Source organism: Poecile atricapillus, chromosome Z (genome assembly GCF_030490865.1).
Source record: "Poecile atricapillus isolate bPoeAtr1 chromosome Z, bPoeAtr1.hap1, whole genome shotgun sequence".
NCBI lineage: Eukaryota > Metazoa > Chordata > Aves > Passeriformes > Paridae > Poecile > Poecile atricapillus.
In genome coordinates, this window is record NC_081289.1 from 95275223 (window position 1) to 95346032 (window position 70810).

General features: G+C 43.1%; 2 protein-coding genes across 5 annotated transcripts in view; both read left to right on the forward strand.

Annotated features, from left to right (window-relative positions):
* The first annotated feature begins 380 nt into the window (after positions 1–380).
* On the forward strand, positions 381–44257 carry TEK (TEK receptor tyrosine kinase). 4 transcript variants are annotated; one of them, XM_058827662.1, is made up of 23 exons: positions 381–516; positions 12377–12688; positions 18264–18374; positions 21523–21675; positions 22562–22693; positions 23701–23841; positions 24045–24173; positions 28303–28457; positions 28716–28857; positions 29241–29402; positions 30204–30338; positions 31085–31378; positions 32624–32923; positions 33424–33581; positions 34908–35118; positions 36049–36159; positions 36505–36695; positions 37106–37219; positions 38121–38191; positions 38849–38889; positions 41469–41565; positions 42059–42158; positions 42286–44257. In XM_058827662.1, the coding sequence occupies exons 1-23, from the start codon at positions 465–467 to the stop codon at positions 42358–42360; spliced, it is 3387 nt and encodes a 1128-aa protein (XP_058683645.1). In that variant the 5' UTR covers positions 381–464; the 3' UTR covers positions 42361–44257. The 4 variants fall into 4 exon arrangements, with proteins under 4 accessions (XP_058683645.1, XP_058683648.1, XP_058683646.1 ...); XM_058827665.1 differs by lacking the exon at positions 32624–32923; XM_058827663.1 differs by lacking the exon at positions 31085–31378.
* Positions 44258–56255: 11998 nt separating this feature from the next.
* LOC131572622 (serine/threonine-protein kinase PAK 3-like) overlaps positions 56256–70810 on the forward strand; it is a 17259-nt gene continuing 2704 nt past the window's right edge. The window contains exons 1-15 of the mRNA XM_058825872.1: positions 56256–56312; positions 57045–57150; positions 57602–57639; positions 58079–58198; positions 58996–59099; positions 60046–60184; positions 60330–60523; positions 61912–62039; positions 62222–62391; positions 63218–63280; positions 64692–64854; positions 67028–67091; positions 67892–67940; positions 69239–69348; positions 70187–70304. Of these exons, the coding sequence (XP_058681855.1) occupies positions 56256–56312; positions 57045–57150; positions 57602–57639; positions 58079–58198; positions 58996–59099; positions 60046–60184; positions 60330–60523; positions 61912–62039; positions 62222–62391; positions 63218–63280; positions 64692–64854; positions 67028–67091; positions 67892–67940; positions 69239–69348; positions 70187–70304 (1623 nt within the window). The remainder of the gene's footprint in view (positions 56313–57044; positions 57151–57601; positions 57640–58078; positions 58199–58995; positions 59100–60045; positions 60185–60329; positions 60524–61911; positions 62040–62221; positions 62392–63217; positions 63281–64691; positions 64855–67027; positions 67092–67891; positions 67941–69238; positions 69349–70186; positions 70305–70810) is intronic.

Below are 70810 nucleotides of genomic sequence, written 5' to 3' on the forward strand. Positions count from 1 at the left end.
AGACCTGGACTTTAAGAAGGAGATAACACTTTTCACCTACTGTACCTAGGTGGAGGATGTTTTACTTGCACTCTCCCGCCTACTGGAGGATGCCATCATTGTTCCTATTCCGCTGACTGTGAACAACAGCAGTCCCCTGCTTCTCCAGCGGTTCCAGATAATTGTTTTGATGTGTTGCTGGATGAACGAGATTTGCACTGCCCTGCAGTCCTGCTGATACAAAAATGCCTTTAAGATCCTGCCTTTCCCATCCTAATCTACAAAGGAAACAGGAAAAAGGAACTTAAACTCCCTGTACTCAGACAGCAATGAGACTGTTCCAGCCTGCGCCAGTGCTCTGATTTCTTGCCTGTGACTTGTAAACAGCGTACCATGCAGGACAAGAGTAACTGCTAAAGGTCTACCCTGGGGAAAGGATACTCCATGAGCGACTTTAAGAACTGGATGGATATACTTGGGGAAGCATGGACCCTCTAGCACACTTAGTTCTCTATGGATTCAGCCTGTTGATTTCAGGTAAACTTTGTCTTTAATAGCTGTAGTGGACCTGTCACGCCTTTCTTTGTTTTTCACATGGTATGCACCTATGCTTTGACTATCTACCCTTCACTCCAGTGTTTACTGATTTAAGTACTCATGTTTGTTTCACTGAGTCTACTTCTCTGTGCAATGCTCTTACAGCAAGTGAGGGCAGGGCTGGGGCCAAGCAACTGGGGGTGATTTAAATGCACGTAGGATCCACTGCTGCAGCTTTTAACTGTTGAAGTTGTTTATTGACACGTGTTGCAGCAGGGGTTTTTTCCTGTCTAATGGTACTAATTTTCTCATACAGCTGATAACTTTGAAACTGTTGGTGTCTTTCCCTGAGAAATATGTTCTAAATACAAATTAAATGTCAACTTCTTCTGTGACTGACTTTATGAACTAGCTGTGCACTTGATGTGTGTATTCCAGTATCTGATTTTAGACAAGATTCTCCAAGTGGAATTTAGATGAAAGTTAATGAACAAAAAAAAGAGAAAAAATATAAGATCAATTAAAAACACTTCAAATACAGTTATATAGTTATCAGCAAATCTTATTAGTTCAGCAGGTCAGAAGTTATCATAAGAGATACCTGTAGAAAGGTATACAGAAATATTATACAAATTCAAATTTAGTTTATACTAATTTCAGCATTAATGTTAGAGATACATTGCTGAACCTATCACATGGAGAGCCCTGAGGAAGACTGTCCTCCTGCCATCAGATTCAAAGTTACTCCACATTTGAGTGTCACTTTTACAATCTCATTTTGATTTTCTAGTCAGTTTCTTCTGTAAAAATCTGTAAAAGAAAAATACAAGTCACATGATAACCTTAGACTCTTAACTCATCCTTGACCATTGTTTGATATACGTATATGTTCTAGTCCATCTCACAGTAGAAATGTAATTTGTGTTTTATGTCTAAAATGTGTTTTAGAACTGCAAATTGTTCTGCAATGAAAACCAGAAAGTAGCAAGAAAAGACAGAAGTCCTCATTTTCATGCACAATTGCTTTGCACAGATCTTCTTGATTAGCAGCATGCTAACAGCTGTTAACAATAAAATTGCAAGTTTGAGGTGTTACTTTTGATATCTATAAAAGGCTAGAGATTAATGCAGACAAAGCACCAAAGTTCTGTATCTGTTGAAATCTTGTTTGGAAATATTCTTATCTAAACAATTGCTATAATAGGCTGCATATTGTTATTACCAATTATTCTTCTGTGGCTTCAGTTTTTTGATTGTTTAGCTGCACATGGATTCCACTTATTTAGTCCCCAGATCACTTCCAGCTTTACACTTTTTGAAAATATCTGGTGCTGTAAGCATTATGAATGGAGAAGAACAGAAAGTCCAGTTCCAACGTTTTTCCTTGTCCCTCCTGTTTCTCTGCATGGTGTGATATACTATTTGACACAGACAGCAACGACTGTTCTTGTTCATTAAGTCATGAATACAGAAGAAACAAGTCATTTGCAGAGATTAGCTTTAAAAATTTGAAGAGTACGGACAGCCCAGCACCGAAGAGCTGCCAGTCACTGCATTTTCCACACGGGGTGACCAGCGAGGTGTGTGCTACAGTCACACCCATCTCAATAGATCTGTCAGCTTTCCCGCTTTTGTTTGAGAATGATATCATATTTCCTGGGGCGAGCAGTAGAAGACAATGCGAGCCTGCTTTTCTCTAGATACTGCAGGCGGAGTTCAGGAAAGCAGGAATGACATTCCCTGAGCAGGGTAGGGTCTACACTCAGCACAGACACTGAACTGACTTAACCTTGTCCCTGATGATTGTGGGCTTTCCTGGGTGTGTTGCTGGGTAGGCACAAAATCCACTCCACCCTTTTCCAAGGTATCAACTACTGACTTGGCTCCCATTAGGAGAAATGGCCGTCAAGTTAATGTCTTTTTTTTTTTAATAGTAGTACTCCATTAGCAGTTGGAGCTAAGAATCCAGTTTGGAAGGTGGCATTCAAAGTATATCCAAATGCTCACTTTTGCACTTTCTACATTCCATAGCAAATGTTCAATTAAACTGATAAGGAGTTGAATTTAATCCTGCTGGGATTTTTCAAAGTAGACTGAGTATCACAAAATTTTTTTGTTGTTGTTGTTTATGTCCATGACATTTTGGACTAGCAAAATTATGCTGACATCTATCCTGAAGTATGGATTCAAATACCAAGCTTGTGGCTAGGTTCAGTCTTAAATTCTGACCAAAGAAGAGCTGCAGATTTACTTATTCCTCTAAAGGCAAGGAATGAGTATCACCACTTGCATGTTGCCTCAGAAATGCCTCAGGCATCCTCAGGCATCCTCAGATGGTCTAGAAATCTGCTTGCAGTTTCTCACTGCAAGTGCTCACTTCAGTGAGCTCTCAGAAATGTTCAAGTGTGAGTCTTATTTTAGCAAGATGATCACCATTAGTAAAGGTGAAAACTAGCAACAATTACAATTAGCTTCAAGAACATTTCTTTCACTATTTCTGTCAGGAAACAAATATATTGTTAAATGTCTCCATTATCTAAGAGAACTTTCTGTGCTACAGTTTTGCTCTGCCAATAATCTTAGATCCAGTGGCTTTTTAAAAATACCGGATTTTTTTTTTTTTTAGCTGTTGGACCCATATATGGTAAAAGACTCAAAATATTATAATAGCCTAACCAGTGCAGCAGCATTCAATAGCTCTCTATCATCTATGTTGATGACTGCATTTTCTTTGAGATCAGTATGTGTTGTGAAAAAAATCTAATAATAATTATCATTATTATGTGACTCATTTTCATATTTGGAAAGTTGAACAGCTTTTAACATACATTACCAGACATTCAAGCACCTTAATAATGCTGTAGGCTTTCCAAAATGAGAAGTCAGTATTTTTAGTTGGGTTGGAAAGTTCTAACAATTCTGTTTCAAGACTTTTATTTCTCTTTTGAAGCCTCACTTAACCAAAAGAAAATCTGTATTTACCAGTGCCTAATCCATGCCTGTGACAGTGAACAGGAATGTTGTTCTTACTATAATTAGAGGGACTAGGCCTCTCTGAGCATCTTCAAATAGGCTGATGTCAGATCAAAGTGGCACCTGAACTTCAGTGTGTCATATGGCTGAGTGCTGTAGTTTAGAACCTTCCACAAGGAAGTGGAGGAAAACCACTTCTGACCTTTTAATCTCAGGTATTTCATAACTATAACTGTGAGGTTTTAATATCAGGTATTTGTTACATGACCAGACATTACACTTAGGCACCTTTCTGCCACCTAAATTATCAAATTACTAATGTGAATTAGAGGAATTTTAAACAAATTCACCTTTTTTTCCTGAAGTGTATTTGATTTGTGAGACCCTGAAATTGCATCTGCCTGCCATACTGTGCCTGGTTCACACCTCCTGAGGTGCAGCATAGCTCACAGGAAGTTTGTGTTCCCAAAGATCATTTCAACAGCTGGGAATAGTCAGGAGTGAAAAGGCATTACATCAGGACCAAAGGAATCAGAGCTGAAAGGGTAAAATGAAACCACACTATATTTGTAAATGTTAACATATGTTATTGTTTTAGATACAATTTTCATATGTAGATATATGAACACACTTGTATTATATGGTTTTCATACTTAGTCATAATTAAATGAGTAGATTGCTTTTTTGTTGAATTTTCATTTAAGGGAAAACTGAAGCTGTAATATTTTGCAAAGATTGTCTGATAGCCACAAGATTTTTATCTTGGAAGGCTTTACTGTACAAGAGGGAGACTAGAAGTCATAGATACTGAGTGTCACTGAGCAGCTGTCTCTAGGGCATGGGAGATGCAGTTGGTCCTCATGAGCTCACAGTGAGAATTACCTGGGCTGGAAAGCGACTCTGTATCAGTCACATGCATGAATATGCTTGGCCTAGACCCATCTCTTAAACAAACAAAAAAACCTGTTCAGCTCTCTGGGAAGACAAAGAAGTCATGACAGTATGAAGGGTGTTGGGTAGGCACAGGAGCAATGAACCTAAGAAGGATGCACCTGCTACTTGTATGAAACAGATTTAATTCCCTGAGCAGGTCTCTCTGTAATGTAAGATCTGTCTGGGAGTGGAGGGATGAAGATCCTAGAGAATCTGCAGTGAAGAACTGCCCTACAAAGACTCTATCCTGTGCTGGTAGATCATATTTAGGATGCTGTTTCACTGTGGTTTTGGTGGAGGTACAAAGCAAGTAACAACCCATGTATAAAAGAGAGAATTTCCTATAAGGAGTTTAAAATGCTGCTTTTTTATATTACAGGTTTGGTAGCTGTTCTCCAACTGTTAAACAAGGGTCATATCTTAAAGAAGTTAAAAAATCTATCAAAATACATTTTGTAATTCATCACTTGGAACTATTAACCCCTTTAGGTTAAGATATTAGATATTAAGATATTATGTAAAGATATTAGGCATTTACTAAGTTCTGACAGGATTTTTGAAAGAAACATTAACAAATGACATCTCTCTTTTCAGAAATACAAACTTTGTACTTCAAGGCAGGTATTTTTTTTCTTGCCTCCTATTTATTTATTAACTTGCACTGTCAGCCTGACTAATGAAGTGGCTTCGTTAATTTCTCCTTTGGAGTCTAATGAGCCTTCCTTGACAATGCAGTTCCAACAGCACTTCTGATTGTGCTGATGATTTTCCCTTGTGTTATTTCCTGGCTGTTCATCACAGACACTGGTCAAGGGCCTTGTCCTCCTTAGTCACAAAGTGTGCTTAGTAGCAGAAACACCTCCCAACTACTTTAGTCAGAAAAATCCATAAGTGGAAAAATGAAGGTACCTTTCCGTACAGGCAAGACCATATTAGAATGTGCTCTCCCAGTAGTCAGTGCTCACAGACAGCCAACCTTATGCTTATTTTATGCACTGATAATTGTCTACTGTGTTATTTTACCTACATTGGCTTGGCAGGTGCCCACATATAACAAACAGTAAATGTTTGCAGTACAAATCTGAGCTTCATAATGCAGCTGACAAGGGCCAGCCTTGTTAAGGACATATTTATTTTGATGTTCACATACACTCTTGTTGATGTGATATCCATATTTTACTGGCTGCAAATCCAGATGCACCTGAACTACAAGCCTGTCCTACTGGAGCTTTCCCACATTCTTCACCCTTTCTCAGCATTTTCAGAATTACCAGGCATACTGTGAGCTAGTTATTCAAATAGGCATTGCTGCTGATATGTTGTTTTCCTTTTTACTCAGTTGTGGTCAACCAGACCTAAGGAGAAATCATGACAAATCACGTTTTGGTTTCTTGTGTTTTGGTTTCTTTCTTGTGTTCTGGTTACTCACACACACACCCCCCAAAAAAAAAAAAACCAAAAAACAACCCCCCCCCCAAAAAAAACAAACAAACAAACAAAAAACCAAAACAAACCCTCCACATATTTAGGCACTGCTTTCCCCTGGAAACCCCAACCAAGCTGCAGCACTGCTTCTCTGGCTTTTTCATCTTAAAAAATTGTTTTGGCAGGTTGTGGCATACAGAGAATACAAGAAGCCAGTGGCATTTCCTTTAGCTGCACCAGAGGTACCCAAAAGCAGATGAGCAGATACCAAGATAGGCAGCCCTCCTGGCTTTGAAAAGCTATTTTGTTTTTCACACATGTGCTCTGGTCTTACCACTACTCCTAAGTATGATTGTGATAGCCTGTCATTAATTTTTTCATCTCTTATTAGTTTCACAATATCTTCCCCCCACTTAGAAACAGTGTCCTATTTCTAAGGGCAAGTGGTCTTGGCACTGGAATCGTGAAGCATCCCACAGCAGCAAAGTAGCATCATGTAAAATACAGCAAGAAGATTCTTTACATAAACAACACAAAACATTTTGTTGGGAAACTTGGTTGTTAGCTCATTTGTCAGATGTTTTCCATGAACATTTCTGTCTTTTTTTTATCCCTGCTGTTCCCATTGTATGGTAAATAATCTTAATATCTTTGGACAATAACAACTTCAGCCTTGTTTTCCTAAGGAGGAATGAGTTGTCAACAGAGAATCTGAGTCACTGGGAGAAATTACCTGAGCTGCTGCTATCTTTGCATCCCAAATAAAATTTCCAGGACACTTAAAAGATCACTGAGCCCATAAAATGAATACATTTTAAGGGGTTTCAAAGCCCCTGAAATTGTTTACTTTTTTAGAGAATGAACCAAAAAAAAAATAAGTGTTGAGAGCCTAGGAAAAAACCCACAAAAATAGCCGGATTCTGTTTAGTTGTATGTTCTATTCTCCCTGTGAAAAATATGCCTAAGCGGTTCATGTTTGGGTTAGTTTCTGACTGATTTTAATATTAAGTAAGGAGTGCTTAATTTTTTTCTTTTTGGAAGAGGAGACATGTGGATTTGGTCTCTATTTTATTTATTTCTTCATGTTTAACTTGCATTATTTCCAGCCTGATTATCTTCCACATTGGCTAATTAATTAATTTTAAAAAATCATTGTTTATTCAGTACTTCCCTAAGAATTAATCAAATGCTATACTTCCTCAGTAAAATTGCTTGTATGGTTGCCATTTGTATTCCTAAACAGATTAATTTAATTCTTTTGATCTGGTACATTGTTTCATACTAAAAAAATAAAGCTGGAGAGGGAACAGCTGAATTTATAACTACAAAACAAGACACAATGAGAAATACTGAGGTTTAGGCTATTTAGCAAGCTGGGTTTGTTCTAAATCAAAACCTTACTATTTCAAGCAGAAGGAGTGCTCATTGTTATATTTTAAGAAACTTGCAGGAAGACGGGTTGATGACTTCAAAGTTTGGGACATATGTTTTCACCAGTCTCTAAATGACTTTTAAATCCTGCAGTGAGTATCATATACAACTGACTGTCATTTTCCGCATAACACCAAAACTAAGCACAGATCCTACTTTTCCCCTGCCACTATAGTATTTATATGATTTATATTCATTTTCCCAGACACTTATTAGCAGGAATGATTTGTATTATTTGTATTATGTATCATAATAAAATTGTTTATTAATTTGTCAAAGCAATAACAGTAATAGAAAAGAAAGAACTACATAAGCATTACATATTACATCTATTCTCTGGTGAAAAATGGAGTGCAATTCACTGGAATTTTCTGCTCTTTCATTCTCTCTTAAATAATTAGTACTTTAATCTTTCTGCTTACCTCTTACAATAGAACTTCTCCTTCCTCTGTTACACTCCAAATGCCAGGAGGAGGACTTCCTGCTTATAGTCACTTCAAGCAATCAATAATAAAGCTCTGCAAGTGTAAGGAAATAAATACATCAGGTGCTTGATGTCTAAACAATTTCTTTGCTTCTGCTACCAATCAGTATTAACAACTAAAGCTTTTCCTCAGAACTTTGAATTCTCAATAACCCTTGCAAATATGACCTGTGTCCATATTAGATGCATTTTGAAGGACAGTGAGGTATGGTTGTCCTGTGATGGAGCTGACAACTCTGGCTGCTTTCTCTGGAAGAGGAGCGTAAGCCATTGTGTTGAAATTTTTTTCCAATTTTTTGGCTTTGCAAAAGCCTCTCACTAGGTAGAAAATGCCTAGACTTTTCCCATGTTTTCCTAGAGACAAGACAAGGGTTAACAGTGGAAATCTGGAAGTGTATGGGCAGAGACTGTCAGAAGAAAGTAAAAATCAACACTTTTCTCCTAAAAGTTACTGTATGTACTCATCTATGGCATCAAATTATCTCAGCTCAAGATAGCCACATTTATACAGGAACCCTAGTGTCTAGCACCAATAATGATCTAGAGCAGTGATATTTTAATCTTTATCAGAGATTTGCTTGCTTTTTGAGAAGAACTATGTGTGGGATGTGTTCCAGGGAATTTCTGAGAACTGTTTCTTTCAGCTGATCCTAGCTGAGTTTTGCTGGTACAATGCAGCACAGAAAACATGATGACTGTGCCTGTAGGAAAGAAAGGCATTTAGGTAGGGAATAAGAACATACATGGACTACAGACACAGCATGACAAATTTGCTCTCAGTTTAGCACAATTTCCCCAGGTGAATATCATGGAATCATACAATAATTTGAGTTGGAAATGACCTTTTTAAAGTCATCTAGTTCCAATCTCACTGCTATGGACAGGGACACCTTTGTTTAGACCAGGCTGCTCCATCCAGCCTGGCCTTGAACACCTCCAAGGATGAAGCATCCACAACTTCCCTGAGTAATATATTCCAGTGGTTCTCCTACCTCACTGTAAAAAATTCCTTTCTTATATCTAATCTACATTGACCCTCCTCTTGTTTCAAGCCATTAGGCCTTATTCTATCACTACCTTTGACAAAAATCCATTTCCAGTTTTCTTGTAGCCCCTTTAGGAACTGGAAGGTGCTATAATGTCTCCCTGGAGTCATCTCTTCTTCATGCTAAACAATCCCAACTTTCACAGGCTTTCCTCATAGGAGAGGTGCTCCAGCACTCCATCATCTGCATAGCCTCTTCTGGACCCATTTCTACAGGTCCATGACCTTCCTGTGCTGGGACCCCAGAGCTGGATACAGTGTTCCAGTGTTCCCTGCTGGCCACACTGCTTTGGATGCAGCGCAGGATACGATTAGCTCTCTGGGCTGCAGAAATCTGTACTAGAAAAGCTGTGAAAGATACAGCTGAGTATCACCCAGCAAGGGAGAGGACAGTCCTGTAATTTGGAGTGGGCCAACAGCAGCTGCAAGTGTTTCCCTCCATTCATTTTGCTGTCTGGGCTATAGTCAGTGTGCCGGTGTTTAAAGTTGTTTAGAGGATGCCATTTTCGCTGTGCTGAAAAGACTCAAATACAGCATCACTGTGAGCGATATGTCATAAATACTTGGCAATGGGTCTTCCTTGCATGGTATTTCCCATTTACAGCGTTAGCCTTCTGCAAGTGCTTTCTCTTCTCAAAATCTATTTGCACACACAGTAAATTGCCTTCCTGATAAGGTCTATTCTTCAAGGACCAGCGCGGGAGTGAAAGGACTTTTTGATGGCAGCACAGAGGATTATCCCTGCTGCCGAAATAGGCTGCTTCTTGTCTCTACTTTTTGTACTTCTCTCAGAGCTAAATTCTGTTGTCCTTATTTGGTTCTTACATACTCAAAGCCTTCATTAACATCTAGAATATAATCTACCTAAATTTTGCCAGACTAGGTAAATTCCTTTCTAGCAAGAAGAGTTTGTTTATTTGAAATTGCGTTACCATTAAGAGATGCTATAGGAATCCCCACCCAGTGGAGTCAAAGAAAGCATTAGTATCACCTCCAAGGTCTTAGATTGCCAAGATGCTTTTTTTTTTTTTTCTTTTTAAAATTATATCTAAAGCACAGCTTTTCTTAGTGCAAAACTTGCACTATTTTAATTTCTGCTTCCAGTATATTCCAGCTCTGAAACCTTAGCTGCAAAGTCATGCTTGACATGTAATTCTATACTTACAGATATAAATTAGATATAAGAGATATAATAGATACAAATTCCTTTTAGAGGCAGAAAAAAATCTGTGTTTTTCTGGGAAGAAACTCCATCTCTGTTCCATCTGCCTCGCTGAGGTATCTGGGCTACTCTGAAGTGTATAATATGACAAAAAGCCACCTATCTTTAGACAATGAATCAGAATGCCATCCATACACTGGGGGCTAGTTTTTGATTCACCCAGAATATTCTCAAATTTAAATTAGCAATACGTCAACATATTCGACACCTTTATTGCCTTAATTTTTTTATTACGTAAGAGAAGCTATGCAGCAAATACCCTGGATCTGGTTGAATGTTGCTTTGCATATGGATCAAAGGCAGTATGAAAGCTGGTCCTCAAAATTCAAACTTCTCCTACTGCTTTTTCTCAGAGTTTTAGAAGGTTGAGATACAGGGAGAAAAGAGGTGTTATTTTCACCTTTCAATCTTTGGTGGAAGTCAGAGGAACAGAGAAAGTCTAGGGAAAATGGAATTGGAGCCCTGTATGAAAAGCTGTCCTCTGAAAGACACCAGCCCCTTGGGCCTACGTCTTTGTATTGGAAAGGCAGTTGCAGATCTGTGCCCTGTGGATTCCAGGCAGAAATATCAAAATATTTCACTTCTACTCTCTAACACTGGGGCTGACCTCAATGCAGAAAATCATGTCAAGTCACAGAATTTGAATCCAGGTTTGGTTCTGAGTACCACAAAAATTTGCAGAACCCAGGATCTTGCAGTTTGTGATATTAAGAATATCTCTTCCTGTGATCCTTGCTGGTCTAAACTGAAGCTGGTCTCAGTGCTGTTGACTGTTGAACTATATCTGCCTTTGGCTAGTGCATCAGATCTATACTAAAAGCACAAATGTTCCTCATATAAAACTAAGAACCTTGAGATAAATGCCCCGTAAAATGAATGTGTGAGTTGACCTCATTTCTATCACATACCTCTTTAACTTTGTTCAAATGCTGCACATTTGCATTGTGCAGCAGGATAAACTGACTTTGCTGACCTGCACGTTTATGCAATATTTACTTAAATGTTCATTGCAACCTTTCCAGAAGGTTTCATTTCTCCATTATGTAACTGCAAGTTATCTGAGCTGGCACATGAAAGGGTGGTGGCTGTGGGAGACTGGTTGGGTGTGGTGAGTGTCAATGTGCTGTCAAGATACTTCAGTCCCCAGAGTGGTTGCTTGCATTAAAAGCAGAAGAGGACCTCCTCCCTTGGCCCAGACTACTGCAGAGACACACGCAAAGACTGCAGTCAGCACTAAGACCTTTTGACCTTCCTTATCTTAGACTATACCCCTTCCTTCCCATCAGAGAACATTTGGAAGCTGACCGGCACTAAATATTAGTCCTCTCTATGTAAATACAAAATATACTTGTATCCAAATCAGGAAAACAGACGTGATGAATAAAAGAAATCAAGTATTCTTCCTGTTTCAGCTGGAAAAAATGTTAGTGTTTCCCTTCTCCTTACCCTGAACTTAAAAAATAAAGGGAAACGCCTATTATTTGCCAATTGTTCATTATAGGAGAGCTGAGTTTCCCCCCAGCTATGCACATTTGAACAACTAAAATTGTGGCACTCTGCTAGAGGATATTTTAATTAGGCTTGTGTCTCTCTTTTTCGAAGAAACTTTCCCCTCTTATGTGTTTCACTCAGTGCTATTGATTAAAAGAAGCAATTATGAGTGATTTAAACCTTACCTCACTTAACTAGATGTGCCAACTTTTTCTTTGTTTTTGCAAAAGTTGCTTTGTGCTGTGGGTCTTGCTAGTGTCTGTTAAGGCTTCAAATATTTAATGTAATTGACTATGAAATCATTAGTCCAAATTCATAAACAAATACCCCCAAAATGAAAAAAATACCCCAAGTGTTCAAAGTACTACTAGCTCCTATAAATTAAAGTCATAACTGCTATATATCAGTTCATACCTACTAAATCTGAGTAAAGGACATTGAAGAAGCACTGTTAAATTGACAACCTTATCATCCACCAATTCTGTTACCAGAAAAGCACCATACTTGAAGCATTTATGTGCATGTCTAACTATATACAGATCTATCTGTTTTGACAACCTACGGTTTTCCTTGGGCTTCTACAACAGCTCTTGAAAAAAATTCAACACGTTTGCAAGATTTGCTTTTCTGAGAAGAGCAAATTACATCTGTTTGTGTCATAAAAAATAAATCCTCAAGTCATTGTAACAGAATACTTAATCTGTGTTCATCTAGCTGTGCACAGCACCAGGCAGAGAAGCCCTGAGCACTGGGTGACACAGCTTACCTGGTGATTTGATTGGCCACATCAAATTCTGCATTAATTTTTCTTCATTCTACTTTTTTCTTTCTTTTTTTTTTTTTTTTTTTTAATTAGGTAAAGTAGAAGCGGCACTGGACCTCATATTGATCAATTCCTTCCCTCTGGTGGGCAACTCTGAGACATCACTTATATGTGTCACTTCCAAATGGCGTGCCCATGAGTCTATCACAATAGGCCGGGACCAGGAGGATGTGGCAAACCAGCACCGAGAACCACTGGAAGTTAATGAAGATTCCAAGAGAGCAGCAGCCAAAACAGTGGTGTGGAAGAGGGAACAGGCCAGTGAAACTATTGGAGCATATTACTGTGAAGGGAAACTCAAGGATGAGGTGACAAGGATACACACCATGAAGATGCCACTGGGAGGTAGAGTATAGTGGTCACATTTGAATTTGCCATGGCACTGCTTGCAGACTGACAGCTATCCCTGGTTGATACAAGTAGGCACAAACATGGCCCCAGACCAGGCAAGGCAGTCCTGAGTCAATAAAACTAGACTTGGTTCAAGACCTTTTTTTTTTTCTACAATGCAGAGAAACTGGTTGGTACTAGGTGCTAGTCATTTCCTTGTGGAAGTTAGTCAGACATCTGTAAGTATTCTGCCTGCATCTGGCTACTGCCAGGAACACAGAATTAGTTGGCAATTAAGGTGGCCTTACTGACCCCACAGAATAACATAAATGACAGCTCCTGCACTGGGTTTCTCACATCCCAGACACTTGATTTCAAACAAGCTTTCATTTAAAAAGTTTGATAGGTCTGAGATGTAGACAGCTAAACATCACTATCTTATTTTTCTTAAGTAAATGGGCAACCTGAGCCTAGAAAATTACTGCCTTGCCTAAGGTTTAGTAAAACTACAGATCAGCAATGCTGGATCTGCATAGTCTGTGTCAGTGTGGATATAGAAAAAAGGGGGGTGTCTCTCAGCACTGGAAAGGAAATCCAAAGGAGTTTTCCAAAATCTGAGAAGATTGTTTACAAAAATCCACTACAGGTTTCATTATTCATTTGATTTTGGTTTTAGGCTATACACAGTAGTAAAAGCAGATATGGCAGGAATATAGTGGGACAAACAGGTGAGATTTCCAGGGGCCATTAAACTGCATTTCCGTATGTTCAAAAATTTTCCTTGTTTCTGGGCTTCATTTGATTTCTGGAAGAAGTTCCAAAGCAGAAATCACCATCAGCCACAGACAAGCACAGCAAGTTTTGCATAATTTTCTGCAACAAATCACATTTTCAAAATTGAAGATGATTTGTAATATATTTTACTGTACTGCTAATGTTTTGTGCCATGGTAACTGGTCTGTAAGGAGACTTGACAACTTTAATCTTTTTTTATAAGATATTAGTTAAAGGAATTTTTGTTACTGGAATCTCCTGAAATTACATAACAAATTTATAAAAGGAGATATTTTCATTTGTAAGAACTGCAGACAGTGTCTATTTTTTCTTTGAACATAGTTAGGTTGGAAGTAAGCTGAGTAGGATAAATACATTTTTCTTTGGTTTATGTTTTCTGTGTCCAAATGTGGTCTTTGAAGGGTTGGATTGGTCACCAAGAAAGCTCTGTAGATGGATACTGACAACTCCATTGTTTCAAAGTAGGCTGCAGTGAGGAGGAGATAAGATAATAGTCCATGGAATGTCAATACGACCCTGCCTGTGGCAGTCTGCCAGCAAGCTGAGCACATTTCTAGCTGTTCTGTTGTAGAGCAACATCCATGGGTGGAAAAATGTCTTCTGAATCGATCAGTTCTTTCCACTTGGCATCTGTGGGCCTAGGAGCAGAGAACTTTAAGTAATCAAACTTTGAAGGCTTCTTGTTGTGACAGATATTGTTCTAACAGAAGTAGTATTCACACCAGCAGCTGGTAGGTTTCTTTGATTAATTTCTGTGTTTGAATCCCTTTCTCTGATTTTCTCTGCAAAAGTTTTCACTAACAAAATTCAAACTAACAATTCTTCAGTGAAAGCACATAATCTAATCAGATTAAATGGTGAGAAAGAGGTGCATCAGAAATTCTCCTATCTGAGAAAGGAGAATTTCTAGGAGAAAAAGATTAAGGAAAGATTGTGAGGTTTGGCAAAGCATATGTATCTGGAAAACAGACCTTTTTCTACTTTATGGTTGTTGTCTTCATAATTTTTAAAGGCAGAATATGTTTTCAACAGCAAAAATTGAGTTGAAATGTGCGGTGATCCATTAGGGACACCAAAGTCAAGGGAAGAAGCAGCACTTCTAGAAACCCAGCCACTGTTTTGGATCCTCTTGGCAAGAAGCTGGTGAAACACCATCATTTTCATCATTTGGGTAGCCCCACTGACTTAGTTGAAGCTGCCATCTGCTTGATTATATACCTATTATCAAATATGAACATACAGTGAAGAATTTTGCTGTGTAGTATGGAAAGATAACAGGTTCATTTTTCTGATTTATTTTACCATCTGCTATTCTGAAAGTAACAAGTCCATTTTCCTGAATTCTTTATACTGAATTATTATAGTAACACATGTAATATTCATATATGCAATAAGAGGGAACAGTTTATGCTTCATCTTCTTATGGGGAGTGATCCTTATACCATATAAATACGCATCTCTAGAATAAAACACCACAGAGTGTTCTCCTTCTAGTCAAATACAATTAATTCACTTTCTCTACACAATGAATGTTTATTTTCATACACGTGATTGAGTTTTCCCCACAGAAACGCAACCATAGAGCTGTCACAGGGACAATAATGGAAATGCTAGAAGTAGAGCTTATGGCACTTGTCCTGCAGCTCAGTTCATTATGTCTCTGTAAGGAATTGGCACACTCAAGATGTGAAATCATGTCATACAAGTCACAATCTAAAAATATGTTGGAAGTGAGCCCAACAGGGAGTGTGCATTCCTTTCCATTGCAACAATACTCTGTAGAAAAATCTTGTGGTTTAGCCTAACATGCAAAGAAAAGTAAATGGGAATACAAAAGTTTAATATCTTACGAAAACAATTAGTATTGTCTCACTAAATTTGGTCCAAAAAGCACTGCAACTAAACCCCTTAGGATCATTTGTAGCTAACCATTAATTTTTTTGCAAAAGCTGTTGATTTTTTTTTTCTTAAATAGATAATGATTTTTCAGTACACATTTGTTACTAATAAATAACTTCTAACTTGGGAACTGCCTGTAAGTTGGAACTGCTTTCAGTTTTTGTTGCCTGTTTCTAATGAAATCTTATCTCAATATTCTGTATTAGAATTCTCTGTTTCTCTAAGATGCAAGTGTAGATACCAGTGTTTAGGTAAAATGACAATGCATGTACTTAATGTGAAGCAGGAAGACTCCTGCTGAAATCAATTGTATATAACTTACAAAGAAATGAAAACATGTGGCAGAGCCTCAGAGCATAACCACTAGAACTGCACAGGGGATGGAAATTCCATTCTGCAAAGAATTGTGAATTTTCAATAGTTATCTTGTTTCCAACCATAAATAAAACATTAAAATGTCAAAATTTTCAAGGAAAAAATATCCTAGGAGAGAAGTTGGCTTGGATTGATAAAAATATCTTCATTCTTGCTCAGATTTTCTTTCTTTAATTTTACATCATGTAATAAAAACATTTTATTTTTGATTTAAATTCTATCTTGTAATGAAAATATCAAAATGTTCTTTCTTTCATTGCAAGAATATTATCCTTTTTTACTTCCTCAGATTTTGCAAAATAATGTTGTGGAGGTACTGACAGAATATCAGCCTCGTACAAAATTTGATATAACATCTGTCTGCACATTTTTAACATCTCAGTTACATATAAAATAAGACAGAAAGTTACTTGATTTTTTATCTCTGCTTTCTGATTCTATCTCTGTGTATTTCTTTCCCATTAACTTTTAGCCAGCCACAAGCTCCAAGTTTGTTTTTTTCTCCAACAGTTGGTATGGACCAAAGGATATTTTGTCAACAGTTTTGTAAAATGAACCAAGAAAGGAGGCATGATTCTGGATAAAAGGCAATTTTTTATCAATCACTTGTCTAACAGTTTATATTAACTTGTATATATGTTCCTTAAAAAAAAATCTGCTGTGAAATAAATGTTACTGTAATAGAAATGGAACCTCTGCAAATGCAGAGCTATCTAGAAGCATGGATGGAATCTTCAAGGTTTCCTTTCAGCTGAAGCTCAGGTGGGTCTTATGTCAGAAATGTCCACTTGCTAGGGAGACAAGTGGCAGCGGAGGGAAAAACAAAAATGGATGGATTCAAATGGAGGAACTTGCATAAGAGGAGCCCTTAAAGCTAAAAAATGACAAATCTAGAAAGAGCAAAGGGGTTGGTTTAAATCAATATGTTGCTACCTTTAGTGGTCTAAAAGGGGGGAACCTACAGAGGTATCAAATTATCCACCAGGTAAGGAGCTGAACAGTTAGGAAATCAAATTTGGTTAATTTTAGAAAAGGGTTTTTTTCCCCATATAACCTATAAACAACTGTATGGCATAAACCTTCTGAGCTAAAAATGGAGAACCTGAATTTTTCCTCAAAACAGTTCACAACTTTCCCGTTGAATTTTCCAAGTAAATGAAAGGAAGCATCCTTAACTTCTAACGTGTTTCAAAATAATGTGGTGATTAAAATTACCATTTCACTAGTTTCAGAAAGAGCTATTTCTTGAGTTTTTTTCTGTCCTTTCCCCAATTATCTTCTTAAGATATTTTTCCACTAGTATGGATAAGGAATAAGCAGAAACGTTTCTGAAAAAATCTTTCTATCTACTCCTTTTCTTGTTGTTTAAATTAAGTTCTACAAAGAAATGTATAAAAGTACCTTTCTGTAAGCAGGAAAATTAATTTCAATTTCCCTGCTGGAAAACCAGTCACTCACACAGAATTTTTATTTTCACTAAGCCATATTTCCAGGTGAGAATATTTTGGTAAAAGTATCACAGCCTGTGAATATGATTATTTTCCTTTGGTTCTTAGTGCAATCCAAGGCTCTGTATTTCCAGACTTTGGTGAACTAACACAAGCAAAGACTTTCTCCCTCCTATGTCACCTTGTCCCAGCCCTGCATTGTAGAGAATATTCTAACAGACCAAGGACACGGTATTTTATTCAAGGCCTGTTTGCACAACCCAGCCCACAGCCCCAGAGGCAATGTCCTTGAAGTCCCCTTGAATAACAAGAATGAGGGGGCACAGTGAAGTTGTAAACAAGAAAGAGGGTGATAAGCAAGATGCACTAACTGCAGAATGGGGAGATTGACGTAGAGGCACGTGTGGATTTATATATAAGCATTTATGTAGAAGTAGATGCCCATGATCCAGTTAGTTTAGCAAATAGTAGTTTCGCTTAAGCTGCATGAACCCTGTAAAACCTGGTAAAAATGTACTGATTGAAGTAATAAACGGAGTTCACTCTTACCTCTATGAGGACTCTACAAATATTCCGAGTGGTTTTCCTTTACCGCATGATTATGATTTCCTGAACAATCCCAACAGTTCTGCATTATAAAGCTTAATAGAAGAGAACTGAAATCATCCTAAGTATTTGTTTGCCAGTGATGACTTGTTCCCTACAATACAATTTCCAGTATTTTTTCCAGTCTTCTTTAAAAATGTCTTAAGGGATAAAGACACTTGGGAAAGTGTTTTACAGCCATTTGAAGCTCCTGCTTAGAAACTGTTTCCAGTTATGAAGCCAGAAGCCACTTATTTTTTTCATTCCTCAGGTTCTAGTGGAAGTCTGTTTTTTCAGGGTATAGGCAAGTCCTCTGTCTTTGCCAACAACTAGGTTGAGGCTGGTGATGGTGAAGAATCACTTTATGCTCTAAAGAAACTGAGGTATCAACATCCAAGCAATGCTCATGCTGTAAACCATTCTCAGGTACCAGGCCAGAGACCAGACAGAGACAGTAACTGCTATTTATCACATACTTCTGTTTTCAGCTTCATTCCACCCAGTGGCATTAACTGTTACAGCAAATAAGGGAGAGCATGTGAACATTTCCTTCATCAGAATGGCATCAAAAGAGGAAGATGCAGTGATCTACAAGAATGGTAATGAATCTTGTCTTTTCTCCTCCTACTATCATTGTTTTATTAGAGAGCCAAGTAACTCTTTTACAGTTATTGCTGCTGATGCCCATGCTGTGCAGCTGTAGCAGACATCATTCATCATACACTTAATGGTTCCTAAAGGGTTGAATTTCTATCTCCAGTGTGTTGATCTGGCCTGTTTCTCTTCCACCAAAATGCACAATCCTCTGTTTATATCTTTGCTTTGTTTTTTGTTTTACTTTCTGATTTCCTTCTACATGCCTACATATATTTTCCTGTTGTTTTTAGGATTTTTGTTTGTCTGTTTCTTTGTTTTTCTTTCTGGGCCACGGTGAAGGCCCAGTTAGTGTGTCTTTCATTGCATTTCCACAGCTTTTCAAGTCATACTTTTCATTCTTCAAAAGGCTTTTTGAGGCTATTTATCTTCTATGATGCCTTTCAAGCTAAGAAATTAATCACTAGTACTCTGCTATTAGAAATAAAAAATCGTTAACAAAATCTAATCCTTATTTCGCTCAACTACAAGAATTTCGTAACACCAACTGTTCTATCTAGTATGGCACCTAAATCACATGTACTCACTGTTCAGCTGTGTGTTGCTTCTGCTTGATGCTTGGAAATACGCACAGGTTGCTATCTACGTCCTGTAGAAATGAAAAAAAATAGAGGTCACTAAATCTCACAGTGCCTTCATAATCAGAATGTTAAACCCAAAAAATTATGAAGGTGGGAAGCACATATAATGTACTCCTCCACCTTTGATAGTGTAGCTTACAGTGAGCCACCAGGAAACAGGGAGTAAATAGAGCAGGATAAGGTAAGTGTCAACACACTGCCAAAGAACTCATGTAGTGAGTCAGCCTCAACCCCAGTTACTGATTACTTGGAGCACTTCAACAGGCTGGATGAGTTACATAGATAAAAGGTGACTTTTAAAGAGACAACAGGCAAAGTAGTAGTATTTCACAAATACCTGTTTCTTTGCACTTCAGAGATTCAGCTGTCAGGGCACAACAGACAAGTTTGCCATCACTTGTCATTTCAGGGTCCCTAGGAATATTTTGTGGTCTCCTGTCACCAGTTTCTCAGAAAAGAACTAGATGAGATGTTGGAGCAGGAGTATTTATATCATGACACTCCCTTAGCTGTGACTCCATGTGGATAGTCAGCAAAAAATCTCTGACTCTGGACAGCAGGTCAAGTTTTTCAGCTGAGGTTGATGTTGGAACAACACTTCTGAGAAGTCCTGATACAGCAGCTGTAAAATAAGAGAAAAGGCTTCTGCTACTGTATTTAGCTGTTGCAGTCTTTCACTTCAGTTGTTTTTTCCCCCTCATAGAATCTCACAATGGCTGTCTAGACTGTGAAATGGTTCTACTAAACAGAGCTGCTTTAAGAAATTGGCATAAGATCTTGGAAAACAAGTCATAAGAATTCAGCCTTTCTTAGCAGACTGTAAGCATAAGGCTTTCTTAATGCTTTACTGTCAAGTTTGTTATGCAGCTTGTAACTCAAAAAATATGTAGAGAATGCCCCACAGTTTCAAAATAAATCCCTTTCATTATTTGTTCTTTTAATTTGACCCTCTTTTCCTGGACAATGATTGTCATGTGCTGTCATGGACTAAAGTGATCCACAGTCTTTCTGCTGTTTTGGTTATGATCCTCAGAAAAATTTTACATTTCTAGACTGCCTGAAATTTGACAACAGTCAAATTGGTAGTATGTATGGTCACAGACAGCAAACGTCCTGCCTGATGGCTGTTTACCTTCTAAACAATTTTAAAAAAGTGAAAAAAGGGAAAAAAAATGTTGCATTTTCAGTGTGATTGTAATGGAATGTAGAAGATGAGGACAATTAGATTAATGAGAGTACCATTGGTAATGATCATTCGGCCATTCTAGCTGGCAAATCAGAACAGGATCAGCCTGTCTGGGTTGTTAACGTGAGTAAGCTGGGATTTTGCAGCCAGGAGAAGTCCAGACAGGGACCTCTATGGCAGACCTGATGGGAGCTGAAGGAAATCTAGAGAGGGACGTTTGACAGTGACCAGTGACAGGACAATGGGGAAAGGTTTTATTCTGAGAAAGGGTGGGTTTAGATCAGGTACAAGAAAGAAATTCTTGTATGTGAGTGTAGTAAATCACTGGAACAGGTTGCCCATAGAAGTGTTGGTTACTCCATCCCTGGAAGTGTTCGAGGCCAGTTTGGATGGGGCCCTGAGCAACCTGATCCAGTGCAAGGTGTACCTGCCTGGCAGGGGGTTTGAAACTGAATGGTTGTTCAGGTTCCTTCCAACCCAGGCTATTATAGTGAGTCCCACAGAGACATGCAGTAGTCATAAAATCACAGTTGTGCTGTGTGAGTACATTGGTGGATGACTTTGTACAGTGTGGATGAGTATGTGCACAAATATTTTAGTGAGAGCTAGCTGGACCTGTCATTAACCTACTGCAGCAGCTTTGCTCTCATAGACTGGAGTGGAAAGACTCCTGGAGGTCCTGAAGCTCAATGGATGCAGCTTCTCTTTGAGAGCAACCAATGTTCAAATAATTTTACTTGGTGGTCCAGAGGGATGGAAGAAGACCAAATACTATTGCTTTATTTAGCAAACATGTGTAAGCAAGCACAGCAAACTTAGAATAAAACAAATAAGCTCTTTGGTGAAAAAAAACTAGAAGAGACAGAAATGTGTTAAATCTGGGAAGAAAAGATAATGCTATGCTGAGTTCTTCCTGCTTTGGTCTCCTAAGTAAATCTTTGTGCTAGTCAGAATAAATTTGACCTGATTGGCATTTGCTCTTCAACTCCAGCCACCCTAGAATCCTTATAGATTATTATCCCTTACTTCAGAAAAGACCAAGGAACAAGATTAACACTTTCAACCACTAAGCGCTTAGCGAAGCTGAGTGTGAAGTTGTTTGTCTGGTTTATCTACTAAATCTCCTCAAGATGTATCTTCCCTTTTGTTTGCACCTCTCCAATTATGGAAAACAGTACAGCTACAGCTGTCAGAAAATTCATAATTAATACATTGATTCTGCTGCTTAGCTTGCCCCAACAGTTCTTCAGTAACCAGTGCAAGCTCATTTGTTTGTTTAGAGGGTGAATGACATCTGTGTGTGGTATCTGTGTACTCCTTCCTCAGGCTCCTTCATCCACTCTGTGCCCAGGCATGAAGTGCCAGGAGAACTGGAAGTCTCCTATCCTCAAGTTCAACCACAGGATGCAGGGGTTTACTCTGCCAGATATATAGGAGGAAACCTTTTTACTTCTGCTTACACGAGGCTTATTGTAAGACGTAAGTTCCACTAATGCGTGGTGATGATTAATAGTTAAAAGTAAAAATTAATCTGAAATTAAATATATCGTGCCCAAATAAGGGCCAAAATCTTTCTTGATGTGTGCTGCCATCAGATTATGTCAGAAGGAAGTTTTACACAAGGGTCTTTGGTACAAGCAAATATTGATGTCAACAGCTGAGAGAGAAAAAACCCAAAACCCGTCAGTTTTAAGTTCAGCATATCTGGACATGTCTGGACCAGGACTGCTAGTTCTTTTGTCAGCATCTCAGCTTTTCAAACACCAAGAATGAATGAAAGAGATAATACTTCACTAGGTTTCCCTGTTCTCCATGGTGAGTTATATCCAGACCTCATTTATCCTAAGGTTCATCACCTTTAGTATATATTATTATAATTTCACAAACTACCTCAACTTTAGTTAGCTCTTAAGGTTCATTTCTTATTGGATGAAAGAATGAGTTGGGATATTTTACATTAAGTATTTTACATACTTTGCTGCTCAAGCTGCTGTGTCCATTAGATATAAAGAAAATTATATTCTGTCAACTTGGACAGAAATATAAGATTGATGTGAAAAAATAGATAGCTGTTGAAATATCTCACATTGTAGAGAAAATATTTATGATGTTAACACACATTTCATTCATGAATATCCACAAGATACTTCGAGGAGTTGTGAATGAATAAATATAATGGCCCAAATTTGGATTTTGAAGTTACTGCTACGTTACTAACTACAGTGGTCCAGTTCGCTGGCATGTGGGGGTCCATATAGATTGTACTTTTATGTATTTCACTGTTTTCTCTAAAAAGAATATTACAACTTGATGGGTTACTGAATAAGAAGACAACAAATATGTCATTATATTTTTCCATTAAAAGGATGTGAAGCTGAGAAATGGGGCCCTTCGTGTAGCTTTCACTGCCCTTCCTGCACCAACAATGGCATTTGTCATGAAGATACTGGGGAATGCATCTGTCCTCCAGGTTTCATGGGAAAAACATGTGAGAAAGGTAAGAAAATAATATTTTCAGCAATTGCTTATTAATTTGTTCTCAGTAACAGAAATCAGGGAATATTCAGGAAAGCATCATATGGAGTGCCTGATTTTGCAGCTGGTGCCTGAGACAGGACAGAGTTGCTTGACATGAACCCTGAATTCTGTTCTGGCTGTTCTTGCAGTTGGGATTTAATTTCTCTCTTTCTTCTCCTAGTAGAAATTATGTTGCTAGGGAAGAGGAATGTTTCCAACAATTCTTGATCAATATGCACTTGGACAATATGCTACCTATCTTCTAGGCTCCATCTTAAGGATACACTGGCACTACGAAATATACTAGAGATTCCCTGGCTGCTTCTGAAGGGAAGCTAATGTGCTCACAGGGTGCCTTGTCTCTGTAGTGACATCAACAGTGTATGTGTGTGCAAATCTGTGTCTGCAGCAAGTAGTTTGGAATTCTGGAAAACTTAAAGCTGGTATCACATTGCTTTGACTTCTCCAAGCATCTTTCAGGTTGATTGCTAAATATATGTCCTTTTATTTGAGTGAATTGCAGCACTGCAAGTACTAGAGCTAAGCTGTTGGAATAGTTGACACCTGAACCACTCTAGCATAGTGCTGCTCTTATAGAAGCAAAATCTTGACATCAGCAGTTTCACATGCATTCACTGCTAGGAAGAATATTTGGTTTTCATGGCACTGCTTATTCATTTTACATTAAGAAGGCTTGTAAATAGAATTTATTGCTTACTTTCTGTCTCGACAGATCTAAAGCAAGGGTGCTTGGCTGAAAGATCTTCACAGCAAGAAAACTGTTTGTTTTTGCTGCCTGTACTTAACTGTCAGAACAGCCATGGCTTAAGTTGCTGTGGTTGTTAATTGATCTAGTATTTGAATGATCAAAGTGCTATTTTTAATATAAATTCATGTTTTCTCTTATCTAAGGCAGGATCATTAGAAGCACTAGCTCTTTCACAGACAATACCATTGGATTATTCTTTCCCTCTCTCCCTTCAACAGCTTGCGGAGCCAACACATTTGGCAAAACATGTGAAGAGACCTGTAAAGAAAATTACGGCTGCAAAAACTATATGTTCTGTCTACCAGATCCATATGGTTGTTCTTGTGCAACAGGATGGATGGGATTGGAATGTGACAAAGGTATAGGAAAAAAAAAAAATAATGTGGGGGTCCTTAATGTTCTGCACACAGGAAATACAGAAGGGAACAAACACGGGAGAGTAATAGAGGATTTTTTTTTTTTTTATAGCCACGTAAAAAGTTTTTTTTCTGTAATGAGATTGAAAAATAATGGAAGACATCTTCTAGTACCTTTTCACTAACTTCAAAATATGAACTTGCAGAGTGCAAACCTGGGTTTTATGGATCAGATTGCAAACTCAAATGTAATTGCCACAATCGAGGAACATGCGACAGATTTAAGGGCTGCATCTGCTCGTTCGGATGGCATGGTCTGCAATGTGAAAAAAAAGGTACAGTAAGGTGGTAAATCGTTGTTCCCAGTGTAACTAAAACAGATCTTAATGCTGGTACAGCATTACCAGTCCAGGTTGGTACTCTTGGTCCACTCACTACTTTCCAGGGGCGTTGACATTTCTGTACAGCCTCATTGCAATACAGTATTTTCAAAACCTCTGACCTATATGTTGCATTCATCAGGATCACATGCTGTCATAAAGTTCCTTTACCTTTAAGAAAGTTAAAGTTGCTGGGGTCCCCTGGGAGTCTTTTCTCTTGACCAATTATCGGTCATTGCTGAGAATTGACAGCAGTTTTAGCCATTGAAAAGTAGAATCAACTCGTGAACCCCACCTTAAAGTGTACACCCAGAAGTCTGTGGTGCTCCTTTGTTTTTCCTGACTGTAAAGCGTGGCGGAGCTCCGGCTGGCCTCCGGTTCTCTGCCCAAGCCATGTGGCCGGGCAGGGGCCGGGCCGGGGCCGAGCCGGGCCCGCCGCGTCTCTCGTCTCCCGGCTGGGAGATGAGGCTTGCCCCGAGCTAGGTCGGGCTGGGCCAGGCTCGGCCCGATCTCTGGTTCAGCTGGAGGTTTTGCTGTAACTACATTCACTAGAAAACTGCTGAGTGAAAGAGGAAAGAAACTCTGAGCCTGCAGCAAGCAAAGACAGAGACCACGCTCTCTAAAAGCAGCTATGAAGAACTTTCCAGCGCAGACGGCTCTAGCTCCTGTTCAGCAGAGATCACCGAACCATCTACAAAAGCTTGGGCAAGATTTTAACTCTTTCTTATCCAGATGAGACTTGCGGATTAATCTTTTCATCCAGAGAGAGAAAAGGAGAGGAATCAACATGAAAAGAGACTTTATAAACTACTAGTGGCAAGAAAGAAAAGAGACTTCAAGAAAGGTAGAGAATTAAGGAGATGCTTTAATTAAGCTGAAATATCTTTCTGTTAAAACTATGGAAATGGACAATGAAGTCTTGAGAAAAACCCCTTTAATTCATAATAGAGTATGGAGAGGAATAAGGTGTTCAAAGTGTAAATTTAAGTAATAAGTGAAGTAATTGTGGTATAGTGAAGTGCTGAGAAATTTGAAGCCTTGAGAGGCAATGAGAAAAACTGTTTCTTAGTGAAGCTCACAGAAGCAGATGAAGAATACTTTTTTTGCCTTTGACTAACTTATCCTTAAAAATGCTATCTTTAAACTCATGACCCATAACACATTTTCAGAGTGATGTGAAATGGGAGGGGTGGGCTTTAATAACAGTAGCTCTGAACAGCTGATATCAGAGAAACGAGAAACTATAACAAAAATAGTTTTCTTGTGACAAACTCCATAAATTAACAGAAAGGAACTTCTGTTTCTCTACAGAAACTGAGGAAAAGTCTATAGAAAGAATTAGAACTGTTTAAACCATCAAAATTATACAGTTTTTGTCTCTGTTGTCATGTAAACAAAAGAATAGTGAGCAGTGAGAAATGAAAAGGTTTTTCTAAAAGTTTATTCTGGTGTTCTTATTCTTGTAGTTTGTCAATAAACTCTTCTTTATTCCTTTTAAGTTTTATGCCTAGTTTGCTCTTATTTTAATCCATATCTCACAGCAAGAAATAAATAATTCCTTTTTTTCCCCTTTTTGTTAATTACTGGTTTAAAACCACGACATTTCTTGGTGGAGAATGCGGGCAATCAAAATTAGCAAATCTAGACCACTACATTAATAGTGTTACTGTGAGATAAAAGGTTAATTAAGAGCAAAACATAATTGTCTTAAGTTTATATATAGCAGTGATAATAAAAGTCTAGGGGTGGGAAATAGTGAATGTTCTGTTTCTTCTTTTCTGTCAATTTATTGTGTTAAGTTGTATATTAAATATAATTGATAATTTTTTAGGTGAGGGTTCACAAGTTGAAGGGGTGGAATGTCATAAAGTTCCTTTACCTTTAAGAAAGTTAAAGTTGCTGGGGTCCCCTGGGAGTCTTTTCTCTTGACCAATTATCGGTCATTGCTGAGAATTGACAGCAGTTTTAGCCATTGAAAAGTAGAATCAACTCGTGAACCCCACCTTAAAGTGTACACCCAGAAGTCTGTGGTGCTCCTTTGTTTTTCCTGACTGTAAAGCGTGGCGGAGCTCCGGCTGGCCTCCGGTTCTCTGCCCAAGCCATGTGGCCGGGCAGGGGCCGGGCCGGGGCCGAGCCGGGCCCGCCGCGTCTCTCGTCTCCCGGCTGGGAGATGAGGCTTGCCCCGAGCTAGGTCGGGCTGGGCCAGGCTCGGCCCGATCTCTGGTTCAGCTGGAGGTTTTGCTGTAACTACATTCACTAGAAAACTGCTGAGTGAAAGAGGAAAGAAACTCTGAGCCTGCAGCAAGCAAAGACAGAGACCACGCTCTCTAAAAGCAGCTATGAAGAACTTTCCAGCGCAGACGGCTCTAGCTCCTGTTCAGCAGAGATCACCGAACCATCTACAAAAGCTTGGGCAAGATTTTAACTCTTTCTTATCCAGATGAGACTTGCGGATTAATCTTTTCATCCAGAGAGAGAAAAGGAGAGGAATCAACATGAAAAGAGACTTTATAAACTACTAGTGGCAAGAAAGAAAAGAGACTTCAAGAAAGGTAGAGAATTAAGGAGATGCTTTAATTAAGCTGAAATATCTTTCTGTTAAAACTATGGAAATGGACAATGAAGTCTTGAGAAAAACCCCTTTAATTCATAATAGAGTATGGAGAGGAATAAGGTGTTCAAAGTGTAAATTTAAGTAATAAGTGAAGTAATTGTGGTATAGTGAAGTGCTGAGAAATTTGAAGCCTTGAGAGGCAATGAGAAAAACTGTTTCTTAGTGAAGCTCACAGAAGCAGATGAAGAATACTTTTTTTGCCTTTGACTAACTTATCCTTAAAAATGCTATCTTTAAACTCATGACCCATAACACATTTTCAGAGTGATGTGAAATGGGAGGGGTGGGCTTTAATAACAGTAGCTCTGAACAGCTGATATCAGAGAAACGAGAAACTATAACAAAAATAGTTTTCTTGTGACAAACTCCATAAATTAACAGAAAGGAACTTCTGTTTCTCTACAGAAACTGAGGAAAAGTCTATAGAAAGAATTAGAACTGTTTAAACCATCAAAATTATACAGTTTTTGTCTCTGTTGTCATGTAAACAAAAGAATAGTGAGCAGTGAGAAATGAAAAGGTTTTTCTAAAAGTTTATTCTGGTGTTCTTATTCTTGTAGTTTGTCAATAAACTCTTCTTTATTCCTTTTAAGTTTTATGCCTAGTTTGCTCTTATTTTAATCCATATCTCACAGCAAGAAATAAATAATTCCTTTTTTTCCCCTTTTTGTTAATTACTGGTTTAAAACCACGACACATGCTAACATTTAATCTGATTTTGCTTTCATTAGAGGTAGATTTTCAAGCTTTACTCCATAGTATTTGACTAATCTTAAAATCAGTCTCTGACAGAAGCTGCACATCCAGATTTTTGTATAACCTCATGGTATTTTACCATTACCTACCTCTTTTTTGGCTGCACACATTCCGATACCATGAGCTTCATGACCTGAAGACTGAGACTCTAAGACAACACCAGAGTTTAAAACTGCTGTGTCTCTCTGGGAGAAAGTTAAGTTTACAAAGCTGAACATACCTTGTCTCACTGGATTCAAGCAAGGTATTCTATAAAATGCACTCAGCATTTATTATTTTAGCTGGATAAATAAAATTACAAATCCACCCCTGATTTGTGAAACTTTTCAAGAAAAACAGCAAATAGACAAATAGGACTGTGATCCAACCAGCCAAATGATATTGTTGTGATACAAACACACAAACTAGAGAGCAAGTGTATACTGTAAATTCAGAACAAAATGTGTACATGATTTTGCCGTGGCTACACTGTTTGTGCTTAAACATCAACAAGAGAGGATAGGGATCAGAAAAATAAAGAAAACTGAACACAGGGCTTGCTCCTTCTCACATTATATACAAAATGATGTAAAAATGTTGACTTTGCTAAGCATGATTCTTTCATATGCCCATATGAGGGGAGCCAGAACCAGACACCTACACTTCCTGCACACCTAAACTTGTCTTTTAAAATGTCTATTGGAAGGCTGACATTATACTATATATCTCCTGTAGGTTCAGCAGATCTTTCACCTCAGATAGTAAACTTACTAGATCCTGTGGAACTCAATTCTGGTGTCGAGTTCAAGCCACTTTGTATAGCAACTGGGATGCCACTTCCTAAATCTGAAGAATTCAAACTCTTGAAGCAAGATGGAACTGTCTTAAGGGTAGGCTTCTGATCAATTGTTTTCTGTTATTTCTAATGTTTATATTGACTTTATCTGTAGTTAATGCATACTATGGTTTTCAAGCATAAGATGAAATTTTGGTATTCTGGGATACTCCATGAACTTCTCAGCACATAGGAAAATATGGAGTTGACCATTATAGATGCTTTTTATAGATATCACTAAACTCAAAGCATCACTGGAGTACTCCAAAATACCCACATTTTTTCAGGCTATATACATCTTTTGTCATTTCAGCCTGATGAAATTTCTACAAGTAATCGTTCTGAAGCCATGTTTAGAATTAATCGAATCCTGCCCGGTGATACAGGAACTTGGGTTTGCAGTGTGCAGACAGTAGCAGGAATGGCAGAGAAACCATTTCAAGTTACAGTCAAAGGTAAAAGCATGAATTTCTTCAAGTGTCTTTGTCTCTCTAATTTTAAGCACAGCTTTATACTCCAGCATGGCTTAGCTTTCTGTTCTCTGCACTGCCAGAAAATGCCTGAATAAATATTTACAGTTGGAATATGAGCAGAAATCCCTTATAAGTAACATACTAATTATGTATATTGAAAGAATAAGTGTGATGATAAGGTTTAGAAGAACACCCCAGTTTGTCTTTTTTTAAATATCTTCACTGTCAGCTTTAGCATGTAAAGCCCCATCTATTTTGTGAGAGTTTTGAAGAGCATCTTCCGTTTTCCTACAGATCCAGGAATAACCAGAGTCTTACTGATATAGGGAGCCATAAAAAAGTTTAATATTTGCATTCTTGTTCAGTTCCTCCTGTGCCACAGTATGCCCCAAGGCTGACAGACAGAGGACATAATTTTCTCATAATTGATATCAATGCTGAGTTGCACAATGGAGATGGACCTGTTGTGTCAACAAAACTTCTGTACAAGCCAGCAAAACGTTATCAATCCTGGATGTCTGTGGAAGGTAAGAGAACGTTCTTTAATTTCCTTAAAGACAAACTTCACCTACCAACTGAAACATCATATGTTTCCCTTATTGATTAGCTTCAAAAGACTCTACGATGCATAGAAGTTAAATCTTTTGTGACTGGATGTGTGATTGTTTATCACCACACATGATGTTCATGTGGATGTGTTACACCAACAGTCGTTGGAAGTGTGTATTCACTTCAGGAACAAAAGGTTTTCCCCTCCTACCTTAGGATTAAGTGTACTCAGCATTGGGACCAGCTATTTTAAACTCCTGTGTAAACAGAAGATTTTTAAAAGCAGTGGGCAGTATGGAGATGCTGGGGCATCTACCATCTTGCATTGTTTTCATTGTGCCCCTAGTGAGACACATAACTTAACAAAATATTTATCAATAATGCAATGGAATGCTAAAATAAAACCTGGTTATTAATAAGATTACCTCCTCCAGCTATGCTTTCAAATTTTATGCATGGCCTAAAATACTACAGGAAACATTACAGGAATTTACCAACAGCTATTACTTAACCAGTATAACCTAGGATCTGCATATAGAAAGAACAATGACTAAGCAACCAATATTGTTTTGTCCTGACAGAAGGGCAGATGAAGCAACCTTTGGACTGGGTTGGAGCTCAACTTAAAAATAATTATTTTATACTTCTAATTAGTTTATCCTACTGAATCAACAACAACAACAAAAAAAAGGAGCCTGAGTATCTTACCTTGTATTTTCCAAATATTTTCTTCCATAATATGGGACATGGCTTTACTTTCTTTTGACTTTTGTTGTCAGTAAGAGGCACAACTAAAAGACTGGACAATCTGGAACCCAAAACTGAGTATCAGTTCTGTGTTCAGCTGAGTCGTCAAGGGGAAGGTGGCGAAGGCCATCCTGGGCCACAGGCCAGTTTCACAACAGCTGCACTTGGTAAGTCACCATCATGACTTTTCACAAATGGGTGTTTCAGGTGTTTTTCTCTGTGGTCTGTTCCCTGATCTCTGCCAGAATACTTTCACTTGAGCAAAGACTGTTGCACTTGAAAACTTTATAGGCTCTTTCAAAAGAATCTCAGGCAAAGGGATATTAAAAAAAACAAAGGAAGGAAAAGAAAAAAACCAAATAAAAAAACAGGTGAAGAAAAAGGGAGAGCTATTATTTTCCCTGATTTAGACATGAGGGAGGATCTGGGAAAGGAAAATTTATATATTTTGGCTGGCTATGCAGCCGAGTTGGAGACAAAGATCATTTTTTTGCAGCCCTTCCTCTTAGTGTTAGGTCAATTTACTTTAAAAATGAAGATGTTTTAACAAGCCAGAAAGCTTTTAGTCCATTTAGGATAGATCTCAAACTGAATACAAACATACAGAATAAATGAGGATTGCACCAGGACCTATCTAACAAGACAACTGTTGGCTTCTCACATCTAAAAAGTGCATCTGCAACACCAGCTCATTGAAGATACCATTTTATTGACACATCATCTGTTGATAAGATACTGTGGGACTATCAACACCTCTTAGATGTAACTTCTGCCAAATTATGTGGGATGGCTGAGAGAATTACCCTGTGTCACCTCAAACTGGGGCAAGTGGTTGGGAATAACTGGTACTCCTATTTTAGCTTAGACACCAGACATGAAATGTTGTTCCCTGTTTCACTGTGGCTTTTCCAAGGTCTTCCTCCACCAGAAGGTATCACTCTCTTTCCAAAAAGTATGACATCACTGAATTTGTCATGGCATCCTTTAACACTGAGGACAGAGGATGATATTCGTGTCGAAGTGGAAAGGAAGAGCGTGAATGACAACGGTGACGAGAGCAGTGTTATTACTCAAGTGCCAGGAAATATGTCCACCTTGATCATTAAAGATCTTGAGCCTAGACAGCAATACATGTGCAGGGTACGGGTGAACACCAGGTCCCAAGGAGAATGGAGCAACTATCTGTATGCATGGACTTTCAGTGACAGTAAGTGCTGATTCACATCCTTCTGTTTAATTCTTCATTTTACCTCCAGTGATCAGACTGATTGTCACTTGATGACTACATTAAATGTAATTCTTTATTTTGGTAACACTTAGTTCCTGATGATCGCTTGTGGTTGTTACTGCTATTATTTGGAAAGCTCAGCATCCAAAGGAATTCTTCTGCTGGAAATTGTCAGGAACTATTAATGTGGGGATTTTTTTAAATGGAGAAAAGCAAGCTTGAGAATCCACATCTTCATTTCAGCGCGACTCGTGCTTCTGACACAAGTAGCGTTTTTTTCCTCCTCAGAATGATGAGCCATCAGAGTTCACTACTCCAAGCTCTTTTGTTACTCAATTCGGCTATGACAATGCAGAAATAGTCAGCACTTAAAGAAGAGAAGATACAATGCAAGGTAAAACCCCTGTGAGCAAAGAGTAGTTAAGTGTGCTACACTGAAGACAATTCCCTAAGTGTGAGCAGTGTGCTTTCACAACACCACAACAAATGCTCTATCTGAAGGAAGTACCATCTGAACAGCTATCCATCTGAATGGCTGATGGGTGACACCGCCCTTACCACACACTGGAAAAGTGGGCTTCTTCCTCCTTACAGGTCATGTAAGGAGGCCCTCACTGAAATTCTACATGTATTAGTTGAAGTATCAATGGCTGTTATAGGACTCTCCGGAGCTCTGACACCAAACTGCACCGAGAAACTCATAAGGGTACTGTTGTCCAGGAGAAGGTACTTAACTTAGTATTCATGGCTGCATCCACAAGTATAGCACTCACATCTGCTGGTGGTTTTCTGATTTGATTTTTGGAAATGTTGGTATCAATTTCCTTTCTTTCTAACAGCCTGACAGGTAATTGCTCTCTGAAATAGTGAAAATATGGGACATGACAATTACAAGGGAATGATAAATCAGTATATAAGGAAATTAATCCTTTTTGCATTAATCTGAAAGCAAATCTGGTGTGCTTGTATACAGCTCAGAGAATGTGTATCTTCATCCAAGACAGTATATTGAATGCAACTCCAGCCTCTGCTGGCAGCATGGAATACTGCTACAAGGATGACTGCACATCAGGATCATAAAATTATTGCATTCAGTTGCCATAGTTCATAAACAAATTTGGTTTTGCACAACAAAAGCACTGGGGAAAATGTTTTGTTCTCTGTGGAAAGGAGAAAAGGGTGGATGTACACTCCAATGCCTTGTGTGTTTGTGTTTGTTCTCAGGAATCCCTCCTGCACCAAACAACATCAGGTTTTCTAACACCACAGACACATCCTCAGTCATCTCTTGGACAGCTGCTGAGGGTCATTCTATCTCCTCCATCATCATCAGCTACAAAATATATGGCAAAGCTGAGTACAACCACATTGATATTATCATAAAGAACACCAGCATTACTCAATATCACCTCAAGGGCCTTGAGCCAGACACAGTGTACCAGGTTCAGATTAATGCTCAGAACAACATTGGCTTGAGCAACCCAAACACATCGTTTGAACTGAAGACTCTCCCAGAAACTAAAGGTTAGTTAATCAACCACACTGGATTTCCACAAACCAGGACTGGTTGTGTAAACTAGTTAGCTACGACACTGTCATAATACTAATTTTTTAATCTAAATTTTCTTTTGCTCTTAATTTTGACACACAACACAGCACCACCAAAATTTAATTGTTAGTTCATTGCATGGAATTGATGAAGTGACAACACGCACCTTTTGTGTATATCCACTATAAATGGCCCAGTGACTCAAAAATTAAAGGAGTTGCGTATAGCAAGACCATTAGATCACTGAATGTGGCCTCATCTCTGCTCTGTCTGAATTCAACAGAATATGCAGATGCTCATACATCTGAAATTCAGAGCATCCAATATTTCTGACATCTTTGGAAAACAAAGGGATGTATCCTTAGGTCTTTAAACAGTTTACGAGACAGCAGTTTTCAGTTACGCATTGTTAATGTATTGCTAAATTCAGAATAAGCTGAAAATGATGGTGAATTCTTATGTCCTTTCTCAACAGCTCCATATGAATCAAAAGGAGGCAAAATGCTGCTTATTGCTATCCTTGGCTCTGCAGGGATGACGTGCGTAACAATTCTCCTGGCCTTTCTCATCATGCTGCAGTTAAAGCGAGCCAACTTTCAGCGTCGAATGGCTCAGGCTTTCCAAAATGTGGTGGTAGGTTTCCAGTTTTCCTGTGTCAGTTTGGTTACTAACTTTAGTTCATCTTTTCCAGTTTGTTTTTTTTCCCCAATTTCTTTTTCCTGGCATTCCCAAACACTATTTTCTCTTTATGTATGCAATTAGTACTGTTGTAAAGCTTCTCTACTAGTGACCCTGAAGCTAAAGCCATCACAGATACAGGCTAGGAGGTAGAAAACCTGACTTGAAAAAAAATTTTGCAGACCGTTTGCTGTGCTTCCTCTTCTGCCTTGTAACACTTGCGTATGACTAGTACCAAGCCAGACAGAATAGAGGAGCCTGTTCTGCATCTATGAAGTCATGACTGATTTTGAAAACTACCAAATATTAAATGTTGCTTTCAAGCATCAGCAGCTGCTGATACTTGCTCATCCATTTTCAATCTGGGGACAGTACACCAGGGATCTATCAATGGCAACATCATAGTTTTGGCTCTGAGGAAATTGTTGAAGGTTTTAACATCACATGGAGATATCTCTCAGTACACATGTATGTATTTGTATCCTGCTGCAGTCTGGTGCTTTTCAATCACTCTGCTTTCTGGTGCTTTTCTTTGTCTTCAGAGGGGAACCTGTGGAGCAGAATAAAGCTAGACCAAAAAGTTTCTTCCTATGTATCTAAATAGATTGTTTCATAAACAGGGGTGGGGGACTCACCCAATGATGCAATCAGGCTATTATATATTATATTATATTATAGCTTATATATTATATACATATTATAGCTTTGTCTCCTAGTCCTAAAATTTTCCCACAGAAGTATTTCATGAGAATGTGTTCCTCATGAGAATGAGAAAAGGACATATCTCCTTAAATACGGAGGATGATAATTTCCTCTCTCTTTTTATTTCCTTTCTTCTTCTTGCCTCACCTCTCCTATTGAGCCTGACCAACACAAGATTAAATTAAGCCTAATATGAGATAAATCTCAAACCTGAGATTTGTAACTGGTTTTGAGGTAAGTTCTATCACATTATTTTTGCCCACGTCCTTCATCTTCAAAATGATTATAAAGCTGTTCAAGAGGCCCAGGTCTAAAAGGTACTTACATGCCAATTAGAATAATTTTGTAGATATGGCAGAGCTGCTTGTTGCAGTTAAAGTAGGTGTAACTGTCTAATGTACTCACTTGTTTATGTAAGAGATGGATTGATCTGTGTGTCTCTGTGTGTGTCTGTGTGTGTGTGTGTGTGTGTGTGTGTGTGTGTAGATGAGTCAGCATAACTATTTGGAAAATGTAATTGGGGCATTATTCAGTGAAGTAGAAATCACAGTTAATGTCATTTGCCTAACTCTGTTGCAGAGGGAAGAGCCAGCTCTGCAGTTTAACTCAGGTACTCTCACTCTGAGCAGGAAAGCCAAAAACAGTCCAGATCCTACTATTTATCCAGTCCTTGAATGGAATGACATAAAATTTCAAGATGTGATTGGGGAAGGTAACTTTGGGCAAGTCCTGAAAGCACGCATTAAGAAAGACGGGTTACGCATGGATGCTGCAATAAAAAGGATGAAAGGTAGTAACGACCAGGGATTCTGTGACTAAAGAATTTTCTTGATTGTGCATTCCAAATGTTTCTCTGTCATACCAAATGCTTAGTAACCCTCTTCTAATACTAAATTAAATATTCAAAATTGCTAATTAAATTGTATCAGGTGTCACTAGGCCAAAATTTGTCAATGACTGTATTTCTGCTAGATAGAGTTGGTTTCTATTTCTCCTCAATGGTTGATATGATTAACTATCCTGTATTTTTCAATTCGTAGATCAGTATGAGCTTCACATGAGTTCATCTGCAACGAGAGATGCATTGGATAGATAGGAGCTAGTCTTGGGGCACAGCATTTGTTCACTTCAGCTATTCAGAGACAACTACATCTATGCGTGTTTATATATATATACCCACAACACAGGGATCATTAATTTTCTTTTTATTCATTGGGCATGACAGCTATGTTCCAGAGGGACCTACAATACATACAATACTGTAAGAAAGTACATGTTTTATTGTAATTCACTAGATCATTATCTAGGCAAATTGAAAAACACTTTTAAGTGTAATGATTAATTTAAAAAGAGCCAAGGTCTGCATACAAGCAGAAATAATCAACAGCACACAAATGGAAGGATTTTTATGCAGCTACTTTTCATAAGATCTGCTACAACATTTTACACTCTCAGGTAAGGAGAGTGACATAAGGAGAGTGTGTAAAGATGCTTCATTTCTTGCAGCTAGCTTCTACAGACACTCATCTCTCACATTTTTTATCTCTGATTGAAAAATCCTACCTTTTCCTATAAATACCAATGTACCTTATAGTTTTTCTCTTTCTACTGGGGTTGAAATGGTAGTGACCCAAGCAACTCAGAGTCCTCATAATTAAAAAGAATATTGTTATAAATTCAGTTCAAAGTAAAACAAACACATGTTTTTTTTCATTTTCAGAGTATGCCTCAAAAGATGATCACAGAGATTTTGCTGGAGAACTTGAAGTTCTTTGTAAACTTGGTCATCATCCCAACATCATAAATCTTTTGGGAGCATGTGAACATAGGGGTAAGATGTTATTGAATACATCTACTTTTAAAATTAATTTAAAAAACCCCTCTCTATATATAGCCCACCCAGTCCTGAGAAATACTAACAGGTCTCTGTACAACATTTGTTAAAAGATCGGATAAACTTGTGTTTGGATCTACAAGCCCACATTAATACACCAGAAATGATGTTCAACACTAGCTCTAAATTCTCCTCTACTCTAATAAATTACCCTGTCTGACATTTCCCTCCAGTCTGTTTTATGTTTATTTCCTTTTTTCACTCAGGGTAGTGTAAATTTCCAAATACTCTTACTGATGATCTCTTACTTTGTTATATGCTCACTATCTGATGTTTCATTAGGATATCTTTACCTTGCTATTGAATATGCCCCCCACGGAAATTTACTGGACTTCCTTCGGAAAAGCAGAGTTCTAGAGACAGATCCGGCCTTTGCTATTGCCAACAGTACTGCATCTACACTTTCATCTCAGCAACTTCTGCATTTTGCAGCAGATGTTGCCAGAGGGATGGACTACTTGAGCCAGAAACAGGTCAGTCTTCAACTCTCTACCCATTGAAAGCATGGCAAATACTTTTCCAAGGAATATCTCCTTTAATTAAATTAATTTTTAATTTTAGCTTCTATAGCACACACTGAATGAGATTATTTTTTTGTCTCCATTTAAACCCACCAAACACTATGTCATGTGGAATCATGGAAGAGACATTAAAACTTTAAACAACATGGTAGTAAACTGCTTTCATTTTCAGATAAAGTTTAAAATGTTATTGGTAGTGACATACCAAGCCAATTTCTTTATGTTCTTATTCCAGATGTTTGCAATTTTCCATATAGCAGTAAAGTAATACATATCAAACTCATTTATACTAATTTCTCTATTTTATTAATTATTATTATTAGTAGTAGTAGTACCTTTATTTTTTTATTTTTTTTTTTTAGTTTATTCATCGAGATTTGGCAGCAAGAAACATCTTGGTTGGAGAAAATTATGTGGCAAAAATAGCTGACTTCGGCTTATCAAGGGGTCAAGAAGTTTATGTTAAGAAGACCATGGTAAGGATCAAAACAAATTGATACAGTCTGTTCTCTTAATTTTGCTTTCTTATTTCTTAACCTGTATTTTCATGTGAAAAAAAATGCAAGCTTACTGGTAGTACAGAACTGATTATTTAAATTTTATTAATTAACATGTAAAATAAGCATGTTTATTAATATACACATAAATACATCTACTTGTAAATAAATCCTATACCATGTCTATAATATAAAATGTAAATTTATATGAATATGGATGACAGTAAAATAGATGAGTCAAGCTGGTATAATTCCATTAAACAAGGCCAAAGTTAGCAAGAAGATAACCAGAGGTACCTCAGGATATGTCCAGAGGTAATACTTTGAAAGATCTGAAAGAAGACGTTACGTAATATGCAGCATGTAGTTATAGACCAGAATAGACCAGAATATAGACCAGAAACAGCACTGTGTCAAGGTAACAGGATGGTCAAATGCATCATCTGAGGTGTTATTTACATTTCACCATGATGCTGATTGGATAATTTTTTTATTAGCTTTCATGTGAATTGTTCCTTTGGGATGCAAATCAAATAATCATAGGATCATGGAATGATTTGTTTGGAAAGGTACCTTGAAGACCGTCTAGCTCCAAGCCCACCTTTCACTATACCAGGTTACTCAGAGCCCCATCCAACTTGGCTTTGAACACTCCCACATCCACAGCTTCTCTGGGCAACCTGCGCCAGTGTCTCACCACTCTCACAATAAAGAATTTCTTCTGTAAAACTGCACAAGTTTAGTAAGTTTATTTACTTGATAAAGTTTACTTGCATAAAGTCAGTTTTCATTAAGGTAACACAGAATGATTGTTGGCATACAAATTGCAATATTGCTACACCAAGAACTGAAAAATAAACTCCCATTAAATAATTTCCAGGGACGGCTTCCAGTCCGATGGATGGCAATTGAATCTTTGAATTACAGTGTTTACACCACAAATAGTGATGTGTAAGTATGCATTCAAGTGGCATTTTTTAAACAAATAAATATTTTTCCATACCAAGGAAAGTTTGGCAGCTAGCATGAGACATCCACTCTTAACTCAAAATAATCAGTAGTCATATCATGAGTGAACAATGGAAGCAAAAAATAAAACCCATAACAAAAAAGTTACTTTTATTTCTCCATCAGGGTCTGACAAAGTTCTGTGTTCACAACCTACTTGAATGTGCCCCACTACTTTATCTGTACTTCTCATTCAAAACTGGAGACCCGATGAATATCTGGGAAACCCAGAGGAAATTTTTATTTTATTTAGGAAACTATAAATTGTATTTAGAAAAGCAATCCTGTAATTAGAGTATTTGCTGAAAGCTCAGAATCTGATAAAGATCTTTGGCTGACTCAGAGTGAATTAATTTTGCTAATTTTCCTGCTTTCTGACTCTAAAAGCCCCATCATTATACAGAAATTTATAAAAATACAAAAAAAAAAAATACCACACTTCTCTGTATTCCCTGAATACTAGCAAAACTACTTAGTTTTAGTTTAATTTTTTAATAACTTTTAAATTTTAATAATTTTTAAATTGTATTTTAATTTTAAAGTTTTAATAATTTTAAAATATTAACTCTTGTTACACTTCATAATATCCCTCTGTTGCAGATGGTCATACGGTGTCCTCTTATGGGAAATTGTTAGTTTAGGTAAGTATCTGAATTTTGTATTCCACAAATAAACAATCTGCACCAAGGCAGTTCTATTCACTCAGTCTTTTAAAAATATTGCTTCACAATAGATTTCAATTTTCTTTCTGTTTTATTCTACTACATTTTATTTAGGTTCAGTATGCTTGGAAATGCAGTTGTCAAATTTTCAGTTCAGGTACCATTTTAAATCAGAAAGAACCATAATGACCATGTTTTCATTACACTATAAAACCCAGGCCATACCTAAATATAAACTTCAGGGTATCATATGTTCATATGTTCATAAATCTATGGGCCCAGATGGGATCTATCCCAGGGTGATTAGGGAGATGGCAGATGAGTTTGCAAATTCATTCATCATTTACCAACAGTTCTGCCTCACTGGTGAGGTTCCAGATGACTGGAAGCTGTCCAATGTGACACTCATTCACAAAAAAGGGTGGGAAAGAGTATCCTGGTAATTACAGGCCAGACAGCCTGACCTCAGTACCCAGTAAGGTAATGGAGCAGTTTATACTGAGTGTCATCACACAGCATTTACAGGATGGCCAGGGTATCAGACCCAGCCAGCATGGGTTTAGGAGGGGTAGGTTGTGTTTGACCAGCCTGGTCTCCTTTTATAACCAGGTGACCCTGGTGGATGCAGGAAAGGCTGTGGATGTTGTCTGTTTGGATGTTTGACTTCAGCAAGGCCTTTGACACTGTCTCCCACAGCACACTCCTGGAAAAGCTGGCAGCCCACGGCTTGGACAGGAGCACTCTGTGCTGGGTTAGGAACTGGCTGGATGGCCGGGCCCAGAGAATGGTGGTGAATGGTGCTGCATCCAGCTGGGGCTGGGCACCAGTGGTGTCCCTCAGGGGTCTGTGCTGGGGCCAGTTCTGGTCAATGTTTTTTTTGATGACGTGGATGAGAGTATTGAGTCTTTCATTAGTAAATTTGCAGATGACACCAAGCTGGGAGCGCGTGTTGGTCTGGTGGAAGGTAGGAGGGTTCTGCAGAGAGACCTGGAATGGTTGGATGGATTGGAAGAGTCCAATAGGATGGAGTTTAGTTACTCCAAGTGCTGGGTCCTGCATTTTGGCCACAATAACCCCCTTCAATGTAGCCTCGGGATGATGTGGCTGGACAGTGCCCAGGCAGAAAGGGACCTGGGGGTGCTGGTGGCAGCCAGCTGGACATGAGCCAGCAGTGTGCCCTGGTGGCCAAGAAGGCCAATGGCCCCTGGCCTGTATCATTCTTCCCCTGTGCTGGGCACTGGTGAGGCCACACCTGGAGTGCTGTGTCCAGTTCTGGGCCTTCAGTTCAGGAAGGACATTGAGATGCTTGAGCGTGTCCAGAGGAGGCAACGAGGCTGGTGAGGGGCTTGGAACACAAACCCTGTGAGGAACGACTGAGGGAGCTGCGGTTGTTTAGCCTGGAGAAAAGGAGTATCATTCTCTACAACTTCCTGAAGGGTGGTTGTAGGCAGGTTGGTCCCTTTCTCCAGGCAACAACTGACAGAATGAGGGGACACAGTCTTAAGCTGTGCCAAAGGAAATATAGGTGGGATATTAGGAAAAAGCTTTTTACAGGAAAGGTAACAAAGTATTGGAATGGTCTGCCTGGGGAGGTGATGGAGTCACCATCTCTGTATGTGTTTAGAAAAAGACTGGTTGTGGCACTCAGTGCCATGGTTTAATTGAGGTGTTAGGGCATGCGTTGGACTCGATGATCTTGAAGGTCTCTTCCAACCTAGTGATTCTGTGATTTTGTGATATGATATATAGCCTTAATACAACATGTTTTGAGTTTGGTGGGTGGCTTTCCTGCATTTTAAATCAAGTCTCATATTTTAATGATATTGCAGAGTGGAGACGTAATCACCTCCTATTCCACATATTCATGAAGAAAATATTTGAACATTAACCTTCAAATGAAATTTAGAGGTCATTTCTGCAGATGCCTCTATCCATAATGATTGTGATACAGCCTTTCACTACTCAAAATCCTGCGTTACACCTCTCTTGTGATTTGCCCTGAATATGTGCTCTTGGTCTGCTGGCCAGGAGATGCTACTGACTGTGGTGCACATTTCTGACCAGAATGACCATGAGCTCTGGATTTCTGATTTCTTCCTGGCTTTCCTTACTAAGTGGGTTTGCAGTAAATATGGATGCAGTGGAAAAATCAAGAGTTTAAGCAACCAAATATCTGCAGAAAGGGGCTAAAATAGCTGACAGTAAGAGCTCCATTGAGTCCATACCAGATATTATTATTGTGGTGCTAGTGAAGGAATAACTTGCCCAGTGACATCAATGCTGTTGAAAAAATACTTTGAATTCAACCAGATCCTGGCTACCAGACTTGTAGAGAAAATTAGGCCAGCCCCACAGATGAGAAAATTGACACTTAGTTTTATTTTTCTCTTTCATATTGTGCATCAAGCAGTAAGGAAGCATTAACAAAAAATGTAGCTGCAAAATATTCTCTAATTTTAAATTAATTTAGCTGTTACTATGTCAGTTCATTTCTACTATGAAATTAAACTTTCTTTTATTAAAACCTACTTCTATTCATGACAATGGTTAAACTTTAGGTGGAACACCATATTGTGGAATGACATGTGCAGAACTATATGAAAAACTCCCTCAAGGGTACCGACTGGAAAAGCCTCTCAACTGTGACGATGAAGTGTGAGTATTGCCTCAGAAAAAACCCAAAAAGAAACAGAATAACACAACCTCAGCTATGGAAAATAGATGATTTCTACAAGGAACTAATAAACATTTTCTTTTTTACTGGAAAATATAAAAGACACATTAAAAAATTAAAAAGGCACACAAAATATAAAACTACATTAAAAAAATTTAAAACTGCACAAGTTCTTTTGTAAACAGCATATACTAGTAACTTGCCATTAATACTTTCCCAGGCTCTCTGTCCCAGCAAGTTATCCTGTTCTTTACATAATATGCCAGGGTTTAGCTGAAAGAGAGATTTTTGATTATCCCAGAGTAAAAGAAAGTTCTTTTCAAACAGCAACCAACTATGGAAAATATAACTTCAGCTATATATAAATCCATTTCCCTCTGAAAAGTGGAATGTACACAATCTTTAAATTATCAAAAATTTGTAACTTTAACCTCTGTATCTAAATTACCAAATGCTGGTGCTGGATTTTTAAAGGTATGACCTAATGAGACAGTGCTGGAAAGAGAAACCATATGAAAGACCATCGTTTGCCCAGATACTGGTGGCACTAAACAGGATGTTAGAAGACAGGAAGGTAAGAATAAAACTTTATTTTATATATATATGATAAAATAATTAGGCTATGCATAATTTCTATATTATTTAGGGTTCTTGAGGTAATGTACCTTGCATCATACCTTCTCTGTTTATTTCCTTTCCAGACCTATGTGAATACTACTCTATACGAGAAATTTACTTATGCAGGCATTGATTGCTCCGCTGAAGAAGCTGCTTAAGATGGACAAATCTTCATTCATCAATGATGTATTACAGAAAACCAAAATTCCATCTGCTCAAGCCCAAAATGTGATGTGCTGTGTAGAACTGTATATAGCTCTAACTATATATAATACAGCAATACTGTTTTACCACAGTTATGTGTGTATATATCACACAGTAACCTCTGCCTTCACAGGCTGTAGAAGTATGTATACTGTCCAAAGCAGGTATAGACAGAAGTCATGAAAGTCATCAGTTTCATATGCAGGGTGTTCTTTTTTCCTGAGTCATGTAGATATAACGACTAGTATTGTAATGCATTAGGTATTGCCATCTTAGAGGGTTTTTTTTATATTTTCCAAGAGCTATCATAGCAAAGTGGTAACTTATTGCAGTATTCCGTATACATTTCATTGTGTTTGAAACAAAAATGCTTGGCAGTTGCAGTGCAACAACGGAAGTCGTAATCCGGTGTCTTCAACAAGGATAATTAAGACAGCCTCCTGTTTGAATGCAAAAGTCAGCTAGTAGAAATAATCTAGTCAAAAATTCTGTTGACACTCATAAGATATAAGGCATACTATTGCTCTTTCATTACCTAGTCTGACTGTCAGTTTTTGCCCATATGCAAAATATACATATATTTTGAAGTGTTTAATGCTATCAGAGGCAGCCATACAGCAGTATTCATGAAGCGTAGTGTTGAGGAGCATACTACGTATTCTAAACAACATTTTTACAACTCACCTGGATATACGTGAGATTTATTTAATTTGCATTTCATTTAATAATTTCACTGCATAATTATAAATTACTACATATTATATACAAGCAGGGCTTACTTACTTCTGCTTATTTTACCCTCTTATTCTGTCTGTAGTGTGGTATGGCCTCTCAAAAATATCATACTCAAATGCTTCAAAACAGTGATATTTGACCTGCCAGGAAGGCCACTAGTCCTTAGGTAGGACAAATAAAAGCAGGATTGGCTTGAACTTCTGGTGTAAAGCCAAGTACAAGGGACTTGGTGGATTTACCCTATCCAAATTTCACATATCAGCCAACTTCATATTTTGCACTTATCTTCCCCTCTTGCCCCTGACTTACCAGTTCATAACTGTCCATCAGACCACAATGATTTCCCAGTTGGTTGCATCAGGTCATCCCCTAAGACTTCGAGAAAGATGCTTGAGAAAGTGCAAGATTTCCCCTTCTGATTCCTAATTTCTGGATGGATATGTGTTTGGTTACAAGGTGGGGGTATCACAGGAGAGTATAGAGTAACAGTAATGATATACACCAGACTGACTCAAATAGAAATACCAAGAGCCCATTTAAAAGGGAATAAACCAACAAACAAGGATGCTGAGATGACTTGTGTGGCCTTGAGATAGGCAGAACTTGCACTGTAAACCAGGTGCTAGATGTAATCTAGGAGTTTATTATTGGGGATTAAAATAAGTTTACTTATAGAATATTAGAAATTATCTGTGTAGGCTTAAGTTCAATTGCAACTTGCTTTCAGCTTACCATGAGAGGGCCCTGCTCAAAACTTAGTGTAGGCGAACTTTAAATGAACCCTGTTATCATAATGGCTAAGCAGGGGAGAAAAGAGAGAAAGACTGGTTATCTTCAGATAAGGGCTGAGACCCTGGAGGGCCCCAAGACTGCCCCAAGCTGAAAGATAAGAGCAGTTAATGGCACATGAACATGGAGAATCCAATGAGGTGTTAGAAGACCCCAGACCATAAATCACTGTACGACTAAGAAGCTCATGTAGGGCACTTGAGGAGTGTTTGAAGGTCGAGTGTACAGACTGTAAGGGTATAAAGGCCCAGGGATTTCTTTGGTCGGGGTCTCTCTCTGGTGGCACCCAGCTCAAACTGAAATAAACCAACTCTGCCTTAGAACACAGGGTCCAATCTCGTCTTTCACATTTACAAGAAGCACACAGATTCACTGGACCAAGGGACAGCTAAAAAAATAAAAAAAAAAAAAAGAGAAGAAACAAATTCCAGCACATTTTTCAAAAGAGACTACTCAGCCAGTGGTTTTTGAAGCATGGGCATTGCAATTTGCATTTGAACTAGATTCTTACCAGTCAGTGAGGCAAATAAGAATGTACCTCCAAGGGTGTTTTCTCGACTGCTAGACAAAGCTGGCTAACAATATCTGCTGGAATTGCTCCATTTTCTGTACAGACTTTTTAAGAGGGACAAAGAGGTTCTTGTCTCATACTCTCATACATTTCTAACAAGCAGACACAAATGACTATTCTGCTACTTGATGGGAACCTCTCCTCTGGCAAATTTTTACCTGGACTATTATGAAACATAACTAAAGCATCAGAGACACATTCATCAACTCAATAGCTCTTAATACTGTCTGCATTTTAAGTGCTTAAGTCTCACTGTAAATTTACCTGAATGACAATTAGGTCTCCTTATAAATCTTCTTATTATATTCTTATATTCCTTTTTATGTGCCACATAAAAATTTTCTACATATCTTCCCTGGACACATATGTGAGCTGTAGGGAACTGGTTGTAATGGATGTAAAGAAAGTAAGAAAAAACAGTTTAAACAGAATGTGGAACTTTGTAGATGGTGGTGTAAGGAAACCTTTTATTCAAAATGGGCAAGCCTCACCAGATATGAGACAGAAACCAGGTGGTCAGGCTACAAGATGGTGGGATTAGGAAAAGAGAGAAACCACAACTATTCCAACGTTTAGAACCATCATTCCCCACTGTCTCACTTTTTAAGAAGCCTTAGCATTCTTTGTAAAAAGACATTGCTTGGAATCAATGGCGACTTATCACACCTGCTGCTGTGCTACGGGCTGAGATAGTGGCATTACCTAGCATGAAGACACAGAGAGGGTCCTACAGCAAATGACTTTGTGCCACTTTGTCTCAAAGGTCAAAACTCTCAGCAGACAGAGATGGAAGAGACTCACGTGCTCCCTGTTTGCTGTGTTGATGCACACCTGGCCGGCACAGCTTTCCCTGATGGAGAATAACAACAAGGGACAGCTCCCTCACACCCACGCAGCCCAGAGATCTGCAGGACATCATCAGGCCCTGGCTTTGTAAGTGACCAGTTCTGCTGGGATGGAAGCCAACCACCAAATCCTGGCTGACTTCAGTGGCAGCAGCAGCAGCAGCAGTCCCTGCATCTGATCCCCAGGTCTGGGGCTGGGCTGGACAGAGGATGCGCACGGCACACTGTTCCTGAAGAATGTGACTTTGGAAACAACCACCTGCCACTGTCCCCTGTTGTTTGCTGTAGGGTCACAGCAGCCTGAGGCACCGGGCAGCCCTCAGTGCCAGCTGGGACAGCAGATGACAGGCCCTGGCCTCCAGGACCAAACAGAGGGGGGAACTCATTCTCCAGATGGAGCTTCCAGATTGAAAAGGCTGCAGTGAGCAGCCACCACAAAGGGCAGACAAATGAGGCTCTCCTGCGCTTTAGCTGTGCCAGCTACACAGCCCTGGGGAGCAGCTGTTGAGTACCGGGACAAAAGAAAGCAGAGAAAGCGGGATAAACCCAGTCAAGCCCAGAGACTTTTCATGATTGCTGAGCCCCAGATGGCCCCCAAGAGTGGCGTCAACCACCAGTCCTTCTCTGTTGACAAAGAGCAGGTCCAGTGGGTGCCTTCCTTCATTGGCCAGGCACCTCCCAGGCTGTTTTCTCTCCACTCTCCTGTACTGCCAGCACACGTGCCCACTTTCTTTCTTCCACTTGCAGAGCCTCATACCTCTTAGCCATGGCCACCTGGGAAGCAGGAGCAGTCCCACAGGAGATGTGCCATCTCCACCAGGCAGGAACCACAAGCCTCTGTGTGCACAGCTGAAAGCCTGTATCCCCACAGGATCTTTTGGCTGCCCTGCTCTTCATAGCCTGTTGGCTGGAAATGCAATTGCACTTTCTTCCTCATGCAGAAGTCCACGGCTGGGCAAAAACTTGGCCACTGGAATGTAATCCAAAGGCAGTGGAGATTGGACTTGCTAAAGGAAGAACACTCCCAATTCCAAACCACACCAGAAGGTCCATAGGAAGGACATTTCATCTTTAAGAAAGAATGGACAATTCAGAAGGGGAACATAGAGCAGTATTCCCTGGGAGACCAAGGAAGGGAATCTTCCAACTGGCTTGATGGTTTCTAGGATTTTATTCTGAGGCTGGCTGTGAGCTGTCATTGGAGAAAGTAATCCTGAAGTGCCCCTGGTCATCTTCTCTGCTTCCTCAATTGCTTCCCTGCAAGTTTCTTTCATTTTCATTTGAAAAGCACCTGGAGTGGAGATTTATGTGGCGGGGACCCATGTGATCTGTAGAAGGAATAGCAGAAGTACTAACAGTCATAAAAACACCAGCAGTAGGAAACCAGCCACATAACATATCCATTTCTCTGGAGTATTTGGTCTCCAGTGACTGGTGACAAGGCAGGAGTCTAAAGGGAATCTAGGAAGCCATCTGCTCTGATCAGTTTGGCCAGACCAGCACACACACGTTGGCTGCGCCATTTGCTGGGTCTCAGCCTTCTGCTGCTCAGGATACAATCCCTGCTTTTGCCTTTACTGCCCAGGGAAGCTCAGGCAAAGCCCTCGCACTCCCAGCTGCCCCTCACAAGAAGAATGTCCCAAGTGCTCCCTGGCTGCTTGCAAGCTCAACAATGGCTTCTGTAGGGGGTCCAAAGTGTGTGTCTGACCCCAGAGGGAGGAGGAACATGTGGTACAGCTCATTCTGAGGCACACACACTGTGTGAATACCCTGCTCCATCTGACAAGGAATGCACAGGACGTCCTCAGCAGCTTCAGGCACCCCCTTAGCAGCCTGACAGCCAGCCCTCTCCCACAGCTCCAGCCTGGCTCTGCAGGTGCCTTCCTGTGAGACCTCCCTGCTTCTGAGAGACAGCTCTGGCCTTCCCATTCTTTTCAGGCCAGCAAGGCCATTCCTGCCTTCCTCAGAGCTGCACTCTGGTAGCCTCTCACCTGAGAGGCCCTCTCCCCCATGGCACAAAGCTCTCTCTGGCACTCTTTGCCAAGGGCCAGCTAAGAGACAAACCCCCCAGACAGACAGTGTCCAGTGAAGAGTGCCCATTAGGAGCCCAGAGGAGTCCAAAACAACACACAAACTCTCTTTTCACACCCTTTGCCTTTTGATTGGCTCTGCTTCATACCTCTTCTTGGTAGCTTGGATGATGGCAACTTCCTGCTTCACCTCAAGCCGCTTTTTCTCCTGCTCCCTCTGCACCTCTGCCAGGAAGTGTTCCCCTTGCTCCAGCAGCTGCTGTGCCTCCATACGCTGTCGTTCCATCTTGTTTGCCTGCTGAGGGGAGGAAGACACTTCCAGATGAAGTCCCAGCCAAGCTCCCCTAATAAAGAGTGGAAGCCGCATGTCTCACACAACCCCCCCGATCTGAAAAGTGCACATTAGTAATGACTTTGTGCCTTCCAGCAATGCTGTCCTAACCAGAAGTTTAGAAGGAGGATTAGCAGATGGGAAAAAAGGAGATGCCACCTTCCTTTCCTGTTCTGATGGCTGCCTGTTTCCTGGCCCCTCGCTCCTCAGGGTTTCTGCCTGTTCTCAGAGGCTCTGTTCTCAAAGTGCTGAAGTGGTCCTTGTCATCTCCTCTGCTTCCTGCATTACTTTGGTGCAGGGATGACAGCAACTGGGCTGTCAGAAGAGGCCGAAGAGAGGCTTGGCTAATTTGAGAAATGGATGCTGCCCAAGAAAGAAAGAGAAACAAAAGAAACCAAATTAAAAGAGACAAAGGCAAAAGAAACCATTCTTTTCCAAACTGAGCTCCTAAGAGGGTCAAGCTGGTTTCCTCTGGTGCCCAGAAATGCACAGACACAAGCAGCAAAGTGCAAATAGACTCAGTTCTGGCTTGCAAGGAGAGAAGTGTGTTCCTTAGCATGCCTTGCCCCTCCTGTGCTGACTGGCATCTTCCACCACAGCAGGGACAGCCAAGGAAGTGGCCTGGCCACCAGCTCCCTGTCTAACACAAAACCTGGCAGCAAAGCTGGGGCGGTTCTCACTGACTTGACCGGGCCAGGTAGCACACGGGGCTGGCACAAATGCTGCTCAGCTGTCCCTGTTTGGCTGGCAGAAACCTCTAAGAGTGGGGCAGGAGGGATAAGCTGGGTCCCTTCTGAGGCTCACAGTCAGCCTCCCACAGCCCCTGCCTTGCCACAGATCAACCTAGAAGCGCTTGGCAGGGACTCCTTTCATTGTGTTTTCCAAATCTCACTGTGGGCCACCGTCCCCAGCACTGCAATACTTCAGTTCCTTCGCTACCAGGTAAACCTGAAAACAGCACCCGAGAGCAAAAGAGGGCCTCAGAAATGACCAGAAGCTGGGAGCTCTCCTCTGAGGAACACCTGTGAGAACTGGGCTTGTTTGGCCTGGAGAAGGACAAGCCCTGAGGAGACAAGTTCAGTAATTGAAGGGGCTTTGAAGAAAGATGGGGACACATCTAATTAGCAGGGCCAATTGCAAGAGGCAAGGGGGGAAAGGTTTGAAACTAAAAGAGAGTCCATTCAGATTGGCTCTAAGGAAGAAACTCTTTAGCAGGAGAGTGCTGAAATGCTGGCACAGGTTGCCCAGAGAGCTGGCAGGTGCCCCAGCCCTGGACACATTCAAGGTCAGCTTGGCCGGGGCTCTGAGCAACCTGATCTACTTGAAGATGTCCTTGCCAGTGGCTGGGGGTTTGGACTAGATGACCTTCAGTGGTCTCTTCTAAGCTCAACCAGTCTTGGATCCTACTTGGTTTTCATTTGAAAAGCAACCAGAGTGGAGATTACTAAGGGGGGGACGACCCATCTGATGCCTTAGAGTTGGGCCAAGGAGCAAACCCTGTTTGCCAGGGAACAGCTGTTTGGCCTGCAGCTGCTCTGCAGTGTACCTTCAGAAGTTCCTTGGCAGAGCCTCGCCTGCCCACATCCATCTGCAGGCAGCAGCCCAGAAATTCACAAAAGTAGGTTGAGCTCTTCCAGGTCTGGTATTCCTTGGGTGCGTATCAGATAGGCAGCCTGAAGGAAAAGGAAATACGGGACTCGATGTGATTTATCCATAGCCTTAAGTGCCCACCTAGACCCCATATTTTAAGCTGCAGTCTGCAGTGGCAATTTCTTTGAGATGAGCCTTGTCTCCCAAAACAAAAAGGGCTCCAGTGCAGCCCCAGATATTCCAACATCCAACAGGTGTTCCCTTAAAAGTTTGAACCCCTTGAAGCTGCAGGAAAGGGATTTTATCTAACAGAGACAGATCAGGAGGCACTGGGATCTGAGCATCTTTGCACCTTACCCTGGCACGGTTCTCCCGAATACACGGAGCCTCTCTTTGGCCATTTCTATTCCCACGATGCCAAGGGACCAGATGTCCCCGAACACACACTGCCGAAGCTGCCGTGCCCCAGCAGAGTACCCAGCCGGTGTCACTGCTGCAGGACCTCCCGCTCCTGCCCTGCCGGCCAAACGTGGCTGTCAGCGTTCAAGCTGGGTGCACAAGCGGTGCCCACCCTCCTCCCTACGGCTCCCCAAATCGGCCCAGGCCGGGCATGCCCATCTGAATGGGGCACCGGCGGCTCGGGGCCGGCAGCCGCGCTGCCGAGCGGCGGTGCTGAAACTGGGGAACCCGCAGCGGAGGAAGAGGAAGAGGAGCCAAAACCGGGGCCAGGGATGAGGCTGGAGCCGGGGCCAGAGTCGTGACAGACAGCCAGCCCAAGGGATGACGATGCTTCCCAACACCCAGCTACTGATGCCCAGCCAGCAGCACCACAGGCAGTACGGCAAGCCCGGGCGAAGACAAGAGCGCGGCGGGACCCCTGGGCTGGTGAGGGCACAGCCCTGCCCAGGGCCAGGGCGGGCCAGAGGCGTGGCCTGGCCTGGCAGATGGACAGAGAGACCAGGAAAGGAGGGCAAAGGAAAGGGAGACTGGGAGAAGGTGCAAGACAATGAGAGAGGGAGAGAAGGAACTAGAGCAAGAGACGCAGAGAGTCCGCAGTCACTGCTGCTGCTGCTGCCGCTGAAGCGCCGGGACCGTTTGTCCGCGCGTCCATTTGTCATTTCTCCCTTTGTCCGATCTCCGTTCGGCTCCGCTTGCCCCACGGCCGAGCCCCGTGCGCCCTGAGCCAGCACTGGCCACTTCACTCCCAGCCCAAACCGGGCTCGGCCGCAGTCACGGAGCAGCTCTTTCTTCCTCCTGTGCCGAGGCCAAAACCACTGTCTCGTTTAGCTTCTGCTTCACTACAGTAGAACTTTTATCTCTGGCAACCTGCAACTTTCCCCTGGTGCTCACGTCCCCCGGGCCTCATCCCTCCCACTCGCCCCGCACTGCCATCTCTTCCTCACACACAAGCAAAGCGTTATCCGGACTTTCCCCTGAAGCATTAGGAAGTGTTGAATGAGGAGCCTGCCAGCGTCAGGCAGAGCCAGCCCACACGTGTGGGAAGGCAAAGCCGCACATGAGGAGGGAGAAATGCAGCCTCTGCGGGGCAGCGCTGCTCTCCCGACCGCTCGGGGTGGGGAGGTGCGGTCAGTCCCCAGGCTGTGCTCTTGGCGCCAGGGCTGTTGGTGTTCTTGTCCGGCTCCAGGTGAAAACCGCAGGCTGCGGATAGGATTAAAAGAAAAGAATTCAACTGCTACTCTTGCCGCACTTTGGATGCCAATCCAACACAGCAGCTCAGCTCCCCCCCATGTCCCTCCTCCCTTGCCAGTCCAGCACTTTCACACTGGAGCAAAGGTCCTCTCTGCAAAGAAACTGCTGGCTGGTTCATTTCTCCCGCTGTTTATTGACACAGGAAGAAAACCAAAAGAGGCTGGATCCCGAGTCTGTTTAAACGTGCTAACTTTGCCATGTTAATCCAAGACAACAAGTCTTGGCCTCTGCACAGTGTCACACAAATCACCTAGGTTGCTGCTGTGTATTGTCACTGCTGAGGGTAAAATACTATCAGAGCCTATTCCCTGTCTCTAGAACTCACACTCGAGCAAAGCACTGTACTCTAAGGTCTTACATTTGCAGATTTCTTGTGTTTCCAGTATTGCTTTTAAAGAAAAACAAGGGAAGGCCAACTGTGTGTAGCTAATGATAGAGTGTCTAAAACTTGTGAAGTCATAGGTCTTTGAGGTAAGATGAATTTGGAATTAATGTGATGTAGAACTTGTGCAACACAGGAAAGGGGATGTGAACATCTTGGATTGTTTCTTTCCCTTTTCACATCACTGTGGGAAAGCGTTCAGTTTTCCAAGAATCTTTTCCACGGTCAGGTTTGCACTTCTCAAGCTCCTTTCTTTACTGGACAGCTAGGTTGAGCTTCTGTCACAAAATGTGCTGCCAATTGCCGCTTCTCTTGGCTTTCAACACTGTGTGTGCAGCAAGACTCTTGCAGCAGTCCAGGACAAATGGTTTGAGAACTTTACAAACTTGTCCTTTATTTCCCTTGTAGCCTAGAGAGTTGTGCCGTTGTTTTCATTTCAGATTTCAGGCTAGGTTTTCATTTAGACTATTGTGCCCAAAGGAAAATGGAGATAGCACCAGGAATTGTTAGGGAACACAGGCCTGGGTGAACTCAGAGATAGGAGCTCCAGAGCCTGCAGCCAGAAAGGGAATCTTGGGCAATAATCATTCCAACACCTCAATGTACATCTTGAAAGTGATCTAGAGGGTAAAGATGGTCTGACAGAGGTAGTTTGTTTCTCTGTTCCATTTAGATGATTCTACATTTTGTGCTTTGGTACAGATCAAGTACAATCAGTTCCTTTGAAGCACCAGAAGAAACATGACCTAACAGAGTAGACAACTGAAAGAATTTAAGGAGGAGCAATGCAGGGAATGACTTGGTTATCTTGGTCTGTAAGAAGGTGTCTGGGTTTAGAAGACAGGCTTCTACTTGGGAGGGCAGGAGCCTCCCTTGGAATGAAAATGTCAGAGGTTTGAATGAAAACACCAGAGGCTTATGTCCAAAAGGGAGACAGAGGAGTCCTTTTACTTTATTTGAGTAAAGGGAGAGGCCATGGGGCATTTCCCTGGGGTCTCTCCAATTTTTGGAGGATGCAGCCTCCTTTTTTTTCCTAAGTTCACAGCCACATGTTCCTCTCTCTTTCCCCACTGGCTGAGGTACTTGAGTGGTACAGACTTCCCGGAATGCCTGATACCTAAGATTCCCCTGTAATGTACAACTCTCCCTCTTAAGTTTTAATTCTCATGGAATTTATAGTGTTCCCCCACTGTCTCTTTCTTCTTTCAATATCCAGTTTCATTTACCAGCAAACCTACAGTTTGTTTGTAAAGGCAAATATCTTTTTCCATTCATCAAACAGTGGAATCCATCCCATTGCTTCTTTTATCTCTCAGTGCTAGTTTCATCTATCAGCAGACCCACAACTGGTTTGGAAAGACAAACCCATCATTCCTCTCAAAAATGTAGACACCCTCCCTCCAAATTACTGTAATTTTGGAATCAAAGGGCTCTCAGGCAGAGGTCTGGGGATAGGAGTAACAGTTCTTTACTAGTACGTATAACAAGGCAAACAAACAACAATAACTACGGCATTAACAACAAATCAGAACCAGGGGCCCCGTGACAGCTTTCTCGGCTGAGACGGGAACCCCCTCGGGCGGGCAGTGCCGGTGTTCCTGCAGGGCTCTGAGGAACACTCAGCTGGGACGGCAGCGATGAGCAGAGATGCCGGGCCGGTGGCTGAGGTGTATCAGCAGCTCTTCAGCAGTGGCTGGCACCGCCACATGTCCCGGTAGGACAGAGGCTGCGAGGCCACCAACGAAGAGGGAAAAAGCCGCAGCAGCTCTGTCTGGGTGATGGCAAATTCCCTTCTCTAAACCACAACATCTCCGAGAGAGAGAGTGTCCTGCTCGCCAGCCCAAGAAGCCAGCCAGCCCCCAGCTGTCCCCAGCCTCCTTTTTTCCTGCCCCCTTCCCCCCTGGACCCAGCCAAACTCTTTGTGTTTCTCAGGCACCCAACAAGTACGAGCCATCAGGTTTTCCCCACAAGTAATGGGCAAAATATTCCATAGGTGAGAAGGAAAAAAAGGAAGGGCACCCAACCCCCAACCGAAGGGTAACTTTTTCTAAGACTTTCTAATACATTCCAAATGATTTTAACCTTCTTAACAAGTTCCTTTGCATCACAGGTTCACCAAGAAGTGAGAACCCTGAGCTTCTGTACCGGCACAAAAGATAGCCTCTTCTTCTGCAGTGACACTCTGGGTGAAAGAGGAGTGAGGTGTCTGATCACTCTCTGCATGTGAAAGTTCAGATGGCAATTCCCAGGTGTCAGTGGCTGGGCTGAGGAGCCAGGTCATGGCAGGACTCCAGGCCTCAGCATCTTCAGCCACAAAGGGCAAGTGCTGCCTGATCAGAAATCTGCACTGCACCAAAGCTTTGCACTGGACCTACCAAAGCTGTTGGTAGGGCTGTTTCTCCTAGCAGAGCTGGCCAGTGCTTTTGAGTCAGTAGCGACAACTGGTGGGAGAACAAATGGGGCTTTTCTGGCACCGGCACTCATGGACGCGCCAGGGCCGCCTTCAGGGCAGAGCCTGGGCACCCCCAAAGCAAAGCAGAGGGAAACGGTTGAAGAAGGCTTCCTTTCAAGCCTTCCTGGCTCTGGGCAGAGAAGGGACGCAAGTGACAGGATGAGCAGCAGGGCCCCATGCCGCTCCGTGCCTGCAGGGAGGGGCGGCTGCCGCTGGGGGCGCCATGGGCAGGGGGCGACCCCGGGTGGGGCGGGTGGGGCAGAGCAGCCGCCAGGGGGCGCCCGGGGTGGGGCGGGGCCCCTCCGTGAGGGGGGAGAGCCTCGGGCGGCTGCGGAGCAGCGCCAAGCCACAGACGGGCCCAGCCGGCCGCCCGCAACAGCGCCAGAGCTACGCACAGCGCCAGGGCAACGCACAGCTTAAGCGCAGCCTGACGAGCAAGGGAATCTTTCCATGGAGGGCAGGCTTCAGGGCGTCTGATTGCCAGGCCTGCGCTGAGCTGGCACGGCCTGAGCCGGCACGGCACAAAGCCTCCTCAAGCACCACTGCCTCCTCTGCAGGCTCCCTGCAATGCCTTCGCTGACAGGGTCCAATCAGCCAGGCTGGACAGCTGCTGTCCAAAATGAAAAAAGGCAAAACCCAAACCAGAAGGGAAGTATTTGGAAGAAACCAAACTCAGCTTCCCAGGCTGAGTTCCTCACAGGCGGAGCCAGGATTCCTCTGGTTCCCAGAAAGATGCAGAAACGGGACATTAGGGCACTAGGTGCCCCTAACCTTTGTGGCCAGGACCTTGCCATTGCAGGCCAAGGTAGCTCACAATCCTGCTTACCTCTTTCCATCCAGAGGCTTCAGCTGGTTGGGATTTTCCCCCAGCCAGAGAGCAGCTGGGGAATGCTGCTTGCTGTCTCAGGGCTTTTTCCTTGCAGCAAACTCCAAAGACTTACTTGGCTCCCTCCTTTTCAAAACATGGCCCGGGTTAATTGTCAGAATGATGAGCAGTGTAAGGTGTTCCTCAGCAAATGCCAGTCCTGCTAAGAACTGCTGATTCCAGTGGGATTTAGCTGGAAGCGGTGCTCTCAAGAGCACTGAAGTTGAGCGTTTCAGCACCAAGACAAGAGCGGGCAGCTTGGCAGGCCTCCACCATCTCAACACTCAGCTGCTTTGCAAATTCCTCTGCTTCCAGAAGCCAGGGGCTGAACTCCTGCTCTTGACCTGCAAGCCTTCTCCTGTTACCCGTGGCACTGGCACCGCTTTGCTTCTTCGTGTGGCACGTTATGAGGAGGTCTTGAATGAAATGGCGGAGAATTCCACAGAACCTGCACTTTGTATTGTTTCCCTGCTTGGTGCTTGCAGCTGTCCCCAGCAGACATGGTGTCTGCAGTTCTGTGAGCTATGTGGTCCAGAAAAGAAAAGACCAAGTCAGCTCAGGAAACCCAGGATCAATCTATGCAGCTTCTGCAGACCAGAAATTGGAGTGAAGCAAATGACTGAAAAATGCAGTACACTATGCAGCACATATCCACAATGGGCAGCGTTGTAAACAAGGTCGATCACTTGTTCTTTCAAAAGTAAACTCGTTTATTAAAAAATCCCCAAGAATGGCTGAAAGCGAGGCCCTGGGATAAGCCCAGAAGCGTGCACCAACAAATTGGCTAACAAGCAAGCTGGTACAGCCTGCATACACCCGCGGCTGTGTGCTCCTCAGGACTCGAGTTCCCTTGGAAGACCCGTGTGCTGGGCACCCTGGGGGTTTTAAAGTCTCTCACAGTGTGGGATTGGTGCGTTTTTCAATCCGCAGCGTGATTGGTCTAAATATGGTCCGTTGATTGGTCTTTAAGATCGTGCAACCTCCACCAATCATTTTTGAAACTCGACACTCCATTGGTCCGTTCCTTCCACCAATGAGGATCTAGAATGTCCTAGAATGTTCCATTCTGTTCTGCCTTCATTAGCCTCATAGCCCACTCTAGTGTTCAAGACCGGCTACCACATGTTTCTGTACACCCCTACAATCACACACAGCAAGCAAACATCATTAGAACTTTTACTTTCTTAACCAACTAGAGAATTGCGTTATTTATAACAGGCAGGAGAGAGATTTCCAGGCCACATCCATGGAGGAATCTGACTTCACAGGTTTCCCACAAGCCAAAGGCAGTGGGTTTTTGCAAAGCTCAGTGTTGGACAGAGCACTTTGTCAAGTGGAGGGCTGGCCTGGGAGCCGGTGGAAGTGGAGAGATTGGGAAAATGCACCCATGGGTGCACCCACACTGTGAGGGCCGCTCCAAGGGCATCCCCTGCCACGCACAGGACATGGGCACTGCCATACTGTCCCTGCCATACTGACAACACAAATGCTGCTCCAGTGTCATGCAAACGCCTCTGGCTAGTTTGTTACTCGGCACTTTTTCCCCACTATGGTATCCTTCTTCCTTCAGCGAGCCTACAGTGTGCTGGTTGATGTTAGCCATGCAGTAAATGGGCAGGCATGACAAGCATTCCAATTAAGGGAACTCTCCGGGCTATTATCAAAGCGTGATTTTCACCCATAGAAATGAAGCAAGTGTTACTTGTTTTAGTCAGAAGCGCTGGTGGCCAAAGGAGCGGGTGCATGTGCTTGGGGCCTGTTTTGTGTTACTCTTGGATCCTTTGAGCTATGGGTTCTGGACTGTAAGGGGGGTTTGTGCTGCTTTGGGACAGAGGAGAACTTTCCGGGCTTTCTTTTGCGTTAGCTGCGGAGAAGGTTCTGTTACTGTGCATAAATTCACAATAGCGGCTGCTATTGTGATGTCAGCGGAGGGCTGCCACGTCACAGCGTGGTCAGGGGGAGGTTGCCCTGGTGCACGCACAGCATCAGCATCCAGAGCGGCTCTTGGCGTGCTCGTTGCAGGAGGACCCTGTGTTGAGGTGTTCTCAGGCAACAGTCTGTGCCCTGGAAAGGGAGTTTTTTCTTTTGCCTGCCATTGTACGAGTCTGTGGACTCGTGTAGGCATCCTTTTGTTTCCCCTGCGGTTGTAGGGTCTGCAGACACGTACAGGTGTCCTTGCTTTTTCCTTTTTTGTTGTACGATCTGCAGACTTGTGCAGGTGTCTTTTGGTTTTTCCTTTCTTTTTGTACAGCCAGCAGATTGCTGTGCGTGCCCTTTTTTTTCACTCTTTTCCTTGCACAGTCTGTGCAAGTAGGATTTTTCTGCTTTTGTTTTCCAGCCTGCGGACTCGAGCAGCCCTGCTGAAACAATGGAGCAATTCCGCAGTGCTGTCGGCAGGGCTTTTGCGTCAGTGTCATCCTGCAAAATGTTCAAAGGCCTGAGACGTAAGTAGAGGCTTTTTCCTTGGGGCAGCACATTGGAACAAAAGTGCCATAAAGATGCCGTAAGTTTGGTAAAGCTCTTGCCAAGAGCTTCAGCTGGAAAGGGGATGTCTCTTGGCCAGTAGAGTGTGGACAACTTCCAAAATGCAGAGAGGAGAAAAAGGCTGCTTTAGCTGTAAGGGTGAACAGCAGGCTACAAGGCAGACACAGGCTGCTAAGGCACAATTTGCATTTTGCAGCCAAGTTTCTAGTTCCTTAGTGGCAAAGCCAACTCAGGTAGGCACAGCCTAGCGTACTGCCCTGTAGCCTTGCTTGCTGTGCTAAAGAAGTGCTGCTCCTGGAGGGAGGTTGTGAAAGGAAAATGCTTTCTGCTTGGGGGACCTTTTTCTGTGGGATACCCCAGCACAGACAGTTTTCCACCAGCACCTGGTTCATTTTCTGTTGTCTCCGGCAGGTTGCCTCAAACGTGGAAGGAATAAAGTCCATTGTTTGGTGAGTGAGAAGGACACCCTTGACATTCCTGGTGTCAAAGAATGGTGGAGCAAGCTGTGGGCTTGGCCTGGTGCAGTCTAGTGCCAGCCTGGCAGGCCAAAAGAAAGTCCACTTCAGCGTTTGAATGAGCACTACCAATAGGATTCCATCAGTTTCCTCCTTTTCCATTGAAGAAGTTTTAACTAATGGAAGTCAAGTTTGCAGACAGGAGGCTGCACGCCAATTGTAGCCAGGTTAAAATATCTCCCTCAGAAGCATGTGCAGCCCCGGCCAAACATTAGTCTCATCAGCCCACTTGAAATGAGTTCTAGTGGCTGAGGATCCCACTTCTACCCAAATTCATGACGTCTCCTTAGGACAGCTGGGGATGGAGCTCAGGAGAAACAAGGCTCTCAATGACAGCTCACTGCCTGTCCCTCACACCCCTGTCTGTCTGCAGAGCAGCACAGCAGCAGCAGAACCTTCTGTGGCTCGCCCTGTGCCTCCAGAGGCTGAAGGGGAGGCAAAGGACAACAATCCTGCGCGTGTTGTCTGTCCAGGGCCTGAGCATCCTGAGCCAGTAAGTGGTAGCTTTGGTTGGTCCAGTGCAAAGCTTTGGTGCAGTGCAGGGCTGCAAGTTTCTGATCAGGCAGCGCTTGCCCTTTATGGCTGAAGATGCTGAGGCCTGGAGTCCTGCCATGACCTGGCTCTTCAGCCCAGCCTCTGACACTTGGGAATTGGCATCTGAACTTTCACATGCCGACGTCATTCTGACAGGGACTGTGAACTTCCCTTGGTGTCAGATGAGCGGTAGCACGATGTCCTTGAGCGCTACTGGTGGGAAAGTGAGCCCCTTTGTGCCCAGTGTGTGTGCAGGCTCCCTGCTGTCAGCAGAGAGAGCGGTCCCAAGGCACAGCTCACAGCCTTGTGGGGTACGCAGGACCTACTGTGTCCTGCAGGGACCTGCCCCTCTGCACGCACTGTCTAAGTAGCTACAGTCACTGCTTTGACTGCACCCTTAACTTTGACATGACCCAAGTTTGCTGAGAAGAATCCTGAGCAGCTCTGCATGGCAGAGACAAGCCCCGTCTCTGAAAGGCTGGAACACAGTTCCTGTTGGCTGCTCCCAAATGCTTGAGATCCTGAGGGGAAGCCAGCTGATCAGAACTGAGCAGGGAAATGTTCCTTGCACCTATTCAGACACTTCCATAGCAGCTCAAGGGTTATGTAGTTACTCCCATCAACAGCCCCACACAACAGCTTTTGCCTTCAGGTGAGCTGCATCTGTGCTTGCTGCTTCTCCCAGCTCTCAGGAGACTACTTCCCTGCTCCTTATTGCTTTCTTGTTTGTGCTTTTTCCCTGCCCATCCCTTGCAGGCCCCAAGACCAGAGCTTCTTGCCAGTCAGGGCTCCTCGGCCCTGGCAGGAAAGGCAGAGCGGCAGAAGAGGATGGAGAGAGCACCAAGAGCCCTGGAGTTCAGGTGTGTGCTAAGCTTTCTTGCTTTCTCTGAGCAGGGCTGGGCCTTGCTGGGCTTTAGGAAGCCCAGGGTCAAAGAATGGATTTGGCTTTCTCACTGTTGAACTTGCCCAGCATAGTGAGGGAAAGGCAGCCCGTGGGCAGATCTGGCTGCCGACCGACCTCCAGCATAGCTGCCTCCTGGGACTCCCTCCTCCTACCTTGACACAAAGCATTCCAAACTGGACCAGAACAGAAGCAAGGGAGCTTCAGGCTGGGCCTAGGGACAAGCATTGAACCATAAAGGCTATCATGCAGCAGAAGAAGTGCCTCAGAGAGCTTGTGCTCATTCCACCTCTGGAAATTTGGAAGCCCAGCTGCTGGATAGAGCCTTGAGCAGCCTGTCCAGATGCCATAGGTGACCCCAGCTGCTTGGAGCTGCAGACTGGGCTGCAAGCTTCCTGGGGTCCCTGCAAGCCGTAAGCATCCCGGGATCCTTTGGTTATTGGGTTGGAACTTCATACCCATCTCCTCCCCAAGCTATAGCTTGCAGGCTCTTTCCTTCTTGCACTAGTGAAAGCAAGAGTAATTGTGGCAGTACTCATCTGGATTTCCCAAGCCTGCCTTAGGCAAAGAAGAACTTTTGCAGGTCTGGCATCCCCTGGATCAGATAGAGAGGAGCGTAAGACCTAGCGGGCAGGAAGCTGTTAAGCTGATAGAAGCGGAGCTTTCTGGAAATGCTTTGTAGTTTCTGAAAGCTTATTTGATTCCTCACTGGTGACACTTTCACCGTCAGGAATGACAAAGAGTGATGTTTGGTCTAGTGGGGTCATTCCAGCATTCTCCAGAGGTGGACCTAGAGGGCTGTAGGAAGTCCCTGAGCTTGCCTTCCTTGGGACATGGTGTAGATTTGTGGTTTTGCAAGGCGACTGTTGCTATTAAAGGCTTGTTTGTCTGTCCCCTTGTCATAGATGGAAGGAGTTGGCTGCATTTGAGGGAAAGCGCCACTCCTCACCAGACAGGGCGTTTGAAGCGGCACCTGAGACAGCAGAGGAATCACAGCCGCAGAGAGAGCTGCGGAAGGAGGAAGTTCCTCTGGCAGTGACAAAGGTAACGCTCACCTTGTTCCTAGGCAGCACTTGTGGGAGAGGGAGCTGCCCTTAGCAAGACTGCCCCAAATGCTGCTTCTGGCAGCAAGCGAAGACCGAGACTGTGTTGTTGTTCTTCCTGAAAAACGGTGCCCCTCTGCTTCCAGGTTTGCCGCTTGCAGCGGCCAGCACACAGGACTCTGGAGAAGCTGCTCCAGGAGTTCTCTCGCCAAGGGCACACACTGTCCCAGGTGTGCAAAGAGAAGGCAGTGCTGGCACAAGAGAACGCTGCCCTACAAGCCCGACTGGCAGCCACCGAGCGGGACCTACGAGGCCTTTTGGAGCAGCTGGCAGAGGCCAGGTAAAGGCAGGGAGGAGACCCAGGGTGGGCCATTCTTGGAGGTCTGGAGTGACAAAGGTGCTGAGCGTTATGTTAGGATTTATTGGCTCCTGTGTGCTCTCCAGATGTTTCTCGGACAGAGAAGCAAAGAGACATGAGAAAAAAGAAAAGCATACTGTGGCCTGAATGGTCTTTCTCTGCCAGCTCAAGCTCTCACAGCTCTTTTTGAACACCCGCTTGGAACCCTTTGCACATTCCTGTGACAAGTGCAAAGCAAGCCAGCTTGGTACTGAATTTTGTACCAGGGAAACAGTGCAGATGTCTGCTGAAACCGGACCTTTCCCTCTGCTTTTGGTTTCTTCATTGGTGCATCTGAACATCAGTACTTCCTTGCCCAGCAGTTTGACACGATATTTTCAGAATTCAAGGCTCCTACGTGTGAATGTTGTGAGTAGGGATCTGACACTTGGGGTGATGCTGGATGTTCATGCTGAAAAACTTGAGGCCCTTCTGAGCTAACTCTTGTGAGGAGGTATGGTGCAGGACCTAGAGTTGCTTACAAGCAGCAGCAGCAGCAGCAGCAGCAGCAGAAGGGAAAGAAAGGTCTTGTGCCTTCTTGACAGTCCCTGGGGATTCTTGCTGAGCACTGACTCTTGCTCACTTGTCCATTCAGCTCTGGAACCTGTCAAGGTCACTCTGGCTGGTCTCTCTTCTTTTTAAAGAGTGCCAAAACATTTTGGGCAGTGCAGACTTCTTTAGCCAAAACTAAAGGTAACAATTGTTCTCATTCATGAAATTCCAGTAAATTAAATGGCAGGATACATGCCCCTCCTCCCACATAGTTCATTTTCAGATAAAAGCCTAGTTCCGGTTTCTCTCTGGTCTTCGTGCTGCTAGAAGCTGCAGCTCTCATGTACGGTTCAGTGCATTCCTTTAGTCCCTTGAACTTAGAGAGGGTCTGGAAAATGAAGTATCTCTTACGTACACCATGAAAGGTATAAAACATGGATGAAACAGCCAGGAGAACATGGTGCTCTGTCCCCCTGCAGAGTGACTTGGAATTGCAGATGAGCTGAGGGCTGTGAGCAGAGGCTGGCCTTTTGCTTGATGCTAGAGATTTTGTGGGCACAGCCACCCGTGTGGGATATGGGAGGGAAAAGCAATTAGAGCTTTGGCTGCTGAGATCAAGCTCAGCTGGGCTTTCTGTGCTGGGCTAGGTCGTGGGGAAAGGCTGGCCAATCTCCTGGAAGGGTCTGCTTTGCTATTTGAAGTGGTAGAAATAGTCTTGCTCTATCTGCGTTTCCATGCCAGCTGTTCTCCATACTCAGATGCAGGGATCTTAAGGCACTTACTGGAAAAACTGCCCGTGTGTGCCAGGAACAATTTGTCCTCATCTTGACAACTTGTAGGACAGAGAAGGAGAGCTTGCAGTGCAGCCTGTTGGCAGCTCAGCAGCAGGTGTCAGAGCTGGAGATCACCAGGAGCCGTCTGGAAGGCCAAGTACGCACAGCCATGCAGGCCAAGGAGCTGATACTTGGTGAGAGCCTCGTGCGCTTTGTTCCTGGTGATGGCCCTGCCTAGTGCAGTTGCTCCAAAGGCAGCTCTGTCGGCAGGGCTTCCGAGGAGTGAAGGGGCTGGGGGCAGGTCCCTCCTTGCCTGAAGCTGAAAGGGGTGAAGTTCAGCAGAGTCTCTGACTGCTGTTGTTTGTCATGTTTGCAGAGGATGTCAGGGGCCTTCGTTGTGAGCTGCAAGCTGTAAGATCTTTCAGCAAGCAGCAATGTGAACAAATGGCTCAACAGCTCCGCTTGGCAGAAGAGCAGTTCAGCAAGGCTCTGAGAGTCTGGCAGTCTGCTCAGGAGGAGGAGAAAAGGAAGCTCCTGCAAAAACAGGTAGGAAGCAATACACACCTGAACTTTTCAGGCAAGCTTGGTGGGCTGGCTTAGCAGAATAGTAGCCTGAGAATGGGACATGGCCGCAAGCCTCTGCGGCAGGCCTCACCTTGCTGGGCCAGGCAGCAGAGGGCTTCAAGGGCTCAGACTTGAAGGGCTGTGAATGCCCAGAGGAGGGTGCTGGGGCACCGGAGGCAGCCACGGTTTCAGGGAGGGCATGAGCCAAGCTCCCCTGGAGGCTGGGTGGTCGTACACAAAGCACGGCAGCGAAGGGGCAGGACCTTGCTGACGCCCTCGTACCATGCAGCAGTCTGCTGACCTTGCTGCCAGCAGCAGTCCCAGCAACTGCCTTCCTTGCTTTCTGTCCTTGCACGGTGGACAGAGGTCTTCCCTTTGGGCTTGAAGCATATGCAACAGGTCCTGTTGCATATGGTATTGTTGCTGGTATTTCAGCTGGTGGCCCGTCTTGTGACTCCGGCACTGGGGTGTTGGCCTCCTCCTCATTCTGCAGCCCACCTGCAGCTTTTCCTTGATCAAAGGGTAGGGGACTTTGAGATGAGAGCCTCTGAGAACAGGCAGAAATCCTGAGGAGAGAGGGGCCTGAGGAAACAGGCAGCTGTCAGAGTGGGGAAGGAAGGTGGCATCTCCTTTCCTTCCAGCTGCTGACACTCCTCCAAAGTTTCTTGTCAGGACAGAAGTGCTGGAGGGCACAGAGCCACTACTGTGCACTCAGCAGCAGGGGGCTGTGGGAGGGATGAAGCTTCCATTGTTTTCTTTGGGGAGCATGGCTGGGACTTCATCTGGAAGTGTCTCTTCCTCTCATCAGGAAAGACGGCTGAAACAACAGCGTTTGGAGGCGCTGGAGCAACGGGAACGCTTCCTGGCAGAGGTACAGAGGGAGCGGGAGAAAAGGCTGCTTGAGATGAAGCAGGAGATTGCCGTTATGCAACCTGAAGAAGGAAAGATGGGAACCAGGGCCAGTCAAGATGCAAAGAGAGTGCCAAGAGAGTTTGTGTATTGTTTTGGACTCCTCTGGGCTCCTTATGGGCACTGCTTCTCCAGACACTGTCTGTGTGGGTGGGATTGTCTCTTAGCTGGCCCTTGGTAAACAGGAGAAGGAGAACAAATTGCTTTTGGAAAGCGTGAGCACATCAGTCTTGGTTGCCGCACAGGTGGTGGGTGGGAAGTTTAAAGGCGTCTTCTCTTTGTTGCTGTGCAGCTCCAGCGCCAGAAGGCTGCTCATTTAGACAAGGTGTGTCGCCTGCAGCGAGAGCTAAGCCAAAGGCAGCAGCAGGTAGAGCAGCTGAGGCAGGAGCTGAAGGAGGAGCGAGAGAATGGGCAGGTGAGCCTGACAAGCCAGGTAGCAGAGGGAAGGGCAGTAGCAGGGGCTTGAACTGTAGATATCAGGAAAGGGGAGGCAAGGACTACTGCAAGCAGGGAGCCTGGCAGGCTCCAGAGCTGAGCACCAGGAAGAAGAATTAGGATGGAAGGCTTAGAGCTGGGTAGAGCAGCAGAAAAATGTGGCTGAAGTGAAGTGCTTTTGAGACTGGAAAATGAGAAACGTTAGCAAGATGGCAAGTGCTAGTAAGAATTTTCTTGACAACATATGAAGAACAAGCTGCAGGCAGAGCTGCAGGAAGCTCAGAGGAAGATGAAGGCAGTGGAAGAGAGGCACAAAGAAGAAATGGAAAGGATGCAGAAGATGCTGCAGTACAGGCTGGCAGAAGAAAAGCCAGTGAGTGAAAGAGCAGTAGGCAGCACTGCAGTCATGCAACAAGAGGTCCCTCCTCTTGTCACCTCACCCCTGCGGAACAGCATGGGGGGATGGGGGCCATGCCTCTGGCTGCCATGCTCTCTGGTCTCCATGGCAGCTGCTCAGAAGGACACTTCCTGGGCCACTGAATGCCTGGGCAGCAGGGCTAGTGCTTTGGCCCTCAGCAACCCTCTGAATGTATTCCTGCTGGCCTCCCCGTGCTCGCTTGGTTTTGTGAGAGGTTTCTTCAGGTCACCATGGTGACCCACACAGATTCTGAACAGCTTGTCCCTGTCCATGGTGAATGCAGTCCACAGCACAGGCTGAAATTGAAAGCTGCTCTTTCCCTTTCACTGTCTCTACTAGGGCTGGCTGTGACAAGCTGTCGTCTCTGGCTGCTTATGGGGGTTTGACTTGGGGTGGAAGAATTGACAGCTCAGCTTGCAGCCTAACCCAAGTGTTGTTCCTAAGGGCTCGCCTTTAAAGTGAGCTGTCTGGGGCATCTCTGCCACTCACCTTTCTGACACCAAGACATTTCTTGCCGCAGATGGACGTGGGCTCTGCCATTGAAGATGCATCTGCGGCAGCATCCTCCGAAGAAGCCTCCTCTCCACAGCCTGAAGAGCTGAGCGTGAGCAGTTCCCCCTGTTCAGGCCAGGAGGCAGAGCAGCTGTGCCAGGATGGAGAGAAACAGGGCTTGGAGCAGCTGAGTATGTCCTGTGCATTCTTTGTCCGGATGAGCAGTGTATTGATGTGTGTGTCCCTCAGCACGTTCCTCCTCCCTCTGGGGTCAGACACACAGTTTGGACCCCCTACAGAAGCCATTGTTGGAGCTTGCAAGCAGACAGGGAGAAATTTGGGGCACTCCTTTTGCTTTTCAGGGCAGCTGGGAGTGGGAGTGCTTTGCCTGAGCTTCCCTGGGCAGTAAAGGCAAAAGCAGGGATTGTATCCCAATCAGCAGAAGGCTGCAACCCAGCAAATGGCGCAGTCAATGTGTGTGTGCTGTTCTGGCCAAACTGATCAGAGCAGATGGCTTCCAAATTCCCTTTAGACTTCTGCCTTGTCACCAGTCACTGGAGACCAAATACTCCAGAGAAATGGATTGGCTGTGTGGCTGGTTTCCTATTGCTGGTGTTTTTGTGACTGTTAGTACTTCTACCATTCCTTTTTCAGTTTGTTTGGATAAGAATTCTCCATTTTGCTTGGCCCAACCTCCTTGGAAAGAACATCAGGTGACAGCACCAATAAGAGTGGAAGAGGTCTTTTAGTAGGCCTCAGAAGTTAAAATATTCTGTTCTTAGAAATATCCCTAGGAATCAGAGAGGAAGTGTTGTTTCCAAAGTGCAGCAAAACAAGAAAAGAGAGGATACTTTTTTTACAATCCCTCTTTGATATTTTCGCTGTTTGCTTGGGACGATGCATTAAAGAGACACATCTATGTGGTGCAGTGAGATAAAACTGCCCTGCAGGCAGTTCTCAGGAGGAAGCCTGCAGCCCCTCTGCTGCATGTTCCTCTGGTACCACGGTGCCACTTTGTCACAGCTAATGCCCAGCTGGTAAATACTCTTGGAAAGCCAAGCCCTGGCCTTCATCCCTGCACAGATCATACTCTAGGAAAGCACAGCAAGGCCTTGGTGACTCTGCAGTACAACCAAGTTGCTTCTTGCACTTTATAGCTGCCAGGGCAGGGCTGTCAGAGAATAACTGGTCCAGTACAGAACAGAGCCCAGTTTACTCAGTGTCTGCCATCAGCTGCTGGGACAAAAGGGGCACTGATCTGCTCCTCCGTGGGTCTGAAGTCAATGACAGTCATGGTCTGTCTTGAGTGGGGTCAACAGCTTGTAACGGGGCTCGGTCTGGCTCTGGCCTCTTCTCAATGGTTGTCAGTGGCCATTCGTTGGCTCTGCCAAGCTCTTTGTCATGTCTTCCCTGCTGGTGTGATGGCTGGTGTGACTGCAGAGGCTGGAGCCTTCCTGAGCTGTGAGACTTCAGCTGCCTCCCCACTGCTGCAGCTTTGCCTGGACTCATGAAAGGATCAGCATCTCATTTGGGCAGCTGTCTGCGCCACGGCAGCGCCCGAGGAGCGGCGCTGTCCTTGTTACCCGTCTCGGCTGTGCCCATTTGGGAAGATGGGACACGTGGGCGGTCTTCAAGAGGTTGAGTCCAGTGCAAGTGACTGCTGCTCCCCAGGCTGAAGACAAGCAGTTGTAATTCTTCACAAAATGGGGAATGGGCAAAATCGTCTTCAGAACTTAGCCTGCTCATCCATGAAGAGGGCCCTAATTCTAACAGCAATTGTTCTTGGTTATAGCATCAGCTGCAGTTCTCTACAAGTGGCAAGGCATTCCTTAGGCAAACTGCTGAGAGGTAGAGAAAGTCCCCTCCTCTGCTGGAATTCACTTTGCAATATTCCTTCTGCTCTGCAAAAAGCAGCTGCACATAAAAATTCCTCCCAGATCCCAGGCTGCATTTAGTCTCTCACGTCAGAAAGCTTTTGTTCAATCTCACAAGAGTCTGTATTCCTAAGGAAATGAAGGCTCATGGTTTTTCAGGTCACCTTCCCGGTTGTAAATGACAACCACTTGCCTTGGTGTCTGTTCTTTTCTGATCTCTGTCTGCTCTGAGGGTTTCTCCATGGGCTTAGTTTCCTTTCAAGGTAACCCTTCAAAGGAGCGAGGAGAATCAGACTCTGTGCAGGCCATGTGTGCTGCAGAGCTGCCTGTCTTGCTACAGAGCTGCTGCTGTGGTTGTTCTTGTTGATGTTATTGTTAGCCAAGCAACCATAAATTGCCCAGAGCCCCAGAGAGTGGAGCTGAGTTTCAGATGTCCTGGAAGTCGGTATCTGTGTTTTGAAGTTTGCTTTTTGCATTTTGTTTCTTTCAGGGAGTGTTGTGAGCGTGGCAGATCCAAAAAAGAAATACACTGGATGGAAATTTATTGGCAGTGGGTGAGTGCAGCCAGTCTTACTTCTGCAGAGGCATGGGCCAGCTCTTTTGCTGGTGCAATATCAAGTGGGAAGTCAGGCAAGCTGCAAGCATCTTCACACCCCGGCTTTAGAGTGTCCCGGTCTCAGTACTGATCACAAGGCATCATCAAAGGTAACTGGATGCTGACAATGTCTTGCCTGCCACAAGAAGCAGGGCCTGGAAGCCCTCCTGTCCCTCAAGCGTGTGGCACCAGTTTGCTTATTTTCCTAGGAGACATGGTTTTGTATGATTCCAAGGAATACGGCCACACTGATGAAAGAAGAAGAACCTGAGAGAGCAGCTTCCCACCTGAAGCTGTTGTCAGGTCACTGCTCTCAGTAGCATTTCCTTCCAATCTTTTGCTGAAAGCAATATTCCATGCTCAGGACAATAAGAAAGGCTGTGTGGTGTTGCCTGAGTTTGGCAGATGGAATCAAAAGAGAGCGGTGAGAAGGCCCAACAGGACTTTGTGTTTCATTGCCTGGAAAGGAACACCACAGGCACAGACCCAAGAAGGAAAAGGCCAAGAAAACCCCTGCATCCATAATCTAGTGTGTACATTTGGGATTGGCAGTAGCCCTTTTTCTTCCTGTTGGACTGAGCTTTGCTCTAGGACACGCTGCATGGCAGAGGACTGCTGGGCTGCTGTGCTATTGGCTGAAGAGGGGACAAAGCCCCGTGTTTTAGAGACAGTCCAGGCTGCAGAGAGCTCCTGCCTGAGCTGCCTTTCACTTTTCAGCACTGAACAGCTTCTCTGTTCTTGTCACTGTTCTGTTTCTAGGGGATTTGGAACCGTTTATAAGGCCTTTGACGCTGCCACAGGACAAGCGGTAAGTGCCAAGAGCCCATGCAGCTTTTGCTGCTCTGGAGTGCTTTTCCTTGCAATGTGATCTGACGCCAGAGCTTTGGGCTGCCTGTCTTTGCTGCAAAGCCTGTCCCACACAAGTAGCCTGCTTAGAGCCTAGAGGCAGGCTAAAAATTTCACTCTGGTGAGACTCGGTCTTGCATCCTGAATGAATGCAAGGATAGCAGTGTTGTCTTTCAGAGAAGGACACACTAGCTTGGACTTACTGGATAAATATGCCTAGATTAGCTGATGGCAACAGCTGTCATTCTGGCCCAATTCCTCTCAAGGCCACGTTCAGACATAGACAGGATTTCCCTTTGCATTCCATCATGTGGTTTGGTTTGAAAAATATAATGCAAGACCTAAGGAAGGAGAGATCTTGTCTGGAGCACAGCTGACTGTGTTTCACTCCTGGGACACCTGGTTCACACACACACACACACAAACGCATGCATGCACGTCAATGAGAAGGAGCTGATGAAGAGCCTTACATAATACAACCTTGTGCTGGTCCTGTGTCGGTGACATTCCTTTATAGTGATGCTGTTTGTAGTGAACAGACATGGTGGTGTCTTGGAGAGTCCCACTGCTCTTTGGGGCTGAAAGTCCTGAATTCTCCTTTCTGGCTCTCAGCAAATACAATTCCATCTTCCTGGTGCCTCCTTATCCACCTGCCGTGCTCAGGAACCACACTTGGAGGGAGGTCTACAAGGCATCCAAAAGCCCTAAACCCCGCTTATAACCTGGGCTGTATGCACAGTCTACCACAGAAAGGATGATTCGATTTAAAACCCACAAAATAATGACAATCTAAGCCGTGTTCAAGAATGTTCTTCAGAGATGCAAACTCCAAACTGAAGCTGTTAGCATGTGCTAGGATTGTAACTTTACTTTGAGTCACCTTGGAGATCTTTTCTAGACAGCATTTTCTCTGTAATCGAGGTGTGTATTTACTTTGGGGCACAATCCCAAATGGCAGCAGTCTCTGAAAAGCTGATCAAAGCCCCTAGAAATGCTAATGTATTTCCAGTGGTTTCAATTTATTTGCACGGGGAGCAAAATTGCTTTTGGCTTGCAAAACATGTGTAAATGATAATAGCAGTGGTGATAAACTAAGTCGATTAGCGAAGTCTGCAGGTGCAGAGAGGGTTGTTAGCGCTTTGTAGCTGATGGTTTAGAGATTCCTTTTTTACCAGGGTGACAAGGCATCCTGGCCTGCCAGCATGCAGACAAAGAGGCTCTTGTAATGTCTGTTCCTAATGGCTTTCAACATCATTCCAGGTGGCCATAAAGAAACTCGATCTCCAGCACCAGGGCTGCAAGCAAGTGATGAAAGAAATCCTGGTCATGAGGGAAATGAAGAACCCCAACATTGTCACCTACCTCGAAAGGTAAGCAGTTCTGGTATTTTTCTAGGAATGTTTGTTTCCATGCTTGCAAGGCAAAGGTTTAAAAGCTCTTTACTCACTGGCAGAAAATTGATCTTGCCATTAACATCCATCCACTCCTGAGCAAGGCATGGCAGGAGATTGCATTTTGTCCCCATGAATGGTTGCTGGCATAAATAGCTTGAAGATTGTCCCCAGAAACCTGTCTCTCTTACTGTGCCAGCAGCCTGTGTGTTGACTTGCTGCATGTTCTTTTGCTGGTTTGGGGCTGGATTTTTTCCAAGGTTTGGAGGAGAAGTGCTGAGAAAGCATCACAGAAATTATTTCCCTTGCGCTGTTCCCGCTGTTATCCACTGCCTTGCAGGCCAAAAGAGTAGGCTGGGAGATACATAACTTTCCAGGGTTGAAATTGGTTTTGCCCTTTGTGACTGTCCTTTATGCACATTTTTCCAAAGGGTTTCCCCATTGCTGCAAACCTGCCTGCCCTGAATAAAAGCTGTGAAAACTGTGTCTCCTTGTTGCTGGAGATAATGGTGCAATTTGTGTATGAAGATGAAGAGGTAGCTGCTGGGATGTGCCCACTTCCAGATTTATCTTTGCCATCATAAAAATGCCTTTTTTCCCTGCTTGCCACCTAAGCCATCTCCTTTGCTGCAGATGTGCCTTTGTCATTTGGAAGGCACAGGCTGCCAGCAGTGGATAGCCTAGGTGCAGTGCGTCTTCATTTTATTCTGTCTTCATTTACCAGTGACCTGGAAACAAAACCCAACCTTAGGCTTTTCTTCCAAAAGGCAATTGAGCTGTGCACGTTCAGCTCTGTGCTGTTGTTTTCATCTTCCAGCTACCTTGCCAATGAGGCTGTGTGGCTGGTGTTGGAGTACATGGATGGAGGCTCCTTAGCTGGTGTGCTCCGGATGAAAACAATGGCTGTAGGACACATAGCAACTGTCTGTCGGGAGGTAAGGAATCCTTCTGCTTGTGTTTGGCATGCCTTGGACAGGCTCGACCTATGAAAGCACTGCTGAGTGAGTGAGTCCCTGTTCAGAGCTTTCTATCTGTGTTGATCTTATGCTACAGAGAAGAAAGAGCATCTGGACTGAAGTGCCTGCTGGTGTCCCTGCCCTTACTATAGTCTCTTCTTTACTCTTATCTACCATTGTTGAACTCCTCATCTCCTTTGCCCTTTTCTTTTCTGTTCTGCGCTTTGCCTCTCCTAGCCTTTGTCCAGAACCTTCCTGCATTGCCTTCTTTGCCTGTAAGTGCAAAGGTGCTGGTGTCTGAATTTTAAAGCTATGGCAAAGCCAAAGAGAGACCCACCTCTCACAGGTCTCAGCTTCAAAGGATGGCATGGCCCCCACCATGGTGCTTGCCACTGAAAGCTGACGAGTGAGCTGCTTCTGAGTCTGCTGTCCAGGCAGCCTTATAACCCTTGTCCTCCAGTCTCCCACTCAACAGGGATCCCTTG

Excerpts from the sequence above, each read along its gene's own strand:
- TEK (XM_058827662.1), top strand. The coding sequence starts at position 465 with ATGGACCCTCTAGCACACTTAGTTCTCTATGGATTCAGCCTGTTGATT. Across the intron at positions 22,694-23,700 it reads GGGAAAAACATGTGAGAAAG|CTTGCGGAGCCAACACATTT; the intron begins GTAAGAAAATAA and ends TCCCTTCAACAG. Across the intron at positions 24,174-28,302 it reads TCTGCAATGTGAAAAAAAAG|GTTCAGCAGATCTTTCACCT; the intron begins GTACAGTAAGGT and ends TATCTCCTGTAG.